This window comes from Vulpes lagopus, chromosome X (genome assembly GCF_018345385.1).
Source record: "Vulpes lagopus strain Blue_001 chromosome X, ASM1834538v1, whole genome shotgun sequence".
NCBI lineage: Eukaryota > Metazoa > Chordata > Mammalia > Carnivora > Canidae > Vulpes > Vulpes lagopus.
This window is the reverse complement of record NC_054848.1, coordinates 100,885,459-100,947,428: the sequence shown is the minus strand read 5'-3', so window position 1 is coordinate 100,947,428 and position 61,970 is coordinate 100,885,459. Positions and strand designations below refer to the sequence as shown.

The following is a 61,970-nucleotide window of genomic DNA, read 5'->3' as shown; positions in this document are numbered from 1 at the left end:
TGTATGTTTGCCTTTTCTTAGATAAAAATGGAATCACCCTATAAATAATGTTTTAGTATTTGTTTTTCCCCCATGATATAGCACAGACTTCTTTTACAGTAAGAATGTTTGTACATTATTTGTATAATTTTAAAATTTTTAATTAAACAATAAAAAACCATGAAGATCTTCCCTGTATCATTAAATATTTTTCTACAACATCATGCACAGTATTGTGTGAATGAAATATAATGTATCTAACTTACTCCCCATTTGTGTGGTTTCCAATTTCTTACTCTCAGAGACAAAGCTGTTGTGAGAATCCTTGTCCATATATCTGATATATCTGCATGCACTTGTGAGACTCTTTCTGGGGATCAAATCCAAGGAGGGGAATGGCTGGGTCAAAGGGTGTTAAAGGCGCATTACAGGGGGTCAGATTGCCCTCCAAAGGGCAGGGGCCTCTGAAAGCTTGTTGGGCTCCCTGCACAACTTCTTCAACCTGACTGAGCTGCAGGTTCCTCCTCTGTAAAATGGGAAGATGATGGTATGTACCTTGGGGCTGGGGGTACTGTGAAGATGATCTGAGAGAATAAATGCAAAATGCTTGGTTTCGGGCAGTAAGTGACAATTATTCAATACCATTGGAGCCGTGAGGCTGTTTGGGCCTCTCCTCATTTCTTTGGTTAGGATACTGCTTGCCACTTGGTGCCTGTGGGTAGCAGGAGCAAAGCCTGGAAGCAGAGTGGCCCTGTCCTCACTCTGGGGGCAGCTCTCAATCCAGTTTGCCCTCCCTAATGCCGTTAATGGCAGCAGAAATAAAGGAAGCCCGGGATCTCCATCTCTGTCCTACCTTCCTGGAGATAGTGTAGCTTCAGTGGGCACAGGTGGGGCCTGAGAAGAGGTGGCCCCAGAGGGAAGGCCCTGCGAAATCCAAACCTCTTCTATTTGGACACTGGACGGCTCCTAGTTCCGGCCCTTCCTCACTGAGGGGTCCTCAACGCTCTTGATAAATAATCATTTTGGAAGACGGACATAGTTACCCCCCCACTCTCAGACCCCAGCAAGGCCTATGGCCCAGGAGCCCGTACTCTGAGGAGAGCTGGTTAGTGGGAAGAGCAGAGATAGCGCTTCTTACTGGAGCTTTCAGTCAGCAGGATCAAGGGCAGTGAGCATCTTCAGGGAAGGGACAGATGGCCCTGAAAGGACAATGGAGGTCATTTTTCCAAGTCCAGCTTTGAAGGATACTGGTCTGACCCTCCCCCAACCCTCCCCCCATAGGAAAGACAACTGGAGACTGTAATTCGTTCCACCTATGTTTATTGCTGCCAACTTAGCCCCCTCCAACCCGTCATATTTACACCAAGCCCTTCCCCTAAGCTAGCTTTTACCAAATTTCCTCAGAGTAGGTCCAGGGGTGTGTTCACTAAGCAGGCAGTCCTAGATGTAGTGGGCACTGTTGCTGGGTTACTCTGTGAATTCAGGGCACAGTCTGGGTACTGAGGTCACCGGAGGCCCCCACTGACAGGTATACTCCCCCCGCTTCTGGAACTCAGGGTACATCAAAACCTTTTGCAAAGCAAAGTTGGGGGAGTGGACTCCCAGTGTCAAGCTTCGTGCTTTCTTTGCTTGTAAGAAGCCGTACAGGTGGCCAAGTCTGAGTTCAGACTTGCGTGTGACTTCCGGGGTGCAGTTCTGTCCTTGGAAGTCAGGTCTGGCGATCTGCCATCAGCCTTCAGAGGAAGTGTCATTGGCCAGGGCTGGGAGTGGAAGGGGAGGCTGCATGTTGTATGAGGTCTGGGCATTGTTTTCAGCGGGGGGAAGTTGCAGCTTGGCTTGAGTTATGTGGGGAGGTACAGAATGAATAAGCGGGAGGAGCCATTTCATTTGGGAGCCCAAAGCCCCTTCAGCTCCCCCAGTAAACCCCACTGGCGTCCTGGGCCACAGGTAACAGAAGAGCAGACACAATGTCACAGAATGTCCGAGCTGGCCACACCGTCAGCAATATCCATTCTAATTCTCACCAGTTAGTGGCCAAGCCTTTCAGAAAGTTAAGGAGAAGGAATGAGGGAAAGGTACATGCATGTGGTTTTTTCTAAGCCTTGTTTGGGGAAGTCGGTATCTACCCGTGATCAGTTTGGGGCCTCTAAAAGGGCCAGCTTCCCCAGGGTTCTGAAACCGACCTGAAACACTGGGCCCCTGTTTCAGGAGCGGTGTGACAAGGGAAAGTGGTGTGGGGGTGAGGGGGGCTTGAGGGCCTGGGTGGTGAGGGACATGGGTAGGGTGGCCCCTCAGTGTCCCACTCGCTGTGGCTAGGAGCAGGTGGTGCTTGGACGTTCTGTGCTGTCCGTAACTGGTGGAGGGAGGGGGCTGGGCAGGTGGGATGTGCCCTTGGGTGACTCCTCATCCACTGCGGCTGAGCCTACAGGGCCCTGGCCGGCCCCTGCAGCCCTGACACTCCCAGAGGAGCAGGGCTGGGCTCGGCACCAGTCCACCAGGGCCTGGGCCACCGTGGGAGGCCGGGCCCATCCCTGCAGTCTCTGTTTCTGGGGCCCAGCCTCGGCCATGCCACCACCTCCGCCTCAAGGCGCCCCGGCCAGGGAGAGGCCATGTAGCTGCTCCTCAGCGCCCGCCAGCTCCGCCTCATCACGTCCGCTCTCTGAGCCCTCGAAACAGCCAGAGTCTCGAGGAATGTCCACCTTGGGTTCAGACACAGTGTTTGCCACTGGCTCCTGGCTGCTTTCGGTGCCCTCTTCCGCTTCCTCACTGCCGGCTGCTGGGGGAAAGGAAGGAGATGGAATATTGGGGTGGGGGAGGCTTGGGCCTTAGCTGAAAGGGGGTTCAGAAGCCCAGGGAGCCCTTGTGGGGGGATGGGAGGGACCCTGGGAAGTCCCCGGTAGGCAGTCCTCCCTCTGGGCTCCCTCCTACCCCGCCCTGCTCACTCTTTCTGGCTTAGAACAGAGTGGGAGTGGTTTCCAAGCGGCAACCCAGGCAGGAGCTCAGCCTTCTTCAGCCCCTAGCTGGGAGCCCAGAAACCTGCGCTTGATTCCTGGCCATGCTATAGCCCCAACTTTGAGGCCTTGAGGACATGCCTTACCTTCTCTGGCCTTAAGTCTCCCCCTTTGATCCCAAAGGGAGTTGGACCCAATCATCCCTTAAGGCCCCTCTGTGGGTAAACTGTCTGAGACTGGAGTTCAAGCGCGGAAAGTGCCTTCCCGCTGCAGAGGGGTGCTGGGGCTGAGAGTGGTCAGGGGGCAGGCCTCCCCCCCAGTACCTGCAGGCACCCCCACATCCTCCTCCTGAGCCCACTCACTGTCGTAGTCCAACAGCAGCTCGGCGGCTGTGAGCAGCTTGGCTCGATGCTGTGGGTCTGTGATGTTCAGCTCATTGAGGTGCGTTTCTCGAAGCTCTTTGAAGTCCTCTAGAGTCTGGTAGCCATTGAGCAGCAGGGTGGACGTGTGCTCCTGCGGGCAGAGGTGGACCACCAGGGTGTGGCCACTTGCCAGCCACCCCTGCATTGGGATCCCTCCCTTCCCACACAGCTGACCATGCCTCGGCCTCTAGCCCCAGGCCAAGTGTGCCTCCCTTGCTCTGAGACGGGCCCAGGTCCCAGCTCAAACCTCCAGGCCTATGCGCTCCAGCAGCTCGTGCAGAGTCTTTGGCTTGGGCCTCTTGCCCTTGCTTTGTCGGCGGCTGGAGCGGGCAGGCCCCGCGGCCTCCTCTGGCAGCACATCCACATAGATGAACTTGAAAGATCCCAGCCTGCCATTGAGCAGGCCCAGCCATGTGCCCACGGGTGGCTTTTCAATGATCTGGATCACATCTCCTTTCTGTGGGAGGACAGGAGCACAGAGGAGAAGTGTATTTCCTTGGCTTCTGCCGACATCGTCCTACTCTGGTGCAATACAGCCTCCTCTGTGGGCACAGCCTGCCATGCTTGGGAGAGGCCTAGATGCCAACCTTACCTGCAGTTTCAGCGAGTCATGGTCATAGGGGCTGGGAGTGAAGTCGGTGTGGACTCGTGCCCTGCCACAGAAGGGCCCTGTGTACTGGGGGGCAGGTGGTTCCTCTCCAAAGCTGCCAGAGCCTGGGCTGGGGCTGCAAAGCTCACTGCCTGCAGGAGATGGGGCAGGGAGGAGGGTCACCTTTGTCCCAAGACAGCTGGGGCAGTACCAAGGAGGTACCTTCCAAGGGCTGTGGCTAGAAATCCCAAGGCCACCCTACAGAAGCACAGCTTCATCTGTGGGGCCTCAGACATGAAAATCGTTGACCACAGCAGGAGAAATGGGACTAAAGAATGAGCACATTGGGAAACCCTCTAGAGACTGGTTCAACAACCCAATGAACAGATAAGGAAAACAGAAGCCAGCCAGGCCAACTGAGAGCCCAAGACCTCTCACCTTATAATTGGTCTCAACTCCAGGTCTTCTGACTCCCACTCCAGTGCTCCTGGAAGCCACCTTCCACCCAGGAAAACACACCCTAAACTAATATTTTACTTTCTGTACTTACTAAGACTCAGTGTCTAGTTACAACATCATATGGAAACTCAGATGGTCTCTTTCTCTCTGGGAAGGGTGGGATGAAGGGCCTTGTAAGTGGCTTTCAGGAGGGAGGGGCTGGGAGGTGTATGTGGAGCCAGTGAAAGAGCACAGAAGTTAGAACTAGCCTGAAGAGTGAGAAGGGCAGTTCCTCCGTGGGTCTGTAGCTCAGAGCCTGCAGCCCCTCCTGCCCAACCCCACAGACACTTAGAAGATGCCAAATCATGCCCTGAGCCCAGTGAACCAAAGGGTGCAGTCTAAGAGGCTGTCTTCCCAGCTGGAGACCCTCTATCCCCATCCCCCGCCTGGGATGTCAGAGGCCCAGGTGGCTGTAGCCTCTAGCTCCCCTTGGAAAGGTGGGGATGGGCTAGTCCAAGAAGGCAATGGAGCTCTTCCTCTCCCTTGGGCCCCTCCAGGGCCTGGGGACAGCAAGTGACAGCTCCTGTAGGGTAGACCTATGTTCAAGACTGAGTCATCTTGGGCAAGTGAAAACCTCCCTGAGCCTCAGTTTTCACATCAATAAAGTGGGGATAGTAGCGTTGGTACCATGCAGTTGTAAAAATGTAACATGACAAGGGCTGGGCAAATTCCCAGAAGGCAAACTGTAAAGGTTCATTTCTCTTACCTCCCTCCCAGACAGCCACCTGCATGGCCTTAACCCAGTCCTCTTCTCCGGACTTAGCAGATGTCCCCTTCTGTCTCCTACTCACCTGTGGATGCCTGACGGCTAAGTGCTGGGAGCTCGCGCTCCTCCTGCTCAGAAAAGGCCAGTGCCATCTTCTCAGGGCTGGGGCTGTCCAGGCTGCAGTCTGGAGATGTCGGGGAGGCGGAGCCCTCCTCCAGAGTGTCTCCCTGCAGGGGAGGGGAGGCAGGGAGCCCTGAGCAGCCCTGGCTGGGATGCCCATGGGGCAGCGCCGGGCACAGAAGAAAACGGGCCTGAGCTCTCCAGAGGACTGGGGTCTGGCTTGAGCACCCCCCACCCCGCTCTGCCACTTAGAGGCGGCACCACACTCTCTGAGCCCATGTTCCTGCTTCTGTGAAGTGGGAATGACCGTCCTCACCCCACTGACCTCATGCAATGGGGGTGCTGGTGAATGTGCTCTGTCAGCATAAAGTGGTGATGTCCACACATTGGATTTAGGCTGGACTGGGGCAGAGTCCCACACACACAGGGGGCACTGGCCAGGAACTACTTTCTGCCCTGCTCCTCTGGGCCAGCCAGGCATGCTTGCCTGCTCATTTCATCCTCACGGCCATACTGGAAGGTAAGTGCTGCGATAATTCCAAGTTTACAGAGGAGAAGTCATGGAGAAATGTTCCCAAGGCTGCACAGGAACCCACAACTGAGCTGGCCTGACTCCAGAGCTCCTCCGCCTCACCAGCCCTCAGGGCGGTGGCAACCCTTTCACAAGTGGCTCTCTAGGAATCAAAGCCCGGATGCCAATTCCTGTGTTGTAAATACTCCCCACCGCTGCCAACATCCAGCTACCGCCGTGAGGTCACTGACCCACCAGCACCCCTCTGTGGGCTGATTCCACCACACAGAGGCCGTAGATGCTAATAACCACAAGAGCACAGAGATCAGTGAACCATAGTCTAAGAATTGGGAAATCATGAGTTTGGAAGATGGACCGTAGTCTCTTTATTTTTAACATAATTTCTTTCATTCTAAGTTTATAGAATTTAATTTTCAGTAATGGTGGGGTTTCACACCTGCCTCACAAAATTCCTGAAAATTTGACCAACTGCTGTCCTGAGCTGGTATGGCACACCACCACCTGGGAACCTTCTGGAAGAGCCCAGAGCACAGGCCACTCACTGTGTGTTCCACCTTTTCTCCCTGGGCCCCAGCCAGCCTTCTCTATTTTTTCTCACTGGGGCCACTCTTCCAATCCAGTCTTCCCAATCCCAGAGGCTAGTTCCAAGCAAAACTTTGAGGTGAATGAATTCGCATCAGGCAACCCCATATCCTTTTCAGTGACTCCCCCTTCAGGCCTGTCTTCTTAGGAAGCTTCTGTTATGCAGACTTTCATACCCCCTCAGACCCCCTCGTGCTCCCTTGGGAAGTGCCTCACTGCCAGTCCGTGGCTGAGTGAGCTCTCCTCCCATAGGACCTTCCTTCTCTCTCTTTAAAAAGATTTTATTTATTCATGAGACACACAGAGAGAGGAGAGAAGCAGAGAAATAGGCCGAGGGATGAGCAGGCTCTCCATGGGGAGCCAGATGCGGGACTCCATCCCAGGACCCTGGGATCATGCCCTGAGCCAAAGGCAGATGCTCAACCACTGAGCCACCCAAGTGTCCTGGGATCTTCCTTCTCATATGGAATCAGGCCCTCAAGCACAGTACCTGAGGTATGGCCGGCAAGGTGGCTGTGCTCACACCCTGCCAGAGCACTGCCTGTCCCCTCCCATTCCCTCCCCTCCCCTGCACTGCAAGCCTCACCATCTCTTCTGACAGGGCCTTCACCATCATCTTGCCCATCTTCCTGTTCATGGTTCGGGAGATCACGGCCCTCCACTTTTTCCCCAGCTTTTTGCCACTCTTCCCAGCATCTTCTGTGGTAGGGACACTTGAGTCGTCTTCTGGAATCTGTGACAACAAAGGAGGAGGTCCAGGATTTAAGGGCAGAAGGAGGCCTTCAGGTCCTGGTAGAGAATGTGGGGTGGGAATGAGAGGCCCCCCCATCCCTTCCCTCTTAGCCCCCACCCTGTCCCATACTCAGCCCTATTAATTTGTAATTATTTTGACAATTACAGTTGACCCTCAAACGACTTGGGGTTGGAGGTGCCAACTCTCCCCGCTGCTGCGCACAGATGAAAATCCATGTATAACATTTGACTCCCCCAAAACTTAACTATTAATAACCTACTGTTGACCAGAAGGCTTACCAATGACATAAACAGTGGATTAACACATATTTTGTATGTATGTGTACTATATACTGTGTTCTTAAATAAAGTAAGCAAGAGAAAAGGAAACATTATTAAGAAAATTGTAAGGAGGACAAAATACATCTATCGTCCTGCACTGTATTTATTGAAAAAAATCCAACTGTAAGTGGACCCATGCTGTTCAAACCCGGGTTGTTCAAGGGGTCAACTGTAACTTGTAATTGCAAAGAATGTGGGGGAATTCTTGGGGCCCAAATTTGGGAGGTAGAAGGGTTGGCCTTCTGTAAGCAGGCTTTCCTGAACAATCCACAAATCTCCTCTTCCCCCACCCAGGGCCAGGAGCCAGATCCCCCTGGGAGGCTCTGCAACTCACATTATCATCCAGATTAAATTCCTTCTCGCTCACCACAGGGGAGCTGGGTTTGGATTTGGCAAAATCCTTGAAGCTGCTGGAGCGCTGAAGTGAGAGCTGGAAGAAGCAGACGTGCTGCCGTCAGTGATGCTCGGTGGAGTAAAGAGCAGGGACAGTGTCACTCAGTGCCACAGGTGCCCTGAGGACCCAGGGCTAATGAGGTGAAGCATCAAAGTTGTGTTTGGAGCCACCTGGTTTCCTGCTCTTCTTCAGCCAAGAGTAGACTCTGATGTGGGCCCCAGAGCAAGCCCCAGACTCAGGAGCCTCCAAGCCCAGCCAGGCCTCAGACAAAGCCCACATTTCCACCAGCACCTGCAGTCTGCTCCCCAGAATTCTGGAGGCAGTGAATCAGAGCAAAAGCATAGCTCCCACTAGAGGTGTCCCCTCTTTCCGACAATAGCATCACCTTTATTTACATAACAGAGCAAACCTTCCCCAACACCGCAGCCTCCTCTTTACCCTGGACCTGTGGCAAACATGATGTTCCTGTCACCGTAAGAATGGTGAATGCATCGAGGTCTCCAGCTTGATGAATCTGTCCCCAGAAGAACAAGGCAATCCCCCCCAGGAGTCAGTAAGACCTGGCATTATGCTTCCTGGAAACCTTCAGTCAAGGCTTATTAAGGGAAGGTGCCAACAGATTTGGGATCTGGGCTAATTTAGTAAAAAAAAAAAAGTTGCTGTTTTTTCTTCCTTCACCTCGGCTTTTAACCTTAGCCAGTAACACGATGAGCTGGCTTACTGTTGCTGTGCTTCGCCAGTGTTTGGACTTTTAAAGCCAGCTGATTGTTTGCACTGAAGAGACTATTTTCAAGAAATGAGCTTTCTTAACTGTATATGCGTGCAAATGGCAAGATAGCAGCCAGAAGCCAGGGCTGAGCAGGTAAGGAGTCAGGCTTTACATACAAGAAGTGAAGGCTGAGCCCGAATCAAGATCAACAGTCAAGACCAGAGATACATACAGGAACCAGGGTTCACAGATGGCCAGACAGATAAAGCGGGATAGACTGCAGACACCAGAGATAAGGGCTTGAGGAACCGAAGCCCCAAACCCACACAAAGCTGAAAGTTTCACATCCTCTTTCCTATGAAAGGGGGGGGGGTCCACTGATAACCCCCCAGGGCAGAGGCAATATCACCTGCCCCCACCCACAATTGGCCCCAATTCCTGGGGCCTCCGGCGGTAGGGGGAGACTCTTGGGGACTTTTGTTCTCTTGGTGGGTCTTGACCAAAGCAAGCCAGCTCTCAGGGTCAGGGGCCACACCTCCCTAGAGGTGGCGGCAAGTTAGGGGACCAGAAACTGGGTCAGCGGTCAGGCCAAGCAGACACTACCACCAGGAGGGCCTCCTGGATGAGGCACCTACAGCCTCAGTCAAAAAGCCTCTTCTGGGCTACGCTGGGGAGTTGGGTAAGGGGGGCGTGAGTGGACATGGCCGGGGAGCATGACCGTGGGGCGACTGCTCTGGTTCCCATGCATCTCCTCCATCGTCTTTCCTTAGCTTTCCCCACCCACTATTCTTTCCTCTTTTTCTCCCTTTCTTTCCCCTTCTCTCCTCCACCTTTTGTTTATTTCCTCTTCTTGAATGGCTAGGATGCAGCTGCCTGGATAACTTCCTCCTCTTATTGCCTGGAAAAGAGGGAACAGAGAGAGGGTGGGCACCAGGCTGGCCAGGGCCCAGAGAGGGCAGGCTGGGCTGCTATTTATAGACCGATGGGACCTATTATGGCCTTCTTTGTACCACCCCCTCCGCTTGGTCTGCAGACAAGGAGGCTGAGAGTCGCCCCAGAAGCCCCAGGGACTGGTGAGCATGCAAGAGGGCAGGCCCAGGGCCAGAAGTGGACTTTGTTGGGGAGAGTAAACTCACCACCAGGCTGCAGTTCTTTCCTCTTCCTGTCATTAATCTGCAGGCTGGGGGTTCAGAGGAGGACCTTTGGCCCCCCGGGGACCTGACGTCAGGGCCCTTGTGTCCCAGCTTCAGCTCAAAGCAGGAGGAGACAACCCCAAAGGGCCATAGGTGGTGCTGGGACTTGGACCCTGCTGGCCTCTCCTTAGCGGGATGTGGAAAGGACTAGATATGTGCTTCAGGTGGCCAAGGGAGGGGTTGGCCAGGGTGGCCTTTTGCCCGGCCTACCTCCAACCTCAGGGGCAATCACAAATATCCTAAATGCTTTTTGGTGGCCCTGAAATGATCCCCAACCCATCTTCAAGTTGAAATCCTTGAGACTCCTTGGATTTTCCACCTGGCTTCCCTTTGGGGTGAGGCCTTCTTGGGGGTCCAGGGCAGGAGGTAGTACCATACACTGTTGGCCCCTCTTCCATGTCCAAGGGGAGTACGTGGGCCTCTCAGAAACAGCTACTTTCCTGGCATCAGACGTTGGTGAGTTCAACTCTGGGATGTGAGACAAATCATTTAACCTCCCTGACCCTCAGAGTCTGTCAGCTGGCAGGCAATCACATCTTGGTTCTGCCATTGACCAGCTGTGTAAAGTGGAGAGAGTTCCTCAACTTCTCTGGGCTTCCATTTCCTCATGGGTAAAATGAAGACAAGAGCGCCTACTTCACTGATTGCTGTGAGGATAGAAGGCTCTACTGCAACCCCTTAGCGAATGTCTGTGTGTGTTCAGCCTTTTTTCTGATCCCCTCCAGACTCTTGCCCAGAGGGTGCCCTACCTGGAACACTCCATCCTTCTCTGTCACCCCTAGTTTCTCCCTTCCTTCAAAATCCAATGTAACTGGAAACAGCCCACATGCCCATCGATGGTAGAATGGAAACAGGAGTTGTAGAGTCATCGAAGGGAGTAGTGGCTAGCAGTGAGCTCAGTACAGCTCTCACTAATGATATGGATGAATCTCAAAGATACACTGTTGAGCAGAAGGGGCCAGCACCAGAGTACATTATATAGTTCCTCATATAAAAAGTTCAAAACCTGGCAAAACTAAGCTATGCCATTGGAAGTTAGGATAGTGGTTACTCTTAGGGAAAGAGAGTATGTAGTGACCGATAGGAGCATGAGAGAAGCTTCTGGAGTGTCAGAAGTGCTTTTTTTTTTTTTTTTAAAGTAAGCTCTATGCCCAACATGGGGCTTGAACTCACAACCCAAGATCAAGAGCTGCATCCTCTACTGACTGAGCCAGCCAGGCAGCCCAAAAGTGCTTTGTTGCTTGATTTGGGTGTTGCCTATAAAGGAATGTTCACCTTATGGTTCATTGAGTGGAACACTTATAATTTATGCACTTCTTTGGATGGATATTATACATCCATAGGAAGGCTTTTCAAATCCAGTTTCGAAGGTGCTGTCCTCTGTAGGAAGCCTCCCCTGATCACCCCCTCAGAGCCTCACACTGCCCCCATTAGCATCTTCGTCCCCTGCTTCCTAAGCAAACTTGGCTCTCACCAGGTGTCTCTGCAACTAGCCTCTCTGTTCCTTCAGCATACCACTCATATACCCAGCACCCTCTGGGCTCCAGGCACTGCCTGTGCATGTGTGGGTGGGAATCCAGTAAGAAAGGGGTGAAGCACCTCCCATGTGCCCTGCACCCTGCCAACCACTTTGCGTGTGCTGGCTTACCTCAGCTTCACCACAGCCCCAACTTATATCCTTGCTGCCCAGCTGAGGAGACCAAGACTCAGAAACGAAGTGTCCTAGGCAGAGTTACCCAGCAGGCAGGAGCAAGAGCAGGGCTTTAAACCCAGATCTGGGACTCTGGAACCCTGTGTGTGTGTTGCTGTGCTCAGAGCTCACCAAAGTGCCTCCTGGTAAAGAAATGGATTGAGCATAATGGAAACTGTGGGTGGTGTTTGAAGGGAGGCTCCAGGGGAGCAAGTGGGAGCATGGAGGAGGAAAGGCTCCAGAAGGGCTTCATGGAGGAGGCATGTTTAAGCTGGGCCATGCAGGGGAGGCAGGATTTCTCCAGGAGGAGCTGGGAAATGTTTAAACAAGAATGAATTAGAAACACTCTGAGCATAGTTGGCATGGTGGGAGGTGGAGCAGAAAAAGCCATGGAAGATTCCTTGCCAGCCATGCCAAGAAACTTGGGCACTAGCCTGCGGGCAACGAGGAGCCACTGGAAATACAATGCATATGCGGGTGGGGGTGTCATGTAGAGGTGTGCTTTCCTACTGATGCTCATCAGATTCTCCTAGTACTTCTGGGATCAGTGGGGGGACAAGAGGGTAGAGGGAGAAGGCGTCAAGTCTCTGGAGACTGACAAAGCTTGGCTTGGATTCCTGCTCTGCCACCTACTAGCTGTGTGAACTTGGGTAAGTCACTTCACCTCTCTGGGACTTGGGCATAAACCAGACATAACGACAATACCTGCCCCGGCTTCACAAGGTCCTCCTGAGGAGTCAACAAGCTAAGATATGGGTAGAGCGCATGGCACCTGGCGCCTGATGAGTCCTCCCTTAGTGCAGGCTCTCGGTGCTTTTAAGTCTGGTTTCCTCCACTTTAGGGCCAGGACTGAGACTTGGCCTTTGTAGCGTGCTCCCCGCGACCGCCCATGCCTACAGCACCCTCTCATATGCAGATGCCCACACGTGACAGCACGCTCTCACATTGATTGTTCCAGGCCATCTACACAACCTCCTGAGCCCAGCCAGTCAAGAGCTATCCTCCTTTTCCAAGATGAAGGAGGAACCAAGGCCCAAAGGAGGTCAATGACCTGTCCAAGGTCCTACAGCTAGAACCTGTGGGATTTGAACACCCCCGCCCCCGCGCTTCATGCCCCCTGCCCAGCACATTGTCTTCTTGCGGGCTTGGGAGGAGGAGGAGGGGCAGGAGACAGAAAGAGGCCTCATTTGCTTTTGTGCTTTCCCCTCCACCACATCCCCTCAGCCACTGAGAAGAAGGGACGTGCCTGAGGTCACAGTGCTGGAGCTGGGCTGCTGTCCTTGGGCCTGGGGAAGATGCTCTCTCTACTCCTGGAAGCTTGGCTTTTCTTAGCATCTTTCCACAGTATTGGGGCTCAGAGGGTGGCTCTTGAGGCTGGTCAGGCTCATGTAGGGGTGGGACAGGGCTTGCCTGGATGATTTTCCCTAGAGTGACATGGACCTCTGAGTGCCGCACCGGCCTTGCTTCTCCTGGGGGGAACCTGAGGGGAGAATTCCAGAGGCCTCACCACCAAATACAGAATCTGGATAATGAGAGTCAGGGAAGGAAATGGGGACCTCCAGTTTCTGGGTGCCCTTGGGCATCTCCGTCCTAGGTGGCACAGGGTCCCCTTGTCAAAGTGTCAGCTCTTTCTCAAGCTCTTTCCTCCAGCTCAGCTCCCCTGTGGTTTGGGGCTCAGCACTGTCTATAGCAGCCTCTGTTTCCCACCCCCATCAGCCAGAGAGCAAGGGGAAGTGGGGCCTGCTCACCGAGGAGTGGCAGCCAGTGGCAAGTCTGTTGGGACTAGCGCCAAGTGGCGCTCGGATGCGGATGACGGAGCCTGTGCGAAGACTCATGAATGTTTACCCCCCTCTGCCCACCTCCATTGCAACTTTAGAGAAGCATCTGGGGTGGGGAGAGTACAGCCGGAAGTGACAGCCACCCCAGGACCTGAGAGGGCCCAGGATGCACACACCAGTGCCCTGCGGCTCAGCCTTTGAGCTGGCTCGATCTCCACTTGGGAGCTGCTCCCCTGACAAGGGGGCTCCCCCATAGGGCACCTGGGCTGAGCTCCAAGGAAAACAGCAGGACATAGTGAGGGACTGGAGAGACCCCGAGTATGGGCCTGGGGCTAGGCCTGGGTTTCTTGGACTTAGTTCAAGCCTGCCTGGGGATGGTCCTAGGATCCCGTTGGATGTGTGGAATGTATTTTTTGATTGCCTGGGAGAGTCCCATAATCAAATAAAAGAATAAGTCTAGAAATCCTCAAATCCAACTAGAGAAACCTAGATCTGGCAGTCTTCAAGAAATCTTCTGGTTTGGCCTCTGTCCTCTGCTCCAGAACAGCTGCTTTTCCTCTTGGCCTTTAGAATCCCTCCACTGAATCTGTCCTCCTCAGCCCTCACCCTTCCTTTCCATCTCACCAGCTTTATTTCTCATTTTTCACAAATAACTTCTCCCTGCCTAGACAGAACCTGCATGCCCCCTGCATCCCACTGTTTTTTTTCGGAGACCCGTTTCTTGAGTCTAGAAATCACATGGGGGGACCTCTCCAGGTTGTCCACCTCTCCCATGAGCCTGGGGAGCTGCAACAGAGCGGAAGCAAGTGGGCAGAGTCTGGCCGTGGCCAGAGGGCTGGGGCCCCAGGAGCATCATGGCGCCCATCTGGGTGGCCTAGCAGGGCCCCTTGAGCGAGATGGCTCCTGAGAGGCGGTGCTTGAGCAGAAGCAGTGGCAGGACCAGCGCAAGGGAGACAGAATGAAATACAGTCCTATGATGCAACTTGAGAAGTGTATTTTGTGATTCTTGAATTCTAGTCTAGGATTCTAGCTCCTGATTTTAGGTCTCTGTCCCATCACTGTAGGGTTGAGTTCTGTAACTCTAGACTTCTAAGTGTCTATAACCCTGATTCTCTAGATTTTGAAAGTCTCTTCTATACTTTTGTTACTATGGTAACCTTGGGGACCCTAATCCATTGCCCTTGGGAGAATGCCCTTGCCTACAGACTCAACACTCCCCCTTTGGCTCTTCCCACTTCTGAGAGTCCTGGAGGGAATGGGTGGAGAGAGCAGAGGGAAGGGGAAATTGAGTTTCCAGAGATGCTCCTCACCTTTCTCTTCTGAGTGGGCTCCTTCTCACTGGCGTTGGAGGGTTTGCGGCGCAACATGGTCCTTTACCCTGGTGACACTCCGTCCTTGCAATCCTAAATGTCGAGATGCCAAGTCCTCTTGCTCAGCCTCGCAAGCACCGTCTAGGGGGCACGGCATGGACCGAGCCTCTGGCTGCCACTCTGAGTGCTGCAGTGGCAGCCTCAGGGGTACAGGCCATGGACACCCAGCGGCAGCAAGCATACAGGAAGCCCTGCCACGTGACGTGCTCTTACGGCAATCGCAGCCCCTGCCGGCCCCTAGGGAGGAAGGAAGTCCCAGCTTCAGTCTCCAGAGATTCTGATACAGATGGCTCTTAGGTTGAACAAGCAGAGAAAAGTCCCTACCCTGATGTCTCATGTCAATCAGCACCAGTCCTTCTCATCTCCCTGGAGGTGACCAATCCACTCGACATTATATGGCCTATTCAAGCCTCTTATCTTGCTGACCAGAAGTTGGGCCATCTCTCTCTGCCTGTTGGACCAATGCTCCTGGTCACCTGACATCACTAGGTTGTCACTACCACCACTACCACCCCTATAGCCATGATCCTACAGTCATCCCCATTGTCACCAGCATACCTACAGTGAACACCTTTGGCCGTCGCCCCCACAGTCATCACCATTGCAACTAGCACCCTCACCATCGTCAGCCTCATGGCTGTCACCCTCATGGGCATTCCAGCTAGTCACAATGATCTGACCCCCACAATGATCTGATCCCCTCCAACCATCATCCTTACAATCATCACTCTTGTAGCCATCATGATACCTCCGTAGGGGTCACTGTGGCAGTCATCCCCACTTCCATCACCACCACTTGCTAGAGCAGCCACTCCTGCAGTCAACGCCCCTCAGCCATCCGCCTCTATCTGCCCCCCTCTGCTGTCACTGTCATGGCCATCTCCCTACAGGTACCATCCCCACTTACACCACCTATAGCCATCCTGGCCAGACAGTCAGGCCTGGGGTCAAAACCCCTTGGCTCTCCCCTCCCCGTATATTTATCATCACAACAGCCACCGCCATGAAAAAGGCATGCTTTCACAAGCAGTTTCACACCATCAGCAATGTCCCAGGCAAGAGGCATTTCTTCAATGTGTGTGTGGTTTAGAATGTTCACTTCATGGGTTATCTGTGGCAGATATTTTAATAACTTCAATGATTTTCTTATTACAGAAGCAATTCATGTTCTTCACATGTAAGTTAGTGAATACAAATACACAAAAAGAAGAAAACTTTAAAATTCTCCATAATGATCTTCCATACTATTTGGATAAATATCTTTTTCTGTTTTTGAGCATTTAACTACCTCTCTGTCTGTCTCTATTTTACAAAAATCATACTGCACAGAAAGCAGATCTGTTGTTTGAAGGGATGGGAAACAGAGGGAGAGTTCAGAAAGGGCACAAGGATCCTTTTGGGGGCGATAGGTTCACTATCATAGTTGTGGTGATGGTTTCATGCGTGTATACATATGCCAAAACAAATCACGCATTTAAAAAATGTGCAGTTTATTGCAGGTTGATTATACCTAAACAGAGCCATTTGTAAAGTCTTAAAAACTAAAAAATTAAACACCCAAACTGTGTTGGTATCTGCTTGTCATACTGAGCACAGTATCACTGAGATTTTCTCACCCTATAAAATATTCAATTATGACATTCATAATGGGTGCCCAGCAGCCCATGGTCGGAACCTACCATGATTATTTCAGTAGGCCCCCACCCATGAGCTCCGCTTGGCTTCATTTTTCTTTTTAACTCTTCGTGGTATATACTTAAGGTAAATATTCACAGCCACAATTTTTTCCTTTGGATAGACTTCCGCAGGGGGACACTGGGGTATAAGGTGTGCATCTTTTTAAGGCTTTCCATTGTGCGGCGCTTGTGAAATCCTGGGCTGGCCCTCCCCTGTTCCCAAGATGTTCTTGTGACTTCCTCCCCGCTGTGCCCCAGCCTGCCCCACGCCCTTTGACCATCCAGCCATCGTGGGTGAGCTCAGGGAAGCCACAGTCCTTCTCCCCCAAGTTGAAACCATACTTCCTTGGCTCCGTCCTCAGCCTGCCAGGCCGACTCTCAACTAGATCCCGCAGTCCAGCTCGTCCCCCGCCCCCCCCCCCACGGGCGGCCCAGGAAGGACCCCCCCCACGCAGGGTGGAGGGAGTAGGTGGGGGCAGGGGCGGTGATCCCGCGGGGCGCGGGGCGGGCTAGGGCCGCAGGGGCTCAGGGAGGGCACCCTGGGGCTTGGGCGGCGGGAGCGGTCAGAGCCGGAGGCACCCCCCAGAACCTTCCGGGCCTGCACCACGACGGCGGCGGCTTGTCCCCCAACCGGCATGCAGGATGTGCCCCGCTTCCTGTTTGCTCAGCACGGCCGCTAGCCGAGCTCACACACTAACCGCAGAGCCTTCAAAGGCAGCCAGCTAACGGGGTGCTGGGTGGCCGCCTCCCTGGGCCTGGGAAAAGGCGGCAGGGGTGGAGAGGAACCTCTAGTGAAGCAGAGAGGTGACGAACTCCCCAGAACAGAAGGGAGCAAGTGTGTTCAGCGCTGTCCTTTTCAGATGTGCCTCCCCTGGCAGCAGCTACCCCCACCCACTCGAGGGGCCCAGGGCTCCCCCATCTGGACTCGCCTTCCCACAACTTATCCCTCCCAGTAGATTGCCCTGGCCCCAGTCCCCTGAGGTCAGTCTCCAGCTGGTTAATGGGCCTTAAACACCTTTTAAACAGGTTTCCCTTCTGGGCAATACATTAACATTTTATAGATTATTTTCCAGGTACACAGAGCCCTCAGCTAAAGAAGTGATCCAGATCAGTAGTGCAGTGAACAAGGCAGCCTCAAACTCGATAATGGGCTGGCAGAAAGGACAGGCACTTTGAAGACATGCAAAATAAATAGTTGTCAAAATCCCTTGCACCTGGGAGTTTAGGGCTAGGTGGGGAGGCAAGATTACATTTGCTCGGCACTTGTTCTTTGCCAAGCACTACATTAATCCCAATACAACCCTCTGAGGTGAGCAGTTTAAATTGGCATTATTATCGCAAAGATGTGCTCAGTATAAGTATGGGGCAGGAAAGCCTTGATTTGGCAGCAATATTACAGGATGTGTGCGTTTTGGGGTGGGAGGGTCCACAGAGAGTGAGATCCATCTGAACCCTCAGAGAGTAGGTAACAGGGTTGCCAATGACACAAAGATTATTGTAGGCTGCATTCACATAGAGCAGCTCCCTACCTGCACCCCTGAACAGATTCTAATTTGGTAGATCATGGGTGGCATGTTTGATGCATTTGGCACCAGATATGTGTGTAAATGTCCCTTACTCTCTGCATGGGTACAATCCTAGTTTGACAGAATAAGAGTTTGGGTATTTTTTTTTAAGAGTTTGGGTATTGAAGGATATCTATATTTGGATAAGCCTCCCAAATGATTCTTATTCTCACCTCTCCCAAACACACACACACACACACACACACACACACACACACACACACACACTTAGTGGAAAAATAATACTCTGTGTCAGGCAGTAGGAGTGAAGAGAAAGTGGAAGGCATCGGGAAGTCTGATTCCATGCATAAAAACTGAATAGCTAATGCTGTTTAAGTGTGTTTGTGAGATCTATAGGAAGCCCCGTCAACCTGGGGAATACCCAACCCCTGTAATATTTGGCTTAGAGGGTTGGGGTGGGGAAGCAAGTTGATCTTTAACAGCTGTCATGTAGAGGAAGGGTTGTATTCTGGGTGGCCAGGAATGATGGGAAACAGAGAAATGGAAGGTTTGGGTTCCTTCTGAGGAAGACATTTTCAATACTTATTGATATGTTTTGAGAAAGAGAGAGAGAGAGAGCAGAGAGCGAATGGGAGGGAAAGAGGGAGGGGGAGAGGCAAAGGGACAGAGAGAGAGAGAGAATGTTAGGCAGGCTCCACCTCCAGTGTGGAGCCACACACCGGGGCTCCACTTCACAACCCCCAGATCATGACCTGAGCCAATATCAAGAGTTGGAGGCTTAACAGACTGAGCCACCCAGGTGCCCAGACATTCTTGATATTTAGATGGTACTAGTTCAGCCCTGGGTAGGTAGTAGAGCTTCCTGTTTCTGGAAATGTTCAAGCAGAGACCACACAGTCGCTTGGAGATACTCGGGCATTTCCAAGACCTTGGAAAGGCCAGCCCACGAGCAGAGTTCATGGTGGTAATCTTAGGCAGGGAGGGTGAGAAGAGTAAAAGCACAGGTAGGGGAAGGGCAGAGGAGGGGATGAGCCTGGGCAGGAAGCATCCATTTCTCAGGTACACGGACATACATGCAGAGCTTGCAGCTCTAGGAGCATTGGGGAGTCCCTGGCAGCAGGGGCTGATGGGAGAGAAAGTCATCTCTGAATCTCTGAACTCCTGATAAGGTCTCGGTTTAAAAACAAAGAACACCTGCAGGCAGCTGTGGCAATGACCGCAAAGAAGAGGCTGGGCTTTGGTGCTCAGATAAAAACACAGGCACTACTCACTGCAGGGCCTTTCTATGGGACACTGGGAGGGACCAGACTGTTCTGCCTAGGACTGTGTCCAAAGTTTACAAGGACTAAGGTCGCTGAGCAGTCTAGGGGACAATTGTCCAGGGAAGAGGAAGAGCAGAAGTCACCGCTCAGAAGTGGGGTCAGGTAGAACTGGATTCAAATCACAATATATCACTTATAGGCTGCATGACCTTGGGCAAGTGACCTTGGGCAAGGCGCTCTTGTGGAGACAGTGATAAGGTGGGCCTTGTTTGGGGAGTGTGTGTGTGTGCATGTGTGTATGTGTAACCAGAGTTACCCAGATGACGCGTATAGGGAGAAGACTGTCAGTTCGGTGCACAGTTCATGCAAAATGCTTGGTACCTGGTGGGGGACTGTATACTTCACTTCAGGCCCCACCCACAGTTTCTCCTCTTGCCATGGCCCCTGCTTTGACACTTCATCTGGACCCCACCTGAATCTCTGCTAGGTGACTCTGGCCCCTATTCCGTGTGCCTCCACCTTGCCAAGGGCAGGGTCCCTCAGGCCAAGCCACTGTAGAACACAGAAGGTATGACAAGTGAGGGAATCCAGAACTCCTAGGGACCCCTGGGTGGGAAATGAGCTTTCCAGCTTCATGGCCTTGCCAAGGACCACTGGGGTTTTCTCAACCAGCCATCCTTCCGACTCGAGCTGCTCACTCAGTTCCTGTTTCACAAAGAAACAAGGAAGTGAGGAGGTGGGCCGGCCAGGGGCAAGGGCTGGCTGGCATGGTCCGGAGCACCTCCCACTCCTAGCTCCCAGTGCCTAGGACTGACGGAGGGCCCAGAATGGACTCGGGGAAGACAGTTGCTATTGATTCTTTCAAATTTCCATATGTTTTTGGGAACCAGAAGCGCTCAACCACTGATTTGAGGAAGTGCGCAGTGAGTTGGTAAAATTCACTGCTGACGTGGTTTAGCTGGGTGAAGGCGGCCAGCTCCACCCCTTCCGTGGTCCCAGCTCAGGAACTCGAGCCAGCTGGCTGGCAAATGAGGTGAACTGACTGGTTTAGTTATTATTTTAAAAGTGAACCATTGAGACTGTGTATATATATAAGTATGTATGTATGACCTCACCGAGGCTCTTTCCTATTCCAAAAAGGATTTATAGCATCACAAAATGTAGCTCAAACCATCATCACCACTGTTATCACCGCTGTGTGACCTGAAACAGGTCTCCTTTGGCTTCAGTTTGCTCCTTAGAGGAAGTAGGGAGTGAGAGAAGAACATACTGAAAGCAAGAGATGAGCCAGCAGAATTGAGTCAGGATGCTGGGAATTTCATCCCTGCTGTGGCCACAGTGGGCTGCGTGACCTTGGGCAAGTCCTTCTCTCTCTGGGCTGCTGTTGCATTTCCCTATCTGTACATCAAAGGGATGAAACCCGCTTTTTCTTTTCTTTTTTTTTCCAAGACTTTATTTATTTATTCATGAGAGACACGGAGAGAGAGGCAGAGACACAGGCAGAGGGAGAAGCAGGCTCCCCGTGGGGAGCTTGATGGGGGACTGGATCCCAGAATCCCGGATCACGCCCTGAGCCAAAGACAAACACTCAACCACTGAGCCACTCAGGCATCCCAAAACACACTTTTTCTTAGTCTTTGTTTTCTTTTTTTTCCCCCACAAGAAAATGTAAAGTTTATTTCAAGAGTACTTATTATATTTCACTTACTTAAAGAGTAGGGGGATAAGTACCCTTTTCTCATAAAATCACACATCATGGGATTTCTACTGTTAAAAGTTACAAAACTCACCGGCCACACACCATTTGAAGACACGGTGATCTGTTATTATTTATAAGGCATAACTATAACAATAATTATGTTTTTTACACTAATATGTCAAATCCATCTGACTCTTCTGCCATTTTGCTTGAGATAAAGGAACCCAAATACTTCTTTTTTTAATATATTTTTTATTGGAGTTCAATTTGCCAACATATAGCATAACACCCAGTGCTCATCCCATCAAGTGCCTTCCTCAGTGCCCGTCACCCGGTCACCCCCATCCTGCCGCCTGCCCCCCTTCCACTACCCCTTGTTCGTTTCCCAGAGTTAGGAGTCTTTCATGTTTTGTCACCCTCTCTAATTTTTCCCACTCATTTTCCCTCCTTTTCCCCTATAATCCCTTTCACTATTTCTTATATTCCCCGTATGAGTGAAACCATATAATGATTGTCCTTCTCTGATTGACTTACTTCACTCAGCATAATACCCTCCAGTTCCATCCACGTTAAGGCAAATGGTGGGTATCTGTCATTTCTAATGGCTGAGGAATATTCCATTGTATACATAGACCACATCTTCTTTATCCATTTAATCTTTCGATGGACACCGAGGCTCCTTCCACAGTTTGGCTATTGTGGACATTGCTGCTAGAAACATCGGGGTGCAGGTGTCCCGGCGTTTCACTGCATCTGTATCTTTGGGGTAAATACCCAGCAGGGCAATTGCTGGGTCGTAGGGCAGTTCTATGGTTAACTCTCTGAGGAACCTCCACACAGTTTTCCAGAGTGGCTGCACCAGTTCACATTCCCACCAACAGTGCAAGAGGGTTCCCCTTTCTCCACATCTTCTCCAACATTTGTTGTTTCCTGTCTTGTTAATTTTCCCCATTCTCACTGGTGTGAGGTGGTATCTCATTGTGGTTTTGATTTGTATTTCCCTGATGGCAAGGGATGCAGAGCACTTTCTCATGTGCTTGTTGACCATGTGTATGTTTTCTTTGGTGAAATGTCTGTTCATGTCTTCTGCCCATTTAATGATTGGATTGTTTGCTTGTGTTGAGTTTAATGAGTTCTTTATAGATCTTGGATACTAGCCCTTTATCAGATAGGTCATTTGCAAATACCTTCTCCCATTCTGTAGGTTGTCTCTTAGTTTTGTTGACTGTTGCTTTTGCTGTGCAGAAGCTTTTTATGTTGATTAAGTCCCAATAGTTCACTTTTGCTTTTGTTTCCCTTGCCTTCACAGATGTATCTTGCAGGAAGTTGCTTTGGTCATGGATCTCCTAGTCCAGACTGGCTATGGAATTTGTAGGACCTGGTACAAAGTGAAAACGCAGGACGCCTTGTTCAAAAATTTAAAAGAAATTTCAAGATAGTGACAGCGGAACACAGGGCTCTTCTCTTTTCTTTTAAGATTTTATTTATTTATTTATTTATTTATTTATTTATTTATTTATTTATTCATTTGAGACAGCAAGCGAGCACGAGTGGGGGAAGGAGCGGGGATGGGGGCAGAGGGAGAGGGAGAAGCAGACTCCCTGATGAGCAGGGAGCCCGAGGACGTGGGACTCAATCCCTGGGCCCTGAGATCATGACCTGAGCCAAAGGCAGCCCCCCAGGTGCCCCTGGACAGGGCTCTTCTAAGCACAAGGCCTTAAGTGACTGCACAGGTCAATCCCCCAGAAGTTGGCTCTGCAACTATTTCCAACACAATTTTATAGGAAGCCCATGCAGGCTGCTTTTGGCTGGGGCTCTGTTTTCTGTGGCTGTCCTTGTAGCATGTCTAAGGCACTTTAGGCTCTCCGAAGCTGGAAAAACACAAATTAGATACTTGGTCAAAAGCCTGTCTGGTTTTGATGATTTATGTATAAAATTTGGATCCTGTTTTTTTTTTTTTTTTCCTTACCTAACTCCAAAGGTGAGGCAAGAGTTGAACTCATGCTGAGCAAAGAATATCATTATCATCTCCTGTCTGCGTGGCTTCCTGGCTCAGAGTGCTGTCACATCCGGATCTTATGAGCCTCTCTCACCTCTACCATAACCTCATGTGGAAGGTGGTATAGGTAGTTTACAGAAGAGATGACTGAAGACCAGAGAGGTGAAGGGGCTTTTCTGAGGGGGGCATTTATTTATCTTCAATTCCCAATGATGTCTCAAGTGCTCCTGTGGGCATTAGCCTTGCTTTATGCGTCCTGAATGTGTCCCTGCCTGGTGCCGAGGGAAGCCCTCCCAGCAGGCTGCTCAGTGTGCTGGCCATCTGGGGTCCAGGGAGGGAGGAGCTGTGGTGGCAGCAGCCCCCTCTGCCGTCGTGCTTCTGATGCCAGGGCTCCTAACCTCATGATGGTGAATTGGAAGGGGTGGTTAAGGGGAGAGATGACACAGAATGCTGAGTTTTGCACTGAAGGGAGGAAAGGGGAGTACGTGAGCTGCCCTGGGCTGAGAGCATGTGAGTGGGTCCCTGGGCCACCTGCTGTCTATGGCCCGCCTGAGGCCCAGGAGCGGGTATCAGGGATCAAAGGGAAAGATCTGGGTGAGCAGGCCCTGGGGAGGCAGGATGGTATGCAGAACATCAGTTGGGTCTGAATCCCAACTGACTGGCTGTGTGGTCCTGGCTGAGCCTCAGTTTTCTGAGGCATGTGAATGCCATATCACCTGGCCTTTTCTGAGAGAGTGGGTTCTGGAGTCATTTGACTGGTGTGAGTCCTGCTTTTATCATTTTTTTGCAGAGTGACCTGGAACGAGTTGGTTAATCTCTATGAGCCTTACTCATTTTCTTCACTTGTAAAATGGGAACAGTAAAAGTACGTTCTCAGAGGTTGTGGAGATTGAGTGGGAAAATACAATAATGTATTGGACACTTAACAATGTATTAAGAGGATAGATCTCATGTTTACTGTTCTTATCACAATAAAATTTAAAATGAATTTAAAGTGCGTATACAGCACTGTGCCTCGTATAAACGAAACACTCAGTGAATGGTAGCATTGATGATGATCATGATCATGGTGGTGATAACTTTAATTTTTATTATTAGTAACTGTCTTTGTGTGGTGACCAGTGGGAGAGTAAATGAATCAGCACGTTGAGGCCCACTGTTGGGTGCTGTAGGGTCTCAGCGAGGATGGCTCCCAGATAGGGCCTTTGGATATAAGCATCCATGGTGATAACAGTCACAGGTCACCCTCACTCAGCAAACTAGGCCTAGTGGCCCCAGGTGGGGGCCTCCTCTGCCTGGCACCTTTACCCGGCACTCAGCCCCGGATATTTGATTCTTTCCTCCCCCTGACGGTGCCCAGCAGAGCATGGGTGCTGCATCCAACTTTCCTGGACTACATTTGACAAGTCCCACAGCATGAGGCCCCCTTCCAGCCTCTCCAGAAGGCTGTGACTTTTAGCTTGGGAGGTGGTTGGCTGGGCGTGGCATGCATGCTGATGAGTGTTCACACACGTATGTGCACGCATGCTCACACGCACATTCTCAAGCACATGCTCTCCAGCTGAGCTTCTTGGAGCCTCACATCTCTCCCCCCACCTCATCCCCTCCCCTTCCTCCCCCACCACAAAAGCCACAGGTAACAGCAGTCCCCAGCAATACAGAAGACGCAATGCAAAACCCAGAGGCAGGCTTCATTGCCATGCTGTTTTAAGCATCTAGCAGGATGTAAGCCCAGGTGGCTAACGGCAGGGCTGACCAAAGAAAACTCTCCCTCCCTCCCCTCTGCCCTGCCCCCAACAGCAGGCTCAGTGACTTTGGGAAGGGCTGGGAGGTATGCTAAAGGATTTTACATGGTGCTCCACCAGGTCCCAACCAAATACTGTGTGTCCTTGGAGAGGTCCCACCCATCTGGAGCTCAGTCTTCCTATTTGGAAAATGGGGAAAGCAGACTCACACAGGTTCAGCCAGCCCACACAGGTTAAAGACCATCCAAGGATGCTGGAGGATTTGACAGCCTTGTCGCTGTAGCTGCATTTTGGAAACTTAAAAGAGTTCCGCATGTGCTGGCAAGTCAGGGATAGTGACTGGGCCCTGCTGCTGAGGTTGTTATCAACTTTGGGTAGGGTCATGTTCCAGAATCCTCCCCATACTTCCTCCTACCCCATGGCCAAGTTGTTATGGTTTCACTCCCTGTCCTGTCAATTGGCATGGAGCCCACCCAGGGTTTAGAAGTGATGAGCTCTCATGTGGGGCAGGTTGCTGTCCATGTCCCTTGTCTGACTGGCCTTCCTGGTGGCAGTATGCAACCAGAAGACTCAGCCACCTTCCCTTCCTCTCCCTCTCCAGTCACAGCAAGGAGCCTAAAGGCAGCCCTTGCTCTTTCAGCCTGTGGACTGCAGCCAGGAGGGCACTGGAGGGCCAAGGGCAGGTTGGGATGGTCAGAAGCAGCTTCAAGGGTGTGGGAAGACCAGCAAGTCGGGAGCCGGTAGGGGTGGGAACAGCTCTGACTATATCCAGCAGGTGGCGATAGGGTGGGGCTCTTCAAGGCCATGGAGCCCCTGAGAGTCGGGTACTGCCTTAGATTGGTTTTGCGTGGGGCTGGTGGTAAGACGCTCTGCTAGGTTATAGGTTGTGCTTACTGGGCTCACAAGAGGAAAGCAACTAGCCGGCTCTCCTATCCCAGGGCTGGGGGTCGGGAGCCCAGGGTGAAGTGTACAAGCCTGGAGGGGGCTTGCTTGGGGCCAAGAAGCCCTGTGTCCCTGGGGCTTAGTTCTGGAAAAGAAGGCTGAAGGCAATGGTTTCCTGGGCAATGGGCTGGTGGGGGCTCTTGGGGCGTGAGTGTTGCTGGCTGAGGGTTGCTGAGCTAGAGGTTTGCCCAACCAGTCTGAGCCTCTAGACACTCCAGCCAAGGATGATAAGAGAGGAGACCACCAACAGAGGAGCCAAAGAGGTAGTACGCAGGGCCCTGGCAGACAGGGGCTCCGTTTGCCGCTGCAACCACTGGAACTCCTCCTGCAGCTGGCGCTGCTGCAGCTCTGGGCCCACCTTCTCGCGGATGGTCTGGTAATAGTGGTTCAGGTACTGGAGCTGCAAAGGGAAGGAGGGGTGAGGGCCTCCCCAGGCCGAGCTGCCAAGAGATGAGGTCTTGGTGCCAGCCAGTCCCATCCTATGGTTCTCCGGCTGCCCACCCTGGCCCAGGTGCCCACAGGGAGTGCACAGATCACCCCGGGTCACCAGCCGTCATCAGGCCACAGGCATTCTCTGGGGCTTTTCAGAGGCAATTCACCACAGTGGCTGTTTAGTGTCACAGTGACCTTCGTGGGGGTGGGTGGGGATGGGAGTGACTTTCAGGCCCAGGAATGAAAGTCGGGCAAGCATTATTAACTCCATTTTACAGAAGAAGGGACCAAGGCTTATTTTAGGACTTGAGGAGGCAGAGTCCAGAGATTCAGTCTCAGTTTCCCCAGGAGTTCACTACCTGGCAGGTTGGTATGACCAGAGAGTTCTAGAAGCTTTGGGGTCTTTGGTGGGTAGAGGAGGGATGACCCGGTGTGTGCCAACAGTGTGGATCCTCCCAGGGGAGAAGTAGCAGGTCTTGGGGTAGGGGGAGCAGAGGCAAGAGAGGTGCAGAGTTGGGAAGAAGGCAGTCAGGAGCTTATGGGCTGAAAGATGGCCAGTGCTGAATGTCACTTACGTGCTCGGGAGACAGCAGGCTGATATCAATGAGGTTCCGGTCATAGGGCACCAAAGACACCACTTCAAAGGTCAGGTAGGACCCTGGATACTGGGGTGCCACAGGGGAGGTGGCAAAGCAGGAGACTGAGTGAGTAGAACATGCTTGGCTGAAGGGAAGGAGGGGGTGCTCCACTCAGAAGCCATGGGCACAGGGAACTGACCCTTGTCAAGCCTGAGACTCCAGGTAGGCCAGAACCTACCATCCCCTCATCCACCTCCCCTCACCCTGGTCTGCCACTCAGCACCTCACCTCTGGTGCTTTTTAGGCTTGTCTGTCTCTAAGTGTGTGCATCTACAGCACCACAGGGGCTTGTTAAATACAGAGATTCCAGGGTCCACCCCCCAGACCACTGGAATGACAACCTTCTAGTACAGGGCTGGGAACCTACATTTAAATGATTTTAAGATAAGTTATTAGGTTTTCATATCTATCTAATCTATGTCTTTATCTATTTCTCTCTCTCTATCCAAACTTCTTTGTGTCTGTCAACTGACGTATCTATAGAGAGAAGTATAAAGAAGAACAAATAGGCCATAATTCCCATTTCCCAGAGATCCCTTGCATGCTTGTGCTTCAAAAGTTCAAACTACAAAAAGATACCCAATAAAAATGGCAAGTCTCCTCCCTGCCCGGTTTCCTTCCTGAAAACATTTAAGACATATGTGGTAATTAACCATTAATTAACTGTTTCAATCCACACAAAACGGATCCTACCAGATGCTTTTCTGCACCTTCTCTACACCCTGTTAATAGTAAATGTAGGAGAGCGCTGCATATTAGCACAGGGATAGCTACCTCACTCTTTTTTCTTTAGGATTTTATTTATGTATTCATGAGAGACGCAGAGAGAGAGGCAGAGACATAGGCAGAGGGAAAAGCAGATTCCCTGTGGGGAGTCCCAATCCTGGGACTCGATCCCAGGACTCCAGGATCATACCCTGAGCCGAAGGCAGAGGCTCAATGGCTCAACCCCAGAGCCACCCAGGCGTCCCTACTTCATTCTTTTTTTAAGGGCTGCGTAAGGGCCCATAGCATGCAGATGATGATTTATTTCATCAGTGGTGGATACTTAAGCTGTTTCCACTTCGTTTTTTACTATGACCATCGATGCTACAATCCACATCAATGTATCTTGATGGGACCTTCTGGGTCTAGATCCATATCTGGCAGAGGGATTGTTGGGACGAAAGGTGTAGGCATTTTAAATAGATATTTTGATGGATGTTGTCAAATTGCCCTCTAGAAAGATTGTATCAATTTGTACTTCCTCCAGCAGTACGTGAGAGGGCCCGTTTCCTCATAGATTCACCAGTCCTGGGTATCGTCAAAATCTCTCACTGTTTGCCAATCAGGTGAAACATGGTCATCTATTGTTGACTTGATTTGTGTTTCTTTAAGTCGAGCATCTTTGCATGCTTATGGGTCACTTTAGTGAGTTGCCTCTTCATGCCCTTTGCCTGTTTTTAATTCTGTTTTCCCTGCTTCTGTCTTACTGATTTGTAAAAAGCTCATGGTAAAGGAAGGAAATGCATGCTTTCCCCGTTGTGCATGCTCTATTTGTCATACATCTTTTGACTTTGTTTATGGTATTGTTTCCATGTAAACATTTTTTAAAAAGATTTTATTTATTTGAGAGAAAGAGAGCCTGCGCACATGAGTGGAGGCAGCAGCAGAGGGAGAGGGAGAAGCAGACTCCCCGCTGAGCAGGGAGCCCCACAAAGGGCTCCATCTCAGGACCCCGGGATCATGACCTGAGCTGAAGGCAGACACTTAACTGACTGAGCCACCCAGACGCCCTTCTATATAGACAGTTTTGCATTTAATTTATCAATCTTTTCCTTCACGGCTTCTGGGGTTTGCATAGAAAGGCCCATTTCCACCCTGGGATTATAAATGAATTAATATAGATTTTCTTCCAGATCTTTGATGGTTTTACCTTTAAATCTTGATCCATTCAGAATTTTATTTTGGGGTACCAGTCAGGTTCTTCACTTTACTTATTTTTCACTTTATTACCCCCCCCAGAACGATTGGCCATTTGTTCCCCCTGCCCATTTATTAAATCTTTCTCGTCTTCACTGTTTTGAAACACCAGCTTTATTATAAATTAAATTCCCATTTTGTTTATAGAAATTGGGGAGGTCCCTGGGTGGCTCACTTGGCTAAGCATCCGACTCTTGATTTGGGCTCAGGTCACGATCTCAGGGCTGTGGGATCAAGCCCTGCATCAGGCTCCACCTTCAGTGCGGAGCCTGGTTAGCATTCTCTTTTTTCCTCTCCCTCTGCCCCTCTGTCACCTCTAAAAAAAGAAATTAGAGGATGTATTTCTGGATTAGCTATTCTGTTCCACTGTTACATCTGTCTCTCCCATCTCTAGTGCCTTACTGTTTTTGTTACATCAGCTTCAAAGTATGGGGTGATATCTGAAAAGGCTAGTTTCCCTTATTGATCTTCTTCTGCAGAATTTTCCGAACTACCTAGCTATTTTTGCATGCTTATATTTGAAAGTAAACTTTGCCGTCATTTTGTGAAATTACAAAAGCATCCATTTAGCACTGAAATTGAGGTTGTCTTGAATTTACAGATTAATTTTGGGAGAAATGACATCTCCATGATATTGAGGTGTCTCTTCCAGAGAGCACCATTTACTTAAATCTTTTTTATGCCCCTCTGTAGCAATTTTCTCCACATAAGTCTTTTAAAGTTTATATGCAGATATTTTATCCTGTTGGTTGCTAATATAGGGCATCTTTATATCTAACAAGCTCTTCTGGTGATTACTCTGCACCTTGAGAACCAATGACTTAGGGCAGGGATACTGATTCATTTGGTCTAGAGAGGGACCTGGGCATTGGCATTAAAACCAAAAAGCTCTTCCGCTGATGCTGATATTATAATGTGCAAACAGGTTTGAAAAACTCTGAGTTATGGTTTTTTTTCTGGAGTGGAGGAAACTCCAAATAAATTCATGTCCCTCAATAAAATGCCTCTTTCCTTCAGCCTTCCAAAGTCACTGCCATGCAGTCACTGCCATGTCTACAGCTCTAGCTTGTCTCAGAAGCACTTTACCTTGGTCTTTGCTTCTACCACGACGGCCACATCTTCAATACGTATCCCAAATTCTCCATCCTGATAGTAGCCAGGTTCTAAGAGACACAGAGATGCTGGTGGTATTCAGCAGGAGGAGGATTCAAGCCCGTGTTTCCTGTGCCAATCGAGGAGTGGCTGGAGGACCCAGTTGCCTGGCTGCCCCTGGCTTGGGCAGGCCCACCACAGACCACGCAGAGGTAACTTGCTAGGCCTTGTAGCCCAGCAGGGAAGACTTAAGAGCTTACTTCAATCGTGGAGGCACTCCCATCTCCTGGTGTGCTACTGTCCTGTTACCCCAGCATTTGACTGGAGACTCCAGAGTTTGGACAGCCAGGAACCAACTCCCAAGGGCAAAATAAGGTGTTTGAGCTGAAGGGTTTTAGGGTTCGGGTGGGACAATGTGCTTGGGGCTGGGAGTGCTGGAGCCCAGAGGGGTCCATGCTTGGCAAGCTCCCTGAAGGCTGGTGCTCTCTAGACTGCAGTTCTGGGCTAGTCTTAGGGTGGAGAGGGGGTAGAAGAACCCAAGAGCCGTACCGATGGAAGTGAACATGCCCTTGGCCATGGGGATGTTGCCAGACTGGAATCCCACTGGCCCTGGAAAAGGAGATGTAGGCATGGTGTCAATTCTCCCATACTCACCAGCTTGGAAACTAGCAGGCTCTGGGGAGGACCAGATAACTAGGGAACCCTAGGGCATCTCTAGCAGCACTTGTCCACCACATCATTGTCTACCTGGGGCTGCTATGGGGACCAGACTGTCTCTGCTTTTTATTTCTCTGGCATCTATGCCAGCCAGCCCCTAGGCCTTGACCTGCCACTCCTATCTGAGGCCCTCCTGGATACCAAGCAGGCAGCAGGAAGGGCCAGTTGCTACCATTTCTCACTTACCCTGTGAAGCATCACCTCCTACCAGCTGGATAACCCTGGGTGAGTCACTACATCTTTGTGGGTCTTAGTCATTACCATACCTGTGAAATGTTCTACCTCCTTCATGGGGGGGGGGGCAGAGAAGCGTAGAAGAGACACCTACACTCGTGCACACACAGGAAGTTGCCAATGCCATGGCCTGTTCCATGACCATAATTAAGCCCAACATCCCACAAGGCTCTTCGGGCAAATATCTCCATCATTCGCCCTGCAAGAGAGATGGCCCCAGTCAGTTGGCTGAACCCCAGACTATCTGCTTTGCCCTTTCCTGCTCTCTTGTCCCAGAGCTAACTACCAAGATGGTACTTTTGGAGAATCACTCCTGAGAGGCAGTTTAGCATGTGCTTTTTCCAGCACATCCTACATTGTACCTAATTACCTGGACTGATGACTCTACTAGAGTTTCTCCCCATCTATCAAGATATCTGCTTCCTCTAAGAATCCTTCCATGACTGTTGTAACCCACAGTGACCTCTCCCTCCCCTCTGAGCTAGAATATTAGATTAGGAGGCAGATGCCTGGGTTCAAGGCTTGGCTCTCCCAACAACCCTCTGTGTGACCTTAGACAAGTTACTTTCACTCTCTGGGCTGGATTTTCTCATCTATACAATGGATGCAATGATAATAAAATTCCTGCCCTGCTAGCCTTCCTGGGTGGCAGCCTGGGTCCAGTGAAATCAGGGTGTGAGTCTCTGGGTCCAGCCTGGTTTCCAAAACCCACCTGATGTACTAGCAGGAAAGACGAGTCTGGACAGATCGATATTTCCTATCAACACGCGGGTGTATGCCTCCTGATGAGGAGAGAGAGTGGTAACGTGGTGCGTAAGAGGAGAATCCTAGGAGTTTCCAGCTATGTGTGGGCCTAGGCCTACAGGGGGGCTGTGTTGGGGGAGGTGCAGGCTCACGTGTGGTCACCCCAGTTCTGTAAAATAGCCAGAGGCAGCTGAGGGGGACCCATCAAAAAGCTGGAGCTTGGTCCATATGATTCTCTTTGGCTGGTTCCTAAGGGACGTTTATAAATGGTGGTGGACCGAGAGCCAAACTCCCCAAGCTAGAATCCTGACTTGGCCACTCACAAACTCTGAGACCTTGGGCGAGTTTCCTTATTTGTAACAGAATGATCACAGTACCAGCTCATGAGGTTGTTGAGAGGAATTAGGTAGACTCATGGCATACAAGGTGCTTCAAATAGAGTAAATGTTCAAACACGGATCAGAGCCATTATCACTATTATGATTACCCTTCGATTTGCTTAAGGCCTTATGTTTGGGTTGGGGCTTCATAATCTGGCAGGTCAGCCTTGCTTGGCTGGGCTGGTTTACCCTGTGGATAAAGGGAGGGAAGTGGGCTGCCAGTGACCTCTTCGCTCCTTGGGGCAATGTGATAAATCCCTTTCACCACACACACACACACACACACACACACACACACACACACAGGCTTGTCATCTTGTGCACAACAGCCTGGGGCAGTGGACGCCACCCACCAAACTGTGAGCTCCTTGAGGCCTGGCCGGCTTTGGTTTTTTTCTCTTTTGCCAGCACCATGTCTGAGCCACAGTCTGCTTGCTGAATGCACGAATGTGGCCCCCTGTTCCCCACCCACCCAAAGGTCCCCGGGACACATAGAGGATGTCCCAGCCTCTGCTCCAGGTGGGTCAGCCCTCGCTGCTTTCTGAAAACCTCCAGCCCCTTTCTACCTCCACCTCTGAGACTGCCTGTGCTATTTCTTAGTGCCTGGAATGCCTTTTCCTCTCCTTTCTGCTGCGTACAGGGCTAGGCACACAGCACTAAGTAAATATTTGTTCACTGATTTACTGAAATGGAATGATGATGAGCTGGGGCTGAGGCCCTGCTGGTGGCCTGAACTATCTATGGGTAAGTAGCTAGGAGCCCTGAGTTTTCCGGTTCTAACTTGCTGTGTGACCCCGGGCAAACTACTTAACCTCTCTGGGCCTCAGTTTCAGCCTCTGTAAAATGAAGGGCTCTTGCTGGAGTGATTGCTTGGGTGTCCCTTGAGGAAAGGTGGGTAGGGGAATTCTGGGAATGCTTACCTTTTGGAAAGCCGAGGGGGTCCCCCAGTGGACTGTTCTGGTGATGTCTGTGGTTCCATCCCTGCAGAGAAAGAAAAATCAACATATATAGCTCTGCTGAACACTTGAGGGTAGGGATTGTGGCCCTGTGCTTCCCATGTGTTTTCCACTGCGGTTCGAGTGGCAGGAGTGGGGTTGGGGGGAGGTGAGTTAGGGATAAAGGAAGAACACAGATGCCATTCTCAAGCTCCCATCTTCAGCATCTGTGCATAAAGGGACTCTGCACAGCTATTAAGTTCAAAATTGCTATGTTGTCTGACAATCCTGATCTGCAACATACATAATCTGCCCCCAAACCACCTATTTTGGCCATTTTATAAAGCAGAGTTTCTTGGGTCAGTCTGGCTTTATTTATTTATTTTTTTTTTAAGATTTTGTTTATTCATGAGAGACACAGAGAGAGGCAGAGACATAGGCAGAGGGAGAAGCAGGCTCCATGCAGGGAGCCTGATGTGGGACTCGATCTCGGGATAAGGGATCATGCCCTGAGCCAAAGGCAGACCCTCAACTGCTGGGCGTCAGTCTGGCTTTAAAAGGAATCTTTCTTCTAGGCTTTCAGAGAGGCAGGAGGGAGGGGAAGTCCCATTTTTACCAGCGGAGAAACTGAGGTTCAGAGAGATCATTACATTCTTTCTTACACATTCACACGGTTATTTACCATTTCTAGAGCACTCATGCAGCTCCCTGGGAAGGGCAGCAGAGCAGGCCGGGTTATCCTTATTTCCCAGATGAGGCAATCAAGGCCATGAGCCATCTCCTTTCCTGAACCTCAGTGAAGCCAGGCCTGGAACAAATGCTGACTCTCTACACAGTCCTCTCCTTGTAAACATGGATCTGACCCAAGGACTTGCTTAGAGTCCCAGAGAACTGAAGCCAGAAACCAAAAAGTCTGACTTTCAACCACCAGCGGCAGCTGTGCCCCCAGATGACCCCTGTGGCCACCACCAGGGAGGGGGAGGGGAAATATGGCCCCAGGGCTCTGGGGATTCCTCCTTGGGAGCAGGTCACAAGGCATGGCAGACTTCTTTAGAAGGAGAGAAGAGGAAGTGAGGTGACCAGTTCCCCAGCCTCACCCTGATCTGAGCATGCCCCAATCCAGCAACGCCCCACAAATCCACTTCCTCTTTGCACTTTGGCCATCTCAAGTACATAGTACATGCAATGCCAAGCTGGTGACGCTGTGCTCAGAACAAGAGCCATTGTCATTAGCACAATATTTTTCACAGGATAGAGAATGGGAATCAGTTTGAAATGACTCCTTGCTCCTCCATCAGTTCAGTACACCCCTTCCTCCCTGCACCAACCCTGCCCAAGCTTTCCATAATCCACTTGCTTCCTAGATGAGAAAGGGGAAAATAATCTATTGGTTCATCTTATCTCAACTTCTGTGTGAATGATTGGTCACACTTCTGGGAAAACTGGGGTTAGCCTATTTTGCATAGTTGTTCTGTCTGGGTGTTCAGGTTGTTCATTGTACAAGGGTAACACATCTAAAGTTGGGTCCCAGGCACTTTATGGTTATATACAAATTTCAATGAGAGCACATAGGTGGATACACAGATTGTGGAATGCTGGAGCAGAGGGACAGGGTCCTCCTACATAGTTCTGCATGGTCATGTGCACACTCAGAAGAGCACTCACACGCATCTACTCGCACACATACCCATGCTGATAAGTGTGCCCTGTTTCCTGTGCTCCAGGCATTCTCTGAAATTGCTCTTCTTACTTGCCTGCTGCTCTTGGAGGCCTAATCTCACCCCCCCACCCCAGCTGGACATGGTTACCTCATCTATGCAGTGTGGGGAGAAGTGACTGAGGAGAATGCATGCTGCTGATGGCATGGGGCCTGTGTCTGGGGTGTGCATGAGTAGGTGAGAATATGGGTGCGGTGTTTGTGCAGCCAGGCAGGGCTTCTAAGCATGGCTGTTCAGACTGTGTCATAATATGCTGGCTTCAAAAACATTTTACTTGAGCAAGGAGAGATGTTTCCTGATTCTCACAGAGGTGCTGCGTGGGCAGCCCCACTGTTTTGGCTTGTGTGTGTTTCCCACTGTGCAGGGGTCCCCAAGTGTGAAGATGGGAATGATGCTCAGGCTCATTCAATCATTCAATCCAGGGCTTTCCTTTTTCTCAGAGGACTCACACTTGGGAAGGGAAAGCTGCAGCCGGCTATTGGGGGGCCTTGGGTGCCTGAGCTGAGATAGTTGGCCAGGGCAGTGTCGGGGAATACATACCAGTATTGCCCCCCAGAATCCAGCAGGTACATCTCATCTGAAGACAGCTTCCGGTGCTGCTCCTTGGTCGGACTGGGAAAGGGAGAACCACTGAGAAGTGAGTAGCCTAAGCCTGCACTGGGCAGGGTGGGGGTCCTGAGTGGAAGCAGGGGCACCCCCTCACTCCTTACTTCCCCAAGGGCCCTGGGGGAGTGTTTGATGGATGTCGCTAATGTCCTCAGTGCACATCTGTTGATCTGGTACCTCACCAATTAAGGCCCTGGTCCCCAGGAAAGAGCCCGGAATGCGGGAGCCTAGAGAGCTTTGGAGAGCATCCAGTGCCGCCATCTCCTTCTACACAAGGGACACAGGCCTGCAGAGTCTGCAGGAGGCCATGTGGCTAAAGCTGAGAAGGAGCTGGGACTGGACCCAGATGCTTGGCCCCATTCTCTCTATTTCTCTCTCTCTCTCTCTCTCTTTCTCTCTATCTCTCTCTCTCTCTCTCTCTAACTTTCTGCAGCCTCTGGGAGCAGAAGGCCCTGAGAAGCCAAGACACAGGACGGGGGGGGGGGGGGGGTCCTCGAGGGTGGGGCTGGAGAGCAAGAATTGGTAGGGCCAAGGAGTTCCTCCCCTGTTATTCTCTAGTGGAGGAGAAGGGGCTGGGCCAAGGCAGCTGCAGGCTTGGGAGACTCCAGAGAGGGAATTCTGGGATACAGCAGGCTGGCCCATGGAGGGCATCTGATCTCTTCCTGCTGTCCCCGTGCCAGGCTAAGGCATTCTGGTCTGCTTGGGCCCCCAAATTCCATGAGGCAGTCCTGCAGGTGTCTGTTTTCTATGGAGCTAAACATCTGGTTAGCCTGCCTCTGGGCCCACCTTCGTTGGCTCAGGCTGAGTAAACAGGCCTTTTTGCCTGTGTATTTGAGAGCTTTAAGAATTAGCTAATATAAGTAACTGACAGGAAGCCAAGGAAAAGCATTCAGCAGCAGCCCTAACTCCCCTCCAGATCCCTCAGCACTGTGTGCTCACAAAGTCTCAGTCTTTCGTGGTGAACAACTGTTTGGCCTTTCAATTTCAAGAAGACTCTGGATCTCTGACTGAGCTCCGCTGCCCACCTGGAGCCCCCACAATACCCATGGCCTCAAACCGTAAATGTGGACCTGGGTCCCAGAGCACTCCGTCCATCACACCGCCCCCCAGCCCCCCAGGATCCCACCACACAAGCTCTAGAAAATTGCTTCTGAAGTACCTGTAGTGAGCCAAGGCAGCGTTCAGGCCACTAGCAGAGATGGTTTCGAAACTGGGTCCAGAGGAGAAGTCTTCCTCTCTGCAAAGTACATGGTGGGAATGGTCAACAGACGGGTTCAGAAAATAGGCTGGGCCCAGGGTATCTGATCAGGGCAAATGATGCATGGCTGCCTCTTCCTCAGCCAGACTCCATTTGGCTCTCCTAGCCCCACCTCCTGGCACCATCTTCCCAGGCTCCAGTCTGTCAGCTACAGAGCATTCACGGTCAGACAAGGAGGGATTGTAGGCATCAATTATTCCCCCTCCACCTCCATTTTACAGATGGGACAATCAAGGCCCATTGCCCCACAGTGAGTTTGTGGTAAAGCAAGAATGAAGAAGAAACCTAGCTCCTTATGTCTGAAAGCTTCCCCAGCCCCAGAGCAGCACCCTGCACCTCAAACCTACAGTTTGCTTACAGCCTGGGCCAAGCATGCCCTTAGGGGACTTCACTCTCCAACTGGATATTTTCAAGTGGTCCAGGAGCCCCATCTGGCCTGACCCAGCCTCCACCCTCCCTAGCCTTACTCCCGGGGTCTGGGGTAGAGGGTCTGTGCCCGAAGCAGACACTAGGGGGCAACTGATGGGTGGTGGCCCTTCAAGTTGTCCCGCTTTCAGCTGGGCCTGGGGACTGTCATCGAACAGGCCCTACCCAGCTTAACTCCTTGTTCCAGAGAGGCCCCCAAATACAAGGAGTGCTTGACTTGCCCCTGAAGTAAGGAGACCAAGTCCTCCTCCTTGCCCCCACCCCCCACACTTAAAGATAGTCTGTCCGGAAGGTCGGCGGTGGTTCTTCACCCGCGGAACTTGTCCAGCAGCTCTGCCCCTGAGAACTCATCCACCGTGCCTTTGGGCACATTCTTCTCCAGCCAGACCAGGTAACGGATCACAGCCACGGCATCCCGCACCTGGAGCAGCAAGCAGAGAAGCCGGCTGACAAGTGCTCGCAGCCGGGGCTCTGGGAGCAGGGGATCAGGTGGCTGCCCTGGGAGCTGAGCTCTACACACGGGAGGCTTTCCCTGACTATTTGATAATATTAAAGGATTTTTGTTAAAATTTATATATGATCGTAGTGTGGTTATGTTTTGAAAAGAGTTCTTATCTTTCAGAGATACTTACTGAAGTGCTATCTTTTAGAGATACTAAAGTGTTGACAGAAGAAACTGTATGATATCTGGGATTTGCTTTAAAACCAGCCAGTGGGGATGCTTGGGTGGCTCAGTGGTTGAGCTTCTGCGTTTGGCTCAGGACGTGATCCCAGGGTCCTGGGATCGAGTTCCACATCAGGCTCCCAGCAGGGAGCCTGCTTCTCCCTCTGCCTGTGTCTCTGCATCTCTCTCAAATAAATAAAATATTTAAATAAATAAACAAATAAATAAATAAATAAATAAATAAATAAGCCATCATGAAATAGGCAAAATGGATGGACCCTGAGGGCATTATTCTGCCTCCCTCTCTCTGTCTCTTGTGAATAGATAAATAAAATCATCTAAAAAAATAATAAATAAAACCAGCCAGTGGCAGAGGGTAGGAGTGCGTAGGCAAGGAATGTGGTGTAGTAGACTAAATGGCCACAAGCTGCAAAGTGTTGAAGCCAAGGGAGGGTGGCTGGCGATTATCATGCTATTTTCTCTATTTTTGTATATGCTTAAAATTTTCTCTAAGAAAAAGTTTTGTAAAATTAGGCGATTTCTTCTCATTTGAACAGAAATATCCAAAAGCCATTCTCTTGCCCTGGTGGGGAAATCAGGATAGCTAACACTTAATTTAACACTTGGGAATGTGCCAGGCAGTGATCAAAGATATCTATCTATCTATCTACCTATGATTCAGTATAATTATATTTATTATATGTTATTGATATAATTATATTTACATAATTATATAATTCTGTTTATATGTGTATAATCATTTATTTATTTTTAGAATTTATTTATTTTTTATTTTTTTATTGGAGTTCGATTTGCCAACATATAGCATAACACCCAGTGCTCATCCCATCAAGTGCCCCCCTCAGTGCCCATCACCCAGTCACCCCCATCCCCCGCCCACCTCCCTTTCCACCACCCCTTGTTCATTTCCCAGAGTTAGGAGTCTCTCATGGTTCTGTCTCCTTCTCTGATATTTCCCACTCATTTTCTCTCCTTTCCCCTTTATTCCCTTTCACTATTTTTTATATTCCCCAAATGAATGAGACCATATAATGTTTGTCCTTCTCTGATTGACTTATTTCACTCAGCATAATATCCTCATATATTTATATAATTTATATACTCACTATACATTTATATAAGTCCACATTTCTATTTATATGTATATACTTATTATATGTATGTGAATGTATATATGTACACATATTTATATCTGATTATAAATTATATATTATAATTAAAATGTTAATTAACTTTTACTTGTATAATTTATGTATATATTATCTATTATATAACATATATGTTAATTTGTCTATTTAATCCTCACCACAACCCTATGCTGTAGATTTTTGTTATGATATTCATTTCGCAGATGAAGTAACTGATGCCCAGAGAAGTAAAGTAACTAGCCAGGAGGTGGGTAGACGAGCTGGGATTTTAAACTCAGACCTCTAGCCCCAGGGCCCAGGCTCTAGACCACAGTACCAGGCTTGGAATAAGGGAGTGAAGCACAGGTGGATGCCCGGGAGCTTGGTGTCCACTTTTATGTTTCATTGAGCTTCTTCAGGTTTGTTGGCAGGGTCTCCTTCCTAACTCATCAGGCAAGGAGTTCCCAAAAGGCTGGACTGCCTGCCTGTGACTTACGTGGCTGGCCCTGAGGAGGGCCTGCTCCTTGCTGTTTTTCACCGCCTTGGTCACCATCACTGGGGAGTAGGTATCTTCTACGAGTTTCTCCTGTCATGGGCAGAGAGGAAGAGATCTGGGAGCATCTCCAGAGGACAATGGGGTTTGGAAAGGTTTGGCAGGAAAGCCCAGCTAAGGGGAGACTTGCCATTCCCTAGATTGCTAGTAACTTTTCTTTCCTGTGCTTTCTGGCTCTCTAGGTCTCTCCCAGTCTTTTGTGTCCAGCTTAACCTTCCCTCCCTGCCTCCCTGCCCCTGGATCCTGGTAGCGCTCTGGGATGGATCAGAGCCGAGCCTCTGCTAGTCAATGGGCTATTCTAACAATGTGAGTTTTGTGCATGTGTATCACGACAAATACACATTTACTGAGTGTGTGCTGTGTGCCAGACACTGGGCTTTATATGTACTATCTCCTCTAATATCTTTGGAGCAACTTCTCTGAGGTCAGGACTCTTATGGCCATTTTACAGATGAGGAAACAGAGGTCCAGACTGGCTAAGTCACTGGTCCAAGGTCATTACGTAGTCAGTTCAGGACAGAACCAGGATTCAGTCTCAGGTTTGGTGACCTCAAAGCCTCTGCTCTACCACGCTGTACTCCGTCTAGTCTCCTCGGCAATCTTTCTGTGGATAGACATCTGCTCCCTCTCTTTCTATCCATTCCCAGGGAGCCCTAGCAAGGGGACTGAGCAACTGCCTCAATGGCTGGGAGGCTGTGGCCTCACTTTAGGTTGAGAATTATCAGGGCTAGAGTGGGGGATAGGGAGTGAGCCCAGCAAACCTACCAGAGGTATCACTTCATAGAGCCCATATGTAGTATAGCTGGTCCCGATCCAGATCTTCACGTCTCCAGAGGCATAGGTCTGGACACTGCCACGGACTTGGCTGTAATCTTCAATTTGCACACACATGGAGCCCGAGCAGCTGGAGTTCAGGTACTTCAGGGTCTCAGAGTCAAGGCAACTCTTATTTACAAATAGCCTGCATGAGGAGGGAAGACCAGGAGGGTCCTGAGGGTCTCTAAGGACAACGCGAAGGACAAGAGTCCTTTTGTTCCTGGAGGTCAGAGGAACCGCACCAAGGAGCCAAGCAGACCAAATTTGGAGTAGGTGGGAATTCAGGTCAAGGGGTCAGGAATAGCTGACTGGAGGCTTCCTAGAAGATCCTGTTGGAGCAGGCAGCAGGCTCCTGGGAAGGCTGCACATTACAGCAGGGTAGGTGGGATGGCAGGAGAGGGGTGGCAATTGGAAAAAGTCCCGGAGAGCAAGCCAAGGAAAAGCTGTACCTGATGGAGGAGTCTGTCAGCAGTGTGTAGGAATAGAAGAAGGGGTTATAAGGGATGTCACTGCCTCGAAGGTTGAAGAGCCCTGGGAAAGAAAATTGATGGAGACTTTTTGAGGCTGATCTGCCTGAGGCAAGTATATGTCACACCTTTGTCTCACAGTTTGCTTTGCCCACCCCCTCTCCCCCCACCAAAGATTCCCAGCAGTCTGCCTGCACATCTGCCTTGAAATGTTTCTCAGGTTTTATTTTTTTTGGGGGGGGGGCGGTGTCTTTGAGGCACTGATGAGAGCTGTGGACCCTTTGTCCCAGAAAAACGAAGATATCCAGCCAGCAATCAGCATAGTTTCGGTGGATTCCCAGTGGAATCTGAAGCCCAGAGCCTGCTGTAAGTCTGCTGTAACCTGCTGGGGTCAGGTAAGAAGCCCTGAGCCACATTGGGATAGAATTGGGCTGCACTGGGTGCCAAAGCCGGGAGAGTATGGATGCCCTGGCTGGGTGGCCAGGCTGATGGCAGGTGTTAGCTGGGCCTCTTTCTCTTTGTGAGCCTTTGCCTCTGTGCTCAGCCCATTCCTCTGATGGCCTGTGGGCTGGCTCCAGCTGGCTCTGGGCCTCCTGGTTTTCTCCTTCAGCAGACATGATCTCCTGCCCCCTCATTCTCCTAGTTCCCACAGGCCATGGCCATGGAATTCATGGACCCCATGGTTATATGGTGATTGGGGGGAGGAGTCCTGTGCTGCAGGGCCATGAGGCTTGGGGGTTGGAAAGACTCAAGTGCCCACCCATGTCCACAAGTCCATACTCACAGGCTGTTTCATCGAGTGCCGACAGAAGGACGGCTGTTGGGCCCTTGCGATGCTTCTGCATCTGGCTGCGGATGTCAGATACCTTCTCCTCCCAGGTGCTCCCTAGAAGTAAAGGAGCCCAAAGAAAGCATAAGTGACAGACTTTCCCTTTGGCACTCTGTTCCTGAGAGTGCTCCCTGAGGGAAATCGTTATCCATTTCTTTCTTTTTTTTTAATTTTTATTTATTTATGATAGAGAGAGAGAGAGAGAGAGAGAGAGAGGCAGAGACACAGGCAGAGGGAGAAGCAGGCTCCATGCACCGGGAGCCCGACGTGGGATTTGATCCCGGGTCCCCAGGATCGCACCCTGGGCCAAAGGCAGGTGCCAAACCGCTGCGCCACCCAGGGATCCCTGTCCATTTCTTTCAAAGCAATAGAAAACTTTCTCCAAACAAACTCTGTGTAGCACGACTCTTTGAACCTACTGTCTGGGTTCAAATTCTGTCTCTGCTATTACTAGTTGTGTGACCTTGGACAAATTACTTAACCCCTCTGTGTCTTATTTCACATACCTATAAAATGAGGATGGATTATCATAAGAGTATCTATGTCTATAGGGTTGTTATGGGGATCAAATTAATTACTTTTTGTAATGCACATAGGATGGTGTCTTGGTGTATGGTAAGTCTGCTGTAACTTTCTGATCAATAAATAGGTGTACAGAACACAGCTCCAAGAGAGCAGCCTTAGTCGAAGGGCAAAGGGTTGGTCATGTTCAAGCCTCTTTTTTTTTTTTAAATAACCTGGTGCCTAACTAACCACAGGTCCTTGAACATTGTCTTAATCCTTCTTTAACCCATTTTACAGATATTGAGACTTCAGGGAGGAAAAGTGACCTGTCTAGGATTTCACAGCTAGTGAAGGGTAGAGCTGAGATTTCCACCCAGGTCTGTTTGATCACACAGCTCACCCTCTTACCTGATAGACCCTGGACTATCTTGCTAACACTGTCAGTCCACAGACTTGTCCTTAAACTCTGTCTCAGAGCTGTCCTTTCCAGGATGCTTGTACCTTGGCTCTAGTTTTCATCTTTTATCCCTACTCTCTGTAATGCACATGAAGAGTCTGTCCCTAGGCACGGCTCAGAATTTGCTGGCAGAAGGTACTAAACATTAAGGATCCCAGTTGGGCTCAGAGATTAGGCATGAGTAACTTAATGCTATTTAAAAAAAAACTTCATGCAAACAGGTAAAAACTATCCAACAAGAGCCAGAGATTTGGGTATGATACTGTTTAAGGATTATTTTATTGTAGTAAAATATACATACCATAAACTGTATCATTTTAACCACTTTAAAATGCAGAATTCAGTCGCTTTAAGAACATTCACATGATTGTGCAACCACCACCACTATCTAACTCCAGAACTAATTCCAGAACATTCTTATCATCCCATAAGGAAACTCTGTAGTCATAAGGCAGCCACTCCCCATTCCCCTCAGACCCTTGGAAACCATTAATCAGCTTTCCATCTCCATCTGTATGGATTTGCCTATACTGGATATTTCATACAAATGGTACCATGCACTATGGGGCCTTTTTTGGCTTCTTTCACTTAGAATTATGTTATCAAGTTTTATGAACGTGATACATTTGCATGACAAGCAAAGGCAAATTTAAATTGTCTGATGCATACAGATATCTCTGATTAACTTTGCACGGTCTTCTCTTTGCCCTTTGCCCCCTTTATTTTATTTTATTTTATTTTTTTTCATTCCACAAATGTTTATTAAGAATGTACTACTAGACATTTCTCTGGGCAATGGGGATTCATACAGCAATAAATAAAACAGACACTTGTCCTATTAGAGTTCACATTTTAGTCTTATTATAGTTTGTAATATGTGTAACATTTGACTTTTGATTATAAATTTCAAAGTCTGTTTAAATAATAGTTGTGTTTCATTGTGAATAATACTCTGCTTTCATAAATGAATATAACGACCCTAAGACATTTAGGTCAAACTCCAATGAATGAAAGTGAACTGTTATTCCAGCCTCTGTGTGCCACTTGCAGTGACTGGGGGTTCATGTTTTCCAGGGTCCAATACTCCTTTCTGGACTGACTCTCCTGCTACATCTTTCTTCTTCTTTTTTTTTTTTTAATTAACTTTTATTGGTGTTCAATTTACCAACATACAGAAAAACACCCAGTGCTCATCCCGTCAAGTGTCCACCTCAGTGCCCGTCACCCATTCCCCTCCAACACCCGCCCTCCTCCCCTTCCACCACCCCTAGTTCGTTTCCCCGAGTTAGGAGTCTTTATGTTCTGTCTCCCTTCCTGATATTTCCCAACATTTCTTTTCCCTTCCTTTATATTCCCTTTCACTATTATTCATATTCCCCAAATTAATGAGAACATACACTGTTTGTCCTTCTCCGATTGACTTATTTCACTCAGCCCTTTGCCCCCTTTAAAGACTATCTGTTGCTGGAGAGAATGTCTCTCTTGTCTCTGTAAGCTTAGGGACTCAAGAACTCTGTTCTTGGACTTCCAATCCTAGTTTTGGCTCTTTCTTGAAGACTAGCCACCAATAAAGACTCAGCATTCCATCACTTGTGGGCCATAAGGAATCCCACGTGAATTCTCCCTTGGTCCCTGGAAGCTTTCCCTTCTCTATCTCCTCTCCCTCCCAACATAACTGAGCCCTTCTTTATCTGAGAGGGATGTGTTTTATTTATGATGGCAGAGTCCTGGATAGCAAGTTTCCTTAAAAACTTTTTTGAGATGCCAAATGATTCTACGAGCTATATCAGAATGGATAAAGAAAATTGGGCAGGATTTTAGCTTGTTTCATCAGCCTTGCTATTTTGAAATTCCCCTCTTGCTTTCTTGACTCCTTTTCAAACAAGAAATGTGCATGGACCTGCGTGCGGAGACGGGCTGCTTGGATTGCCCAATATTCTTAGGAATCCACATCCATTGGCTCTTTCAGAATTCCTAGGGAGGTAGGTGGTGGTGGTGACCAAGACAGTGATTCATCATCAGTAGCCTGGTCCGGTCAGGATTTTAGATACTACTTACCAGAATTGTAGAGAATGCTGTTCTTTTATGACGTTTTTAGGTGGTATCGATGACATCAAGATGAACATTATCGGTGTTAGAATTTGGGGGGGGGGGGGTCAGTTAACTTTCTTTTGTGGTCTGTCCAAAATCCGAACCCTAATTTGTACCATGGACTGACCTTGAATGTAGTTATATACTTCCTTTGTCAGCCTGGCTCACCTGACCCCAGTCATACCACAGGAGGGCCAGAAGTCAACAACCAGACAGACAATTCATATCATGTTTTTTCCTTCTCTTCAAAGGGGTAGGGCTCTTTTCTTTCTTTTCATCTTGCTCTGACTCCTTTGTTTCCCCTTTCCTGCTCCCTCTTGCTTCAAATCCTAACACTACTTATTCCAGCATTTTCTAAATACGGTCTGAGGACCTTTGATTCAGGCTGTTTGAGATGAGGGGCCCCAGACATCTGCTTTTTAAATAAGCATCCCAGACTATTTGGGTACACGGGAAGGTTTGAGAACCATTGCTCTGGTAATTCCCAGGACAAAATTTTCAGCCAAAGGAGCAGCAGTGGGGACCTGTGTACCTTCAAGCTGGGAAGAACGAGCTCAGTCAGGGAATCACCTGTGAATGCCTCCTTCAGGGCATAAATGGGCTGGCTTGGAAACAGAGGCTTCTCTGACCCCCATGCCAGGTCCACAAGATTGTCTGTGATGGACACCAGTTGTATGTTAGAGTTTTTGAGGGCCGTGTAATAACTCTTCCAGGAACCTGCAGAGACAGGAAGCCGTCACTTGTACCCTCACTTGTACCCTGCCGGTTTACACCTCCGCAAAACTGTGACTCGGGCAGAATTAGTCCTTGTCTCCTTGCCTCCCACTGCATTGCCACAGCTTCTGCTGCCCAGAGCAGGTCCAAGCAGTCTGGTCCTCCTGGGGTATGTCCTCTCAGCCTCCTCTTTCTGCCTTTGAAGCCTGATTGTCCCGGGGCCCACCCAACACTGCCCACGGCCAACTGGCTAGGCTTATCTTTCTAATTGCCAGTGGCCAGGGGGCCCTCTTCTCAGGACTCTCCATTTTAAGTGAGTATCAACACCATAGCCCGAAGGAATGGTGATGTTCATGCCGTTGGAAAGGCTGGTAAAGAAGCCAGTTCTGGGGGGGTAGTCTTTTGGTTCATGTTCATGAAGACTCCACCCTTAGGGGCAGGCTGGCCAGCTGGCTGGGGCCCCAGAGCTCAGGGAGCTGTATTCTTGGCAGGGGTGGGGGGGACTATGCTTCTTTGCTCAGAAACCCACTGGCCTCCTTTGACCTTGCAAGCTGCCTTCTAGAAGAGGGCTACCAAATGATTCTACAGCCACAACTGGCAGAGAGCCCCGGAGTATAGAGGCTGGTTCTAGGTTCAAGAACATCCTGGTCTATTGTCTGCTAGATCTTAATAATTCCCTGAGTCTTCTAGGTTGGCTCTCTGTACTCATGACTTTTTTTTTTTTAATCTGCATTCATTCTTTTAAATATATCTTCATTTCACAATCCATGAATCAATCTTTGTTGCAAAATATCCTGCAACTACAACCTCAGACACGCTATCTTTAGGGTCATCCTGCCTCTCCTTCTACCAAGGTATGCTTCTTTACATCCCAGAGGGGCTGAGTCACCCTCATGGGTGTGAACAAATGCAGGAATGAGGGAATAACATACCAATGGAGAAGAGAAAGGGGTCGAAACCCACACGCCCTCCAGCGGGAACCTCAGCGAGGAGCCAGGTGACTATGGAAGTTATATCAACTGAGAGGGAGACAGGAAAGAATGCGGAGTCACCTCTAGGGCCAGCACCAGGCCCTACAGTCAGACTTCTGTCTGTGACAGTCCCGTCTTATCTGTCCTCCTTGATATTAGCTTCAAAGGTTAGGGACAGCTTCAGATTTTCAGAGTCCCCCACAGAGGCCCACCATGGCCTTGCATGCATCCTCTTACCTGTGCCTTCTAGAACCTAGTCCAGGCTTCAGAGCTTGGGGGATGTGCGCCCCTTTTACCTTCTTTATGCAGCTCCCAGTTGCAGTCCATTTGTCGCTCAGCCTGGGTCCAGTAGCGACTGTCGGTCCAGAGACCTGCTTTCCCCACGCTCACTACTGCTGTGCCTGGGGCAGAACAGAGAAACTTGGAGGCGTGGATGAAGGTGAGGAAGGTGGCCTTAGGGGATGCATAGGCAAGATGGTGCTGACTCTGAGGATGTCCCAAGGGGCCTTTGGAAAGAACTGCTCTCCTTCACTGCAAGGGAGTGAGGTGGCAGACATTAAGGAGAGCATTGAGGGAAGCCAGCGTGGGCATCTCTGCTTTGTGTTGAGGGCCTCTCCTAAGGAGGGACAAGTGGGGTTCACTTTTGACAGTCAATGCTGCAGGTAGGCTCTCTCAGGAAAGATGGCGTGGTAGCCATCTAGACTATAGCATCAAGACTCAGTGGCCGATAGGGACATGAAGCCAGGAGCTTAGCTGAAGACGCAGAGAAGCCAAACCCAGTGATTGTGGCCAGAATGGGTAAGGCAAGGGAGCTTGAAGCCCAGGGAAAGAATGTTTAAGGACCAGTGAGGGAAGCTTGGATTTCACTCAAGGGCCACGATCAGGGTGGGAGGCCTCTTCAGAAACAGAGATCCCATAAAGGGCCTCTATTTGGTGTCTCATTTGGCTCAGTGAGGTGACATCTGAGAAAGGACCAGCTAAGTAAAACTTGGTCCCCAAGTGAGAGCATGTGAAGGGAATTAGTAGGCCCCCAGTTGCTAGATGTGGAAGTAGCAGTTGTTCTGGAATTGGGGCCCAGGGTGTGCTAAGCTAGGCCTGGCTGCTGCAGGGGCCACAAGCACAGCAACAAAGCCAGGAGGGCCATCCACCTCAGGCAGAAGTGTGACTGATGGGCTATGATGTGTGCCCTGGTGACCCTTTTCAGAGTAGTAGAGGGGAAGAAGAGCCTCTGGACACTAGGTCCTAGGGTCCTGGCTTCAGAGAACTGGCCATATCAGAGCCTCTGTGACCATGTCTGGGTCTCCCAACAGAAGCAATAAAGAGCTGGGTAATGGCTCTCACCTGCAGACCCCGTAAACCCTGTGATCCACGCACGCCTCTTGTCACGTTTGCCGATGTACTCACTCTAGGAAATCAATGACACCATCATTAGCTTTTTTTCATGGAGTTAGACATCCCTCTCCTCACGGAAGACCCCCCACTGCATCCTGGTTCTTTCTGTCTGGACAGATTCGACCAGTCCTACAAGTCCAGGCACACTGGGCACCTCTTCCAGGAAGTCCTCTATCACAGCCCCAGATCTCAGGATCTCCCCTTCCTTTTGGACAACTGGATTTCTTGAAGTCTAAATCCCATAGTCCAGCACTGGGCAGAATAGTCAGAGAATCTTATCTCCCTGGCCAGAATGTAAACTCCGTGCAGTCTAGGATCATGTCTTTGGGTCCTTCTGGGTTCTTCCCTCCAGTTGTCCTGCCTCTCTCCAGGCTAGTATAGTACACTGGGTACATCATAAATAATTTCTGCAGAGGGCTTCCCACATTATTGTATTTTGATCATCATAATCCCTTGAGGCAGATCTCAATATTTCTATTTAGCAGAAGAGAAAACTGAGTCTCAGAGAAGTTGAGGCACTTACCCAAAGTGGGAAAACAAATTCAAGCAATCTTATTAACACTAAAAATCCCTTCTCTTCCAAACTGGCTAGTACTGGAAAGGTGGATGGGATGGAGGTGGAACCAGTGGTGGGGAAAGGGTGGGCTGGGTGGGTAGGGGTGCTGCTTTGGGAAAAGCAGTTCTTATTCAGACCATCTTGTTTTTTGTCTGCTCCCCTCCCCCAATCTACACCCCAAATTCGTGTAGCCCGGGCCTCTGGATCATTCCAGTGCTCCACCCACCAGGTTAAGGGAAGGTTACAATGCTTCCAGTCCAATTCCTAGCCCACACTTTAACCTCAAAGGGCCAGATTACCCTAAACTTTCATTATGGATCTGCCATTTAGGAATTGATCAAAATCGATTCTGAGCTTGTTGATAGTTTCATTGCCTGAAGTCAAGGAGATCTAGTAGTGTCTTCTCTCATATGTAAAGGAATACATTCTCTCAGCTGCCCTAAAACTCCCGTGTCCAAGCCCCTTACTTCCTTCCCTTTGCCTTTTGAATCCATTCTCTGCCTTCATCTTCTGAGCCTTAATGGCCTCTGGTTCGTGGCCTGTCCCCATTGATGGCTGACCCAAGACAGCAGCGGGCAAGGGTGGGGGAGGAGCTGTCCCTCACCATGTGGGCATCCGTTTCGGGGATGATGTAGGCAGAAAGTTTCAGGCTGTGCATCTGCTGGCGAAGGGCCGTGAGCTGCGCTGTGGTATTGACCGCAGTAACTGGAAGGTACTGACAGATGACAGGAAGACACCAAGACACACACAGAGACACACACTACTTAGAGAGAATGATGCCTGGGCCCCAGCATCCAATGGTACCACTGGTCTCTCCTTAGGCAGGTGTTATAGGGCAGGTAGGCTGGGTCAGCCTGGAGAGGAATGGGGTGGGGGTGTTGGCAGCTTATGTCACAGGTTAGTCTACATTAAGGTGTCTGGGCCAAGCAGAGATGGAGGCATTGAAGAACTTGGAGAGGAACTCCTTGTGGCAATATGCGACCTGAGTCTGGGATGGGGGCATGGGTGAGAACTGCAGGGATCTGAGCCCTGGCACTGGGCCAGGCTAGAGGGACAGTCTTTCTCTGGATACCTTGGAGTCAGGGTTGCCAACTTAGCAAATAAAAATACAGAATATCCAAAAACAAAAAATACAGAATATCCATCTGTCACATCTGAATTTTAGATAAGCAACATATAATGTTTTAGTATAAGTATGTCCCATGCACTATTTGGGGCATACTTACACTAAAACATGTATTTATTATTTGAAATTCAGATGTAACTGGGCGCCCTGTATTTCATCTGGCAATCCTACCTTGGGGACTTTTTCAAGTTTCCATTCACTGGTCCCAAATGGCAGAGGAGAGTGAATAAGTAGCCCCAGCATTGTCTAGAAAGATCCCCCTCTAAGCCAGACATTTCTTAAAAGGCTGCCTTATCTTTAAAACAAACTGTGGGGATCCCTGGGTGGTGCAGCAGTTTGGCACCTGCCTTTGGCCCAGGGCGTGATCCTGGAGACCTGGGATCGAATCCCACGTTGGGCTCCCTGCATGGAGCCTGCTTCTCCCTCTGCCTGTGTCTCTGCCTCTCTGTCTCTCTCTGTGTGACTATCATGAATAAATAAATAAAATCTTTAAAAAAAATAAAATAAAAAATAAAACAAACTGTGTGGGGTTTTTGTTTCATTTTACCTTCTATTCAATGATATAACCATGTTTGTTTTCATATAAAAACAACGTGGATTGCCCACCCACCTGCCTGCCCCAGTGGTCTCATAAAGTTGACATTGCAAGCAGATGCACCCCACTGGCCCTAAGGCTTAGTGAACTGCTGGCAGGCCACAAGGTTTCACCTCTGGCCTGCCCCTGCCCTACGAAGCTCTTTCGCCCTATTCTGATTGTGGAAAGAATCTACTAGTCTCCAGCTAGGAAGCTGCCACCGATCTTTCAGCTCCAATATGCTGGGCCTTCTTCCTAGTCACACCCTAGGGCTCCCTTTTGTCCTTTCCATCCTTTTTTTCGTGGGCTTTTCTAGCCCTCTGTCTCACTTCCTTCTCTCTTCTGTGCCTCCCTCCGCTCTGTTCCTTTAGAACTTTTGTTTTCTTTCCTCCCATCCTCCTCCTTGCCTCTCCCTAGCCTCAGCCAAAGGCTAGTTAGAGGCCTCCACCCTCTTTGGTGCCCTCCCCCCTCCCGTGGGGCTGCCCAGGCCGGAAGTAGATAACCTGCTGTGGGAATGGGGGGGTGGGAGGGATGGGGTGGTGTGGGGGGGAGTGGGAAGGAGGGAGGGATGGGGGGTTGGGTGTCAGACACCTGAGAATGTGCTGCCCGCCCGGAGGGATGTTAATCAAAAACAGGGGCCCCAGAGTCCGGAAGTCAGGAGAAAGCCTGGTTAGAGGGAGAGACTAACGACTGAGCCAATGGGGGATGGGGAGGAGATCGGAGCTGGGGGCGGGGCCGGGGTGGGTCCTTACCGGAGGGCTGATGGAACAGTTTCTCACATCCTCTCCTCTCAGGTTCGCTGCTTTTGGGTGGCCCCAGGCACCCAAAGCTAGAAACCAGGGAGAAAAATCCAGGGTCACTTGGAGACCAGTGAGCTCCTAGAGAGCACAGGGACGTGTTTCCCCAAATCGCCCTCCCTGTCTCCCACCGGGCCTCCATCCTTTGAAACAAGCAGCGCTGTCCAACTCTATTTGAGGATAAAAATAATCACATTTCATAGGAAATTAGGTGGAATGGGATGGCACCCTGGGTCACAATCAAAGAAACCTGTTTCATCGACAAGTGATTGCCACTTTTGCAAGGGTTTTATTGCTCATTAAATCAATTTTCCCTTCTAATCTAATTGGGTCTTTTCAGGGTTTACCAAACCGTTGTGTGTAAATTAAATTTTTGTAATCAAATTTTCTTTGAAATGCTCTAGAGAATCTTGCTAAATAATCACCCCACCTTCATTTTACCCTTCTATAAATCTAATTTTATATATATATTGGGTTTACTTAAATTCAAGGCCCACTTGTATCATTTATTACAATCCAAATCTCTGGCTGTCAGTCCAGGCCCATTTTAAATACATAAAACAAATCAATCCCAATCTGACACCATCGCCTGGTGGGGAAAGGTAGCTTAGCATTTAAAGGTCTTCTACTATGTGCCAGACACTGAGCTCAGTAATTTATCTATAGTATCTTATTCTATACTTGCAACAAACCTGTGAGGTGGGTATTACCATTTATTTTCTTTTTTTAAGCTTTTATTTATTTATTTACAGAGAGAGAGAGAGCGAGCACAAGCAAAGAAAACAGCAGGCAGAGGGAGAGGGAGAGGGAGAAGTAGGCTCTCTGCTGATCAGGGAGGCTCCGTCCCAGGACCCTGGGATAATGACCTGATTGGAAGGCAGACAATTAACCAGTTAACTGACTGAACCACCCAGGCACCCCTACCCTCTATTTTCTCTAAGGGAGGAAGCTGAAGCCCAGATAGGTTTAGTAACTCATCCAAGTTTTGCCACAGTGAGTCAGTGGTAAAGCAGGGATTTGAACCCGGGCCATCAGAGTACAAAAAGTCAACCACGGAAGGGTGGTGCCCCAGAAAGGAGAGAACATATGAAGACTTAGTTTCCAATTTGGGCTCTGCCGCAAATTTGGTGCCCTAAGGAGAGTCACCCAATATTCACAGGGCAAGCATTTCCTAAATACCTACTGTATGCCAGACACTGGGCTAGTCCTCCAGTCTCTGGGCCTTCAAAGCCTAAAAAGCCTGTGGTCACTGATAGTCCTTTCCTCCAGCCCCTGCCTTTAGGGGAGATCTCCTCAGAGAGTAATGGGGGCCTGGGCATGGGGAGACACTATGCTTTTACCTTATGAGTGGGTTGAGCTACAGATAGGAGGGTGGCTAGGCATCTAACACTAGAAATGCCCTGCCTGGCTCTCTTGGTCTCATAAACTTAAGGGGGAGATGAGACCCATACTGTTGAAATAAGAAAATGATCCCATTTCTGTAGGAACAGATAGTTGGCAAAACAGTGATGCTAAGGTGCCAACGTAAGAAGCAAGACTCAGCCAACCTGTGTCCCTCTGGACATCCAGATTGCTGTTCTCTGAGGCCAGGACCGTGGCTCTCAAGGACAGGCTCTGCAGCTGAATCTCTCTGTGTTCCCTGGCCCAGAGCCTGGCACCGGGGAGGTACTCAGGAATGGGGTGCTGCCTTAATGAGCGGAGTCCTGCTGACAGAGGAAGAAGGGAAGGGAGGCCTCCCTGAGGCTGGGGGTGGAGTGGAGGTGGGGGGCATCGAGCTGGGCTGAGCTGGGCGTCTAATTGTGACCAAAGAGGCAAACAGCACCATAGGAGTGACAGAGACCGAACTTTAGCTAGGCTCCTCTGAGCCTCTTCTTTACTTGGACTTGACTTTGTTTATGTCCTTCTGTGTCCATCCTGTCCTTACTGGGCAAGGCATCAGCCAGTCCTCAGTAAGAATCTTGCTAAGCCAGTTTAGAGACCATCCCCCCACCCTTAATACCTGATCACCTTTGCCATCTGATCACATTCCTCATTCTTCACCTTCGATAGCTGTTCACCCTGGCCTGCCTTCAGTGAGAATCCTATTAATAAGTTGGCTCAGCAAGAACCCCCACCCCTGCTGTCTTCTCTTGGCAATATTACATCCACTGCCCCCCTCCCCACTCCCCTACCCCCGTTCACTGGCTGGGAGTCCTCAGTCATCTTTGCTGTGTTTAGAGTTGAGCTCGATCTTTCTCCCCTATTGCAATGCCCTTATTGCAATAGTTTTGGATAAAGTCTTCCTTACTCTCCACAAGTGCCAGAATCATCTTTTCTTTAACAGGTAGAAATGGCAAGGTACCAAGCCAGACTTGACCTGAGTCTGGAGGGCCCCCAAGGACTGGCCCTGGGATTCTTCTTTCTCAAGACAGAGAGGAGGACCAAGAGAGAAAGGGACAACCTGGGCCCCAGCCCTTACTCCAACCCTTTCTGAGCCCAGAGGGGAGAGGCCAGAGCTGCTCTCCAGCTGGACCTGCCCTCCCAGTGGCGGTGTGGGAGGGAGGGACCAGGATGCACATACCACAGAGGAAGACAAGCCAGGGGCAGCAGCCCCAGCGAGCCCAGGCCATGGGGTCTCCAGATGCTGGTGCTGGGTGGATGGAAGGGATGGGGGAGAAGGAGGAAGGGCTGTTTCCCTGCCCTCTTCCTCCAGGCCTTCCCAGGGCAGGAGCAGCCAGGAGGCTGGGGCTGGCGATGGGGAGGAGGCGTCCGGCCAGATGGATGGAGAGTCCCCCTCTGGTCTCTTGTATCTGAGGGCTCCGGGAGTCAAGAGTCCAGGTGGGTGGGGAAGTGTGGGCTCTCCCGAGCCCGCCCCGTGCAGAGTCCAAAGATCTTCAGGGCAGAGGAGCAGCAGCTGGTCTCAATCAGCCTGCTCCTCCCTGCCCCCCTCTTCGGCAGTCTGCCTCAGCAGCCATTCTGATTTCTGTCCCCCTCCTTCCAGCAAGCTGTTTCCCATTAGCTCCCCACCCTGGGCTCTGGCTCAGAGATGAATGTTGATCCTTCCTCCTCCTTTGAGCTGGCCTGTCTCATAAAAAGCCAGTGTCCTCTGTCCCTCATGTTTAGGAAGCACCACTGTGCCCTTAAGGGAAGTTGGTTACAGCCAGGGAGCAACGTTCTGCAGTTGGGGTGAGTCCCCACGGTAGAGCCTGCTTGGCAAGAGTGCTGCCAGCCACCAGCAGAGGGGAGGACCACATTTCTCTTGTGGTGGCTGGGACGGCGGAGTCCCACTCAGCTGTTGGAGCATTCCTGTGTCAGAGGGAATGAAGGTCCTGTTTGGAGGGTTTGGGGGAATGCTACTGAAGAGGGAAGAAGACTCAAAAGGGCAGTTTGGAGGCACCTAGAACACTGGGGAACTGGACATGCCCTTTCTGCCATAGCTTCTAGAACGAGGCTTTGGTTCCCCTGAAGTATGGATCACTCCGAAGCAGCACGAGTCCCTACAGGGGAAGCGGAGAGTACAGAGCCAGCCTTGTCTCCAGGGCCCCAGCATCTTCGGGCAGCTGGCTGCATCAGTGCCTCTAGAACGCTTGGCCAGAAAGCAATACGTCTGCGAGACAAACTGACCCAGTAGGCAGGTACTTACCTAGTCTAGAGGGCCCCAGAAGTAAACCACCCGCTCCTTTTCAACTTGTTTTTGATGTATTTACACTCTGCTTCCATCCGCCACCAGTTTAAGTTGAAGGTGGCTTTCAAATAACCCATCCAAATAAATAAAAGAGACCCGTTTGGAAGAGGGAAAGAGGGTCTTTACGGGACCCCTGCCAGAAGGGGAATTTTTATTTTTTTAAAGATTTTATTTATTTACTCATGAGGGAGAGAGAGAGAGAGAGAGAGAGAGAGAGAGAGAGAGGCAGAGGGAGAAGCAGGCTCCCTGCGGGGCTTGATGCGGGGTTCAATCCCAGGACCCCGGGATCACAACCTGAGGCAAAGGCAGATGCTCAACCACTGAGCCACCAAGGCACCCCAGGAGGGGAATTTAAACGAGTGAGGAGGTTCTGTGAACTCCACCTCCAGGCATAAAGGCAGATGACAGAGCCCACAGCCCCAGAGGACAGACCAGGGACAAGGACCATGAGGACCCTGTGTGGTTTTGGGACTGCTGATGCTCCTGCTGTCTTTTCCCTGTTCCACTCCCTCCCACTCCCGCCCCTGTTCCAGGACTGGAAATGATGTGATTCCCAGAGACCAGAGGACTGGGGGGAATGTCTTTGCAAAGGCCCTTTCCTCCCCTGTGCACTGTCCTGAGGGCAAGCAGGGAGACTTGATGGGGCCGTGCAGAGGAGGGACCCCATGAGACAGCCTTTTAGGACAAACAGCCCTGCCTTTAGCAGTGGAGCCAGATTGCTGGAGTTTCGGTCCCAGCTCTGTCACCCACTGGCTGCGTGGTCTCAGGCAAGTGGCTTCATTGCTTTGAGCTCACAGTTTCCTCACCTGTGAAATGCAGGGATAATAGGACTAACTTCTCAGCAACGAGATGAGGATTAAATGAGTGACTGTGAAGCTCTCAGAATGTGCAGGCCGTAAGGAGTAAATGCTATGTCAGTGTTTGTGAAGGTGAGTACATCACCACAGCTAAAACCGGTGTCGTCTGTACCTTGTTCTCTCTGCCCCTGGCAGCCAGCACTGCTGAAATGGCAGTTCATATTATAGCAAAGATCAGCTGGGCTGAAGTGTCAACCCTGGAAGCAAATAAACCAAGCAGGTACCCCTCCCCCATCCTCTGGACTCTGCCCAGGGATGGTCTTGGAGGATACCAAAGCCACGCACGGTCCTCAGCCCTGCAGTTCTGTCCCTGGGGTCCCTGTCATGATGGCAATGATGACCTCACCTGCTTTCACTCTCAGCTTATCTCCTTATCTTGAAAGCAATGTCTTTACTCATCACTTTAGGGTACAAGTTGGCATAAGGCCTGGGGAGAAATGATTGAGGGAGGGTGGGGACGGTGAAGGGCCAGGAGTCTTTGTATGGAGTAGTATAGAAGAACCCTAAGTCGGTTGCTGGAGCCTTGCTGCGCAGCCTGCACTGGCAGCCTGAGTCGGTTTGTCTCACCCCGAGGCCTGGGCCTGGCTGGCTGAAAGGCCAAGTTCTGAAGCCGGGATGTCCCAAGATACTACAGAGGATGCAACCTTGAAAGGGGGCCTAAAGTCCTGCAGTTGCACAGGTGGGAAGGAGACTTCACACCCAACTGTTGATATGACCTCGGAGACTGAGAGACAGGGTGCCCTTGGCCACGTGGCATAGCCCCTTCCCACCCTTCCATCAGGGTTGTCAGCCATGCTGGGAGATAAGCAGGGTGGTCCTCACCTGCAGAAGAACAGATGGGCTGGAGAATAGTGGCTTAGCCCAGGTTCCGGCTGATTAGTGGCAGAGCTAGGACTCAAACTTGGGTCTGGGGGACTTTTGAGCCCTTTCTCCCTCCACTGGGCCTCATGGCTGCCTCCATCTGAAGTTCTTCCATGGCTCCCAGTCCTCACGACAGAATTCAATCTTTCCAGTTTATTGGCCATAGCCTTCCTCCCAGAAACGTCCCATCACCCATCTCTTCTTGGCCACATTTTCTCCATCCATCAGAGTCTAGTTCAAAAGTCACCGTGTCCACCACACCCTGACTTCCACCCCAAATTCCTCCCTCTATAGTGAGGGCTCCCATAACATTTTGTTTGAGCATCTATTTAAAAAGCTTTGTGTTGGGGTGCCTGGGTGGCTCAGTTGGTTGAACGTCCGTCTTTCGCTCAGGTCATGGTGTTAGGGTCCTGGGATCGAGCCCTGTGTTGAGCTCCATGCTCAACGGGGAACCTGCTTCTCCCTCTCCCTCTCCCTCTGCCCCTGCTTCTGCCCCACTCATGCTTTCTCTCTCTCTCTCTCTCAAATAAATAAAAGCTTTAAAAAAGATCCAAGCACTTGTATTAACCCTTTGCTTTCTTGATTCTCTCCTCCCACGTCACACATCCCTAAGGGGCAGGAGCTTGCTTTTAAGAATTACTGCACGTAATTCCAGCATCCAGGACAGAATCCAGTGGAGAGTGGGATCAATACAAGTTTGGTGAGTTGGTGCTAAATAAACCCCAACGATGTGTGGTCTAGCCTCCCATCCCGAACCTGAAAGGAATGCCATTGACGGAAGTGATTCTCTAGCCCCCAGAAGGCTGCCATGGTGCTCTTGGGTGGCCCTTCTCTCCCATATGGCAGATTTTGACAGAAAGCCAGCTCTGCTCATGTTGTGTGTATACGCGTGCAGATGGGTAAATTTGGGGGGTGGTCACAGCGATGGAGGCAAGAGTCAGATTCCTAGAGGCTGGTCTTGATTGTGAGGAGACCAAGAACCTCACCCCCCCCCCCAGCCCGCCCTTTGGCAGGACCGGTGTTTATCTCCTCAGAGTGAGCTGCGGGCCTCCCTTCGCTACTGATGAGAAGAGGCAGCAGGCAGCTCCTTCCCTACAGGAGGCTCCTTCTCCTCAGGGAAGAAGATGGTGCTTGCAGTCTGGGAACTTTGATAACAGGACAAGGTGCACCCGGCTGGAGCCCTCTGTGAGCTCAGTTCAGTTCTGTGGGCACAGACCGAGTCAGATCCTGAGCCTGAGCTGAGGGCTAAACTCAGGCAGCCCCATGACAAACCTGTGCTACCTCCTCAGAGGCCTCACGCCACAGGCGGTTAGAGTCCCACCGTGGCTTACCAAGGTTCCAGTCGGTTCCACTGAAGCTTCTATTTGGTGGTCCTTGGGCACACTCCTAACCATCTGTCTTCTTTGGTAGCCTGCTCCCTTTTTACTTCTCCGTCAGCTTATGCATCTCTCCTCCCTGTGTCCACTCCAACCACACTGGCCTTCTGTCACTCTCGCTTACTCATCACGCCGCAGCTAGCCACAGGGCCTTTGCTTGTTCTTTCTTCTCCACCTGGAATGTCCTTCCTTCCTCTCTTGCCCTGTGAACTCCTTCTCCTTCCAGTCCCACCTCCAGGGTCACTTCATCTGGGAAGCTTGCCCTGACCCCTTGCAAGCTTGAATCGCTCTATTAGTCCACTTACTTTGGACCACGCCAAAAGCAGCATATTGGGCTTTGTCATTGCTTGGGATTGCCATCCACTGATATATTGAACTCCAACTTCCCATTCTCGGGCCATATCCTCTTAACCTTCTTCTTTTGATAGTTCTCTCTCCCTAACTCCTATTATGCCTTTTTTTTTTTTTTTTACCTCACCAAAATTTCCCGTCACTGATCTTATGCTCTTCCTCTCTATTTATCAGCATCCCCAGTCTCACTTCCCTCTCTATTTGGTCCAGGTAACATAACCCATCACCCCAACTTCCCTATTATTAGCACATTTAACTTTTCTGTACCTTTGTCCTTCAGCTACATCCATCCTGCCAATTTCTGTCTTCAAGTAAAGCACATTCCTACCTCAGGGCCTTTGCACACATGATTCCCACTAATCGGAATGCTGTGTTCCAGATATCAACATGGCTCACTTTACTTCATTCAGACCTCTATTCAAACGTTACCTCTACAGAAAGACTATCCCTGATCTTATGTGAACTGTGCCTCTGTCATTCTTGATCATCTCATTCTGCTTTGTTTACCTTCGGAACATTTACCTGATAATATATTGTTATCTATTTGCCTATTTTTGTCCATATCTCTCACTAGTATGCAAGCTCCATGAAAATAGGGACTCTGTTTGTTTTGTTCACTGCTGTATTGCAGAGCCTAGAAAGCTGCCTGGCACTTAGTAGGCACTTGTAACTGTTTGTTGAATGAATGGGTAAGCCCCAGGGCATTTGAACTCTCTGTCTTCCTCACAGGAGAAAAGTATCATACCTCTGTGGGTTGGAGTCACTCCAAATTCATGATGCCCAATGTCAGCAGGCCTCTTGATAATACTTGGCAATCTCTTTACTTGTCCTGGGTTAGCTCCCTTTTCTGCTGCCCTTGTAGACGATTCCAGGCTTTTACCCTGGTCCTCAGACCCCTAACCTGCCTGCATTCCATGACCGATGGACCTCCTACTTGTTTCTGACTTTGCTTTATTTCAAACAAGTGCACTGAAAACCTTTGCGCACAGAGAAAGATTTCTCTAGGATCCACATCTAGAAGTACAAAGTGTGCACTTCTCATTTCAGTAGATTCTGCCAAACTGCTATCTAAGAAAAGCTATACTAACTCATACTAACATGGTATGAATAACTATTTCCACAAACTAATCAACACAGATATCATCAATTTTTAAGACTCTTTTCCAACTTGATGGGTGAAAATTGGTCTCTTGTTGTCTTTTTGTATTTACTCTATTGTTACTAAAGGTTGACTACATTACTATATGTTTTATTTACCTTTTATTTTTTCATCTCTGAATACCTGTTCCTTTCCTTAGCTCATTTTCCTGTGGGTTATTTGTCTTTCTTATTGATTTAAAAAGATATTTATATATTTTACACATTCCTCCATTATACGTTTGACATATTACAACAAATATTTATATACCACGAATATATTCTCCCTTTTATCTTTGTCTTTCAAAGACTTATTTATGTAGTAAAAAAAATCTATCAAGATATTATTTTTTAATTTCTAGGATTTGTGACCTACTTGAAAAGGAAATATTATCCACATTTTCTTACAGAATTTTTGATTTGTGAGTGTGTGTGTGTGAAAGAGAGAGAGAGAGAGAGAATATGTGTTTAGCTCATTATTTCATCTGGAATTTATATTTGGATACGGTAAGAGATACAGATCCAACAGTATAATGGGCTTCTTTATTTTTTATTTTTAAAATTTTTTGGATTTTTTAATTTTTAAAAAAGATTTTATTTACTTATTTATGAGAGATACAGAGAGAGGCAGAGACAGGAGAAGCAGGCTCCCTGCAAGTCCCAATATGGGACTCGATCCCAGGACTCCAGGATCATGCACTGAGCTGAAGGCAGACGCTCAACTGCTGAGCAACCCAGGGTTTCTTTTTTAAATTTGGACAACCAATTGTCCCAACATCACTTATTGACCGGTATAGCTTTCCTCATTGATTTGCAACGCCTACACGGGGCTGTACTAGACCCTGTTTTATTTAATGGATCTGTTTGTGCCAACATCACACTGTTTTAATTATTATAGTCTATGTTTTCTTTTGAGAGTTGGTAGTGGAAGCCTTCCTCCCCCTTTATGAATACTTCTTTGTTGGGGCACCTTGGTGGTTCAGTCAGTTGAGCATGAAACTCTTGGTTTTGGCTCGGGTCATGGTCTCAGGGTCATGACATCAAGCCTCACCTCAAGCTCTGTGCTGAGCACGGAGCCTGCTTAAAGATTCTCTCTCTCTTCTCCCCCCTCCCACTCTCTCTCTATAAAAATAAGGGGCGGGCCTCTAGTCATGCTCTAGAAATAAACAAATAGTAAAACAAAAACAAAAACCAATGAAACAAAAACCCAAATATTTCTTTGTCATAATTGCAGTTTCTTCTTCAGCTCCTCAAGTTCTACAAAATTCTGTTCTTTTTTTTTTATGATAGTCACAGAGAGAGAGAGAGAGGCAGAGACATAGGCAGTGGGAGAAGCAGGCTCCATGCACTGGGAGCCCGATGTGGGATTCCATCCCGGGTCTCCAGGATCGCGCCCTGGGCCAAAGGCAGGCGCCAAACCGCTGTGCCACCCAGGGATCCCCAAAATTCTGTTCTTGATGCAATTTGAGATTGCATAAAATGTATGAATTAATCTGGAGAGAATGTCTATCTTTATAAGACTGGGTCTTTTTTTTTTTTTCAGGAACATACCATATCTCTTCATTGATTCAGGTATTTTATGCCCTTCTGTCAAACTTTCTATCCTGATCCTCACCCACTGTGGCCTGATTTCAGCCCCTATGACTCCACCGCAGGTGCTCTTGTTAGGATCAGCAACGACCTTTGAGGTGTTTTCCTTTGAGAATGGGGGGCTATGTCTACTCCCTTTGAAGCTGGGTGGCTTTTTGTGACTGTTTTGACCAATAACATATGGTGAAAGTGACACCATGTGGCTTCTGAGGCTAGATCAGAAAAGTCGGTACAGTCCCTACCTTCCTTGCTGAAATACCCCTTTAAAAAAATTGAGGTGAAATTTACGTGATATAAAATCAGCCATTCTAAAATGAGCAATTCAGTGGCATTTAGTATCTTCATAATGTTGTGCAACCACCACCCGTGTCTAGTTACAAAACATTTCTATCACTCTAAAATGAAACCCCATACTTGTTTCCTCCCCCTTCTTCCTGCCCCTGGCAGCTACTAATCAACCTTCTGTCTCTGTAGAATGACCTATTCTGGACATTTCATATAAATGGAATCATATACTATGTGACCTTTTGTGTCTTTCTTTCTTTCACCTGGTGTGATGTCTTCAAGGTCATCCATGTCTTAGCATGGATCAGTACTTCATTCTTTTTATGGCTGAATCATATGCGGTTATATGGATATATCACAATTTGTTCATCCATTCATCAATTGATGGGAAATTTGGGCTGTTTCTACCTTTTGGCCATTGTGAAGAGTGCTGCTATGAACATTCATGTATGAGTTTTTGTTTTAACACCTGTTTTCAATTCTTTGGAATATATACCTAGAAGTAGAATTGGTGGGTAGTAGGGTAATTCTGTGTTTAACTTTTCGATGAATCACCAAACTATTTCCACACCACTTTACATTCCTACCAACAAAGTACAAGGACTTCAGTTTCTCCATGGCCTTGCCAATGCTTATTATTTTCCTTTTTTTAAAAACAATAGCCATATAATAGGTATGAAGTGGTACCTTGTGGTTATGATTTGCATTTTCCTTTTTTAAAAAAGATTTTATTTTTTTATTTATTCATGAGAGACACCTAGAGAGGCAGAGACATAGGCAGAGGGAGAAGTAGGCTCCCTGTGGGGAGCCCAACGCAGGACTCAATCCCAGGACCTGAGCCACCCAGGCACCCCTGATTTGCATTTTCCTAATGACTAATAATGGTGGGCATCTTTTCAAGTCCTTTTTGTCCATTTGTATATCTTCTTTGGAGAAATGTTTATTCAGCTCCCTTGCCCATTTTAAAATTGGTTTGATTGTTGATTTGTGAGAGTTATTTTTATATCCTGGACACTAGGCCCTTATCAAAGACATGGTTTGCAAATATTTTCTTCCATTCTATAGGTTATCTTTTCACTTTCTTGATAATCCCCTTTGTTGAACAAAAGTTTATCATTTTGATGAAATCCAGTTTATCGATTTTTTTTCTTTTGTCACTTGGCTTTTGCAGTCATATCTAAGAATCCTTTGCCAATTCCAAGGTTATGGAGGGTTCTTCTAAGGGTTTTATACTTTTTTCTCTTATATTTAGGTCATGGGTTCATTTTGAATTAATTTTTGTATAATGGCCTGAGCACCCTTGTGAGAAATCAACTGACCAAAAATTTAGGGTTTATTTCTGGGCTCTGTATTCTATTCCATTGGTTTTTCTGCCTGTCTTTATTCCAGTACCACACTATTTTGGTTACTGTAGCTTTGTAGTAAGTTTTGGAACCAGAAAGTGTGAATCCTACAGCTTTATTTTTCTTTTTCAAGATTGTTTTGGCCATGAAGGCACCTTGTAATTTCACAAGAATTTGATGCTCAGCTTCTTCTGCACAAAAAGGCCATTGGAATTTTAATAGGGATTGCATTGAATTTTTAGCTCACTTTGAGCAATACTGCCATCTTC

At 49.5% G+C, this 61,970-nt stretch overlaps 2 protein-coding genes across 3 annotated transcripts; both read right to left on the bottom strand.

Annotated features, from left to right (window-relative positions):
- Positions 1–1,291: 1,291 nt before the first annotated feature.
- SASH3 (SAM and SH3 domain containing 3) lies at positions 1,292–14,759 on the bottom strand. 2 transcript variants are annotated; one of them, XM_041740072.1, is made up of 8 exons: positions 14,528–14,759; positions 7,788–7,883; positions 6,966–7,112; positions 5,231–5,372; positions 3,945–4,093; positions 3,600–3,809; positions 3,293–3,443; positions 1,292–2,755 (listed from the first exon to the last, which is right to left on the bottom strand). In XM_041740072.1, the coding sequence occupies exons 1-8, from the start codon at positions 14,582–14,584 to the stop codon at positions 2,562–2,564; spliced, it is 1,146 nt and encodes a 381-aa protein (XP_041596006.1). In that variant the 5' UTR covers positions 14,585–14,759; the 3' UTR covers positions 1,292–2,561. The 2 variants fall into 2 exon arrangements, with proteins under 2 accessions (XP_041596006.1, XP_041596007.1); XM_041740073.1 differs by having other exon boundaries at positions 1,292–2,752.
- Positions 14,760–23,682: 8,923 nt separating this feature from the next.
- Positions 23,683–53,033, bottom strand: XPNPEP2 (X-prolyl aminopeptidase 2). Its single transcript, XM_041741832.1, has 21 exons — positions 52,798–53,033; positions 50,193–50,269; positions 48,345–48,455; positions 47,134–47,197; positions 46,089–46,193; positions 45,754–45,840; positions 44,678–44,824; positions 41,011–41,112; positions 40,209–40,290; positions 39,709–39,904; positions 38,887–38,976; positions 36,890–36,999; positions 36,054–36,131; positions 34,829–34,900; positions 32,556–32,616; positions 31,224–31,293; positions 30,606–30,710; positions 30,110–30,169; positions 29,555–29,631; positions 26,444–26,533; positions 23,683–25,836 (listed from the first exon to the last, which is right to left on the bottom strand). The coding sequence occupies exons 1-21, from the start codon at positions 52,844–52,846 to the stop codon at positions 25,642–25,644; spliced, it is 2,028 nt and encodes a 675-aa protein (XP_041597766.1). The 5' UTR covers positions 52,847–53,033; the 3' UTR covers positions 23,683–25,641.
- Between the last annotated feature and the right edge of the window lie 8,937 nt (positions 53,034–61,970).

What these genes read in the sequence shown, in the direction of transcription:
- SASH3 (XM_041740072.1), bottom strand. Translation starts at nt 14,584, where the DNA reads ATGTTGCGCCGCAAACCCTCCAACGCCAGTGAGAAGGAGCCCACTCAG. An exon ending in ATGACTCGCTGAAACTGCAG is followed by an intron (nt 3,810 to 3,944) that starts GTAAGGTTGGCA and finishes GTCCTCCCACAG; the next exon opens with AAAGGAGATGTGATCCAGAT. An exon ending in TGGAGCGCATAGGCCTGGAG is followed by an intron (nt 3,444 to 3,599) that starts GTTTGAGCTGGG and finishes CTCTGCCCGCAG; the next exon opens with GAGCACACGTCCACCCTGCT.
- XPNPEP2 (XM_041741832.1), bottom strand. Translation starts at nt 52,846, where the DNA reads ATGGCCTGGGCTCGCTGGGGCTGCTGCCCCTGGCTTGTCTTCCTCTGT. An exon ending in GGCACTCGATGAAACAGCCT is followed by an intron (nt 40,291 to 41,010) that starts GTGAGTATGGAC and finishes TTTCTTTCCCAG; the next exon opens with GGCTCTTCAACCTTCGAGGC. An exon ending in TCTATGAAGTGATACCTCTG is followed by an intron (nt 38,977 to 39,708) that starts GTAGGTTTGCTG and finishes TGCCCATGACAG; the next exon opens with GAGAAACTCGTAGAAGATAC.